The 72,089-nt window shown below is 48.1% G+C and overlaps 1 protein-coding gene across 1 annotated transcript; it reads right to left on the bottom strand.

Moving 5' to 3' along the window:
- Nucleotides 1-41,329: 41,329 nt before the first annotated feature.
- Nucleotides 41,330-45,508, bottom strand: LOC144164889 (uncharacterized). Its single transcript, XM_077695131.1, has 3 exons — nt 44,835-45,508; nt 43,987-44,705; nt 41,330-43,581 (listed from the first exon to the last, which is right to left on the bottom strand). The coding sequence occupies exons 1-3, from the start codon at nt 45,506-45,508 to the stop codon at nt 41,330-41,332; spliced, it is 3,645 nt and encodes a 1,214-aa protein (XP_077551257.1).
- Between the last annotated feature and the right edge of the window lie 26,581 nt (nt 45,509-72,089).

The raw sequence follows: 72,089 nt of genomic DNA, 5'->3' as shown, positions 1-72,089 counted from the left end.
GGAATCGAATGCTCCGGCGTCCGCACTACAGGCTTTTTATCTTTCGGCGCGCGTGGTTCTCGAAACGTCGATTCACATCGAGAACATAGTAGATCCAAGAAGATTATTCTGGGCTGTTCACGTTAGATCGGAATGCTCTCCCTATCACGACAGATAACACATGCGGCACAGAAAGAAAGAATGGAACACGCGCTTCCCTTGGCGCAGAGATAACACAGACCGGCGCAGCCGGGTGGTAAAAGCAAAACACAAATGAACAAACCCAATGTATGGTTCGCGGCATTACACAAATAAACAAACCCAATGTATGGTATGGAGGTGCGGGGTACTAAGTCTTTATGCACTCTACGACATCTCGAAGCCGCCAAGCCAGTCCAACCAGAGAAAGCCCCCGACTGCAAGGATTGCTACCCGAGTTCGATTTTCTGCCAGAAGGGCCGAAGAGAAGGAACGCTGCAACCAACACCATGGTGCAAGAAACAACGTCGCCAATCATCCTGCAGCAGCCCCGAGAACCGCCATCGTTCCGGGGAGCCCCCGCTGAAGACCCCGAAGAATGGGTGGAGAAGCTGGAGCGCGTCCGCATCTTCAACAGGTGGGACGACGAAGAAACTTTCCGGCATGTCTTCTTTTACTTAGATGATGCTGCTCGAACTTGGTTCAAGAACCATGAGAGCTCTTTGACCGGCTGGACTCAATTCAAAAGGGAGTTGCTTAAGAATTTCACTACCGTGGTGAGAAAAGAGCGAGCTGCGCTTTTGCTTGAAACTCGAACGCAGCACCCCAACGAAGGAGTCGTGATTTTCGTTGAGGACATGAAGCGACTTTTTCGTCGTACGGACCCTGAAATGACCGAGGAAAAGAAACTCAGGTTTCTAATGCGAGGAGTGAAGCAAGAGCTTTTTGCTTGTCTGGTCCGTAACCCTCCGAAGACAGTGGCGGAATTCCCGTCTGAGGCGGCCGCGATGGAGAAGACGCTAGAAATTCGAACCAGGCAGTACGACCGCCCTGTCAACGCGCTGCTCTCGGAGACCATCGGTGCCGCAAAAGGAAGCTCCGATACATTGCGAGAGACCATCCGAGCATTGGCAGGAAGGAGCTTCGGAGGCTTTTTCCAACGACGCCGCAACCACAAGTGGCTTCCCTGACCGACGTAGTCCGAGAAGAAGTCCAAAACGCACTGGGAACTTCTACGCCATCGGAAGCACCCCGCGAACCACAAGCCATGACCTACTCCTCGGCTGTTCGTCAACCCCGCCCTGCTCCAACCCGTCGTCAAGAGGCCGAGCCATACCGCCGTCCAATGCCGCTCGCCCGACGCCTTGTAGATCAATACCAGACGCCAAGGAAGACCGACGTGTGGCGAACGCCCGATAATCGCCCGCTGTGCTACCACTGCGGAGAGGCCGACCACATCTACCATCGCTGTCCCTACAAGATGCTCGGTTTGCGAGGGTTCTCCGTCGACGCCCCACGCCCCCGATACGGCCAGCGCCCTGCTGAGATCGAAGAATACCTCTCCAACACCAACCGAGGACCAGCCCGCTTCAACCGTTCACCGTCGCCCTACCCGTATCAGTCGCCGAACCGCCGCAGCACTGCTGACTTCTCACGTGGAAGGTCCCCCAGCCCACGCGGGGAAACTAAAAGCAGCAACTTCGGGAGGTAAAGCTGCACAACGGCAGAAAAATGAAAAGCCTCCAACGACGCAGCGACTCGCTGAAGACCTTCATTCACGACATGCCCTCAACCCGGCGACCCGACCTAGGCCTAACGAGACTCCTGAACACGACGACAGCTACGCGGCGCGACGCGTACCCGACCTGACCGAGGCGTTCGTTGAAAATACGACGACAACGACGATGCACAGTGCCCGGCCGTCAACACGTACAAGCAGAGATACGACGCCCCGACGAACCCGGAACTCGAGGAAGACTGCATCTGACGTCAAGGTGTCCATCGACGGCTTTGACGTAGTCGCCCTCGTAGACACGGGAGCTGACTATTCGGTAATGAGCGGACCATTTGCGTGTAAACTGAAGAAAGTTATGACCAGATGGGACGGTCCGCACATACGCACAGCAGGAGGCCACCTCGTGACGCCAAGTGGAACGTGCACATCGCGCGTCACCATAGACGGCACAACGTACCCTGCGGCGTTCGTCATTCTGCCTAACTGCTCCCGCGACGTAATTATTGGAATGGACTTTTTGATGGACAACGGTGCAATTATCGATCTGCAGACCAAGTCAATAACCTTTTCCCCCAATCACGCCATGACGCCGGAACCGAACCCCGAACGACGTGCTGCTGTAAGGATTGCCGATGATCATGTCACCCTGCCACCCCGCGCAAGCTTGATGGTCGCAGTCTACTGTGAAGATGCTGCTCCTGACGTCGACGCTATCGTAGACGGCGATCAAAGGGTGCTTCTCAACCGTGGTGTGTCGGTCGCAAGAGGCATTGCGCGCTTCAACGAACACCAATCCCACATTTTGGTTACGAATTTCACCGACGAGTACCAGCATTTAAACAAGGGCGCGGCAATTGCATTCCTCGAAGAAGCGCAAGAAGCATGTGACATGATCGCGGTCGCCGACTTTGAACGCACACCCGTAGAAACCTTCAAGCTCCCGCAGCCTTTCGACGTGAATCCGGCGCTACCACAAGAACAACGGAACAAGTTATTGGCTTTGCTGCGTCGCTATAGCGAATGTTTTTCGTCGAGCGCAAAACTACGTCAGACCCCTCTAGCGAAGCACCGAATAATAACCGAAGATAGGGCCCGACCCACCCGACAGTCACCGTACCGCGTCTCTTCACACGAACGGGAAGCCATCCGGACTCAAGTCGACGACATGCTCAGCGACGACATTATACAGCCCTCGAAAAGCCCCTGGGCTGCGCCCGTCGTACTCGTAAAGAAAAAAGACGGCACATTAAGGTTTTGTGTTGACTCCCGGCGACTGAACAAAATCACGAAAAAGGACGTGTACCCCCTCCCCCGATTCGACGACGCCCTCGACCACCTCTGCCACGCGAAGTACTTCTCATCGATGGACCTGAAGACCGGCTACTGGCAAATTGAAGTGGACGAGAGAGACCGAGAGAAGACTGCATTTATAACCCCAGACGGCCTATACGAGTTCAAGGTGATGCCGTTGGGCTGTGCACAGCAGCAGCGACGTTTCAAAGAGCCATGGACACTGTGCTAGCTGGCCTTAAGTGGCACACCTGCCTCGTATACCTGGACGACGTAGTGGTATTCGCCCGGACTTTCGACGAACACCTTGCAAGGTTGGAGTCTGTACTCGAGGCCATTCGTACGTCGGGGTTGACGCTGAAGCCTGAAAAGTGCCGTTTTGCATACGGGGAACTCAAGTTCTTGGGCCACATCGTCAACGCCGCGGGAGTCCTACCTGACCCGGCAAAAACTTCAGCCATTGCGAACTTCCCAAGGCCGAAAGACAAGAAGGGCGTATGAAGATTTCTCGGGCTGTGCGCATACTACCGGCGCTTCGTCGCAAACTTCGCACGCATTGCAGAGCCACTCACACGCTTGACGAAAGATAGCACCTCTTTCAGCTGGGAAAACGAGCAAGAAAAAGCATTCTGCGAGGTGCAAAAACGCCTGCAAAGACCGCCCGTGCTCGCTCATTTCGACGAAAATGCCGAAACGGAAATGCACACGGACGCCATTGATATAGGCTTGGGTGCCGTCCTTGTCCAAAAGCAAAGCGGCTGCGAAAGGGTAATCGCCTATGCCCGCCGTGGTCTGTCGAAGGAGGAGAAAAACTATTCTGCCTCTGAGAACGAGTGCCTGGCTATTATATGGGCGATTTCAAAATTTCGCCCATACGTGTATGGACGGCCATTCAAGGTTGTAACAGACCACCATGCGCTGTGTTGGCTCGCCAATTTGAAGGACCCCTCTGGCCGTCTTGGGCGGTGGAGCTTGCGCCTGCAGGAGTTCAACGTTACAGACGTTTATAAATCCAGCAGGAAACACTCCGACGCCGACTGCCTGTCCCGCGCCCCCGTCGACCCACCACCACAAGACGCTGACGAAGACAGTGCATTCTTCGGGATCGTGACGGAGAGCGACCTAGCCGCCCAGCAGCGTGCCGACCCCGACTTACGCGTTATATTCGAGTACCTCGAGGGATGCAACGTTGCCATTCCTAGGACCTTCAAACGCAGCTTACCAGCATTCAGCCTGAGAAACTCCGTCCTCGTGAAGAAGAATTTCAGCCCCGGAACAAGAGCGAATTACCTTCTCGTCATCCCCGCGGACCTTCGTGACGAAATTTTGGAAGCGTGCCACGACGACCCGTCTTCCGGGCATCTCGGTACAGCGCGCACTATTGGAAAACTCAAGGTGAGGTACTACTGGCCCGGCCTTACCTCTGACGTCACCCACTACGTCCGGAGCTGCCGTGACTGCCAGCGACGAAAAACGCCGCTGACAAGACCCGCCGGACTTCTGCAACCGATCGCCGTCCCATCGAGACCATTTCAACAGATTGGAATGGACCTTTTAGGCCCGTTCCCTATGTCACGATCACAGAACAAGTGGATTGTCGTAGCGACAGACTACATGACGCGCTACGCAGAGACCGCCGCTGTTCCGAGGGGGACTGCACAAGAAGTGGCAAAGTTCTTAGTAAGCCAAGTTGTGCTGCGACATGGAGCCCCGGAAGTCCTAATCACCGACCGCGGAACGGCATTTACTGCGGAGCTGATGCAAGGAGTATTACGCTACAGCAACACGGATCACCGAAGAACGACGGCGTACCACCCCCAAATGAACGTACTAACAGAACGTCTGAACAAGACAATCGCAGATATGCTGTCACTGTACGTTGACGTTGAACATAAGACTTGGGACGAAGTGCTCCCGTATGTCACGTTTGCATACAACACGGCTATCCAGGAGACGACGCAGCTGACGCCGTTCGAGCTTGTCTACGGTAGAAGGCCAACTACGATGCTCGACGCCATGCTTCCGCACGTAGAAGACGACGACCTCAACGCCGACGTCCACGGATATCTTCAACGTGCGGAGGAGGCCTGCCAGCTCGCTCGAGTTCGTATAACGGACCAGCAGCTGGTGGATGCGGGCCGCTACAACCTCCGACGCCGAGACGCCGAGTACCAACCAGAGGATGGTGTTTGGGTTTGGACTCCCACCCGACGACGCGGACTCAGTGAGAAGCTCCTGCGACGGTATTTCGCACCCTACCAGATTCTACGACGTGTCGGCCAACTTACCTACGAGGTGATCCCCGATGGTTATACCGGAACATCACGACGACGCACGCGGCCCGAAGTCGTTCACGTGGTTCGCTTAAAACCTTTCTACGGACGATAATGAATTTTATTTTTATTTTCGCACTGTCGCTTATGCTGTGCATCGGGTCAATGCACTCTTAGAGGGGGAGTAATGCCGCGAACCATACATTGGGTTTGTTTATTTGTGTTTTGCATTTACCGCCCGGCTGCGCCGGTCTGTGTTATCTCTGCGCGAAGGGAAGCGCGTGTTCCATTCTTTCTTTCTGTGCCGCATGTGTTATCTGTCGTGATAGGGAGAGCATTCCGACCTAACGTGAACAGTCCAGAATAATCTTCTTGGATCTACTATGTTCTCGATGTGAATCAACGTTTCCAGAACCACACGCGCCGAAAGATAAAAAGCCTGCAGTGCGGACGCCGGAGCATTCGATTCGACGAACTCGCCTGTGCAAGTCACTTTGTTGACCGCTGCTTCGCCGCCTCTGTATTCTTTTGAGTTGTTAGGGGAGCACAAGTTCGCTGCAATAAACGTGTTTCTCATTCAAGACAACTGCATCGTCCTTTTCTTCGTGACAATAACATAACTATTATTCTAATAGCACAAAGCAGACAAAGTTGTACAGTCAAGCTGATACAGAACATTGAGCGAGCATGGTCAATATGGCCTGCCCATTGCACTTTGGTTAGCTATGGCCATAGAGAGTAGTGGCTGCAATACTAGTCTATACCAGAGACGCCAGACAGTGCAACTGCATGTTAGTTTTCATGCTTGATTTGTTTTATTTTCCCACTTCAGCCAGTTTCAGGATACTCTTTGAGTTCGATGAGTACTCATCGCTTTTAATTCAACATCCTCAAATCTAAGCCCAATAAGGCAAAGTATCACATGGGGCTCCAGCATTGGGGCACCGCCGCCTGTATAAACATTGCCTAATGCGTTGCCCACTTTCCAATGGGAGAGGTAGGGACGCTTAGTTCAGGCACTCATCCGGTATGTGGCGCACGCCATCAGACGTCCCGCCTTATGTCACTGCTCACGAGTCGCGAACGCTGCAACCCCACTTCTACAGCGTGTGTCTGTCAGCTTGCCTCGAAGGCGTCAGGGCGCCACCTGGGGAACAGTAGAGAAACTGTGTACTGCTTTGCACAGTTTCCGAGACGCGGTGCTGGCTGGCAGACATGAACGCACGTACAAAGGCTACAGAGCGGAAAAGGGTGGAGAGAGCAACAGGAGAGTGGCTGTTTGGCCATTTTCGCTCACGCATTAGGCAACGATTATACAGGCTGCGTTGCTTAGGGCCATGGGGATGACCCCCAGCAAGTAGCCAACTGAGCCCACAGCAGCCAATTGACCCCACAGCAAGTAGCCAACTGAGCATCTAAAGAGACTGTTGCAAATACTTCGGACCATTTTTTTATTTTACTTTACAGTTGCACAATCAAAAGAGTTGTAACATGTATACAGCACATATAGATTTAAATTTTACTTATCTTAAAAACAGGACTTTTAATATATGCTGCTTCAAAAAGCACTGCACTTACTCTTGAGAGCCTCAACTTTATGAGGGGTGAGCTGCCATTGGGGTGTCACCCCTTTCATTTCTGCCTTGGTCCTGTTCGACAGTGTCCCGGTGACGGACCATAGCGCCAGCACTTCGGTTGACCAAATGGCCGACGCAGACCTCTTCACGAAGTGCCAGTCTTTCGGCACTGCCATCAGGTGGTCGTAGACATCTGCTTTTATTAGCACACCATTGGGCCAGGTGCACCTTCTTGCAGGAAAAATATCGCATTTTTAGAAGAACGGTCATAAAATTTTTATAATCACAGAAAGCTGACAAAGGGTGTTCATGTGCTGCATAAACGTTCTTCCGATTGTGGTGAGGCTTGTGGTTGCCCTTGATCCCACACATAACCCCTCATTCTTCTCATCCAGCCCATCATCACCTAGCAAACTCCTCGTTTCTTAAGCAATTGGAGCCAGTTTCGTGATAAACATTTCCACGGAATTTATGCAACTTTTCTAACTTATAAATTACGAGAAATCTTTCAGTGTGCAACAGCTGGAGGTCTAGAATAGATGTCATTGCCAACTGGTGCAGCAAAATCCCAATTTATGTTCTCAGACATTGTTATCCAAAATTTCCCGCGGCAAAAGCAGTTCTATCAAATCGTTGAGTTGGTACATGTTCACAAAATACACTTCATTGTATAATAAATTTTATTATGTTATGTTTTTACTATGTTTTGTTTTTATTATGCGGGCTTCTGGATTATTGACCTCAGCTGTAACAAGCCAAGCTGAGGTCAATAATCCGGACGCCCACTTGCGCAAACTGCTTCGTACCACTGAACGCCTCACGAAAAGGTATAGAGAACGCAGTAAACGTCACCATGACCCTATGGAACTAAAATGCCATTACAAAGCGATAAACGAATATCAAAATGTCCTCCAATCTGAAAACTGGCGTAATCTCTGCGAACGACTTGGGCAAGAACGCGGTCTCTCACATCTGTGGAGCTTCTTTCGGGGTTTGAGTGCATGGGCGAAAATAAAACTGCCCATTCTAGAAGAAATGTGCCTCCATACTAACTACTCTCAAGTGGAAGATACTCTTGTGAAGACTCTCTTTCAGCACGCCACAGCTGACATTTCGACCCTTTCACCTCTGCCTGAAATCAGTATACGTGCACCGCTCGCTGAGCTCGACTCTCCGTTCAGCGAAAGCGAGCTGCATATAGCCATCTCCCAAGGAAAGCCGAAATCTACACCGGGCCACGACAAATAAAATGGCAAGACCTTCGAAATCTTCCCACATCGAGTCAAGCGGCCCTCCTAACTCTGATCAATCGGTCCTAAGATACTGGGCAAGTTCCTGGCCACTTGAAAATGACAATCATCCACCCCATTCCAAAACCTGGCAAAGATTCCCGAAAACCCGAGAATCTCCGGACCACCCCATTAACTCCTGTTATTTGCAAGTTGACAGAACGTCTCATAAACAACAGGCTTCAACACCACCTGGAACACACCGGATGGTTCCACCTGGCCCTCACGGGATTTCGCATCAATTTAGGCACACATGATTACTTTTGGCTTCTTCGTCGAGTCATAAACCGGACATCCGGCAAGAGCCTACCCGACTAGGTCCTGGCCCCTAATATGCACAAGGTGTTTGATAACGTCAGTCAAGAAGGCACCCTGCAAGAACTAGCCGCTGCCTTTCCCAGTCAGAAGGCTCAGAGGTTAATTCGCGGCTTCCTAGCGCAGCGACCCATTCGCCCTAACCCAGAGCAAGCAACGGCGACTACCAACTACCTTGACAGAGGAGTTCCCCAATGTTCAATTCTCAGACCTTTACTCTTCAATCTGGTCATGAATCGTGTAGCCCGCACCCTTGAAATGGACACAGCGGCCCTCTTCGCCTTCTATGCTGATGATATAGCTGTGTGGACCGAGGCTGCTGATTATGACTCAAAAGAACCTATGCAGGCTGAACTTCAGGCTGCTGTTTGTAGCTTGGAGCGCACCCTCTCCCGATTCCAGCTGAAATTATCCCCGAACAAGACCGATTTTCTCAGCGTCGACGGCATGCGTTCTACCAACCCTGACCAAGTCCTCCACCTTAATATCGCCTATATCATTCTTGAATCAAGAAATCGTACCATCAAATTACTTGGCCTCCAGATTAGCAGCTGCAATAGCCACTACATGGATCCGTCATCTTCGAACAACATGGCGCTCTATCTTGCACCTCCTTCCGCGTCTATCCAATAAATACGGTGGCTCACTCCAAGACGCCTGTCTCAAGCTTGCGCAAGCCGTTGCGCACGGCCGACTGTCTTACGGATTTCCCATATACGAATTCCGCCCCCGGCATCTCAGTGAACCAACCATTATAAACAGACACCTCATTCGTACCATAACAGGCCTACCACGCCACACTAGGACGGACGTGCCGGAACAAGCAGTGCCACTTCCTCCGATCACCAATATAGTCGAAGAAGTCAAGCTGCGATTCCAGAAGCACCTCGAATACATGCCGCAGGGACGAGCTATTTTTGAATGGGACACCTTGAACAGAAATTTCGACCCTGCAGTCTTTCCTAAGTCCACCCCACCTTGGGCGAGACCTGCAATCGGCCCTATCCGACGACGACCAATTCCCCCACGTCAACGAGCAGCTAGGGAACAGTACGTCCGCACCCTGGCCAACGACAAAGCCCACGATGAAGTTGATGTATTCACCGATGCCACTATTCAAGACATAACAGCCGCTGTTGCTTGGACTTGCCCCGAGTTTCCACGACTAGGTGGTTCTCGCAATATTACGAACACCCACGGCCTCTCAGATGAAGTGGAACTGTTTGGAATTCTGGGCGCAGTTCAAAACATCCAGACCCATTGTTTATCCATCCACGCAAAGAAGTTCAGCATCATCAATAACTCGCACGTTGCCCTCCGGGAACTGAATAGGACCTTCACGCCTAACTCTACGGCCACGAACATCCTCTATTTAGTACGGGACCTGGCTCATGAAGGAATCGCGATACGCGTGGTCTGGACACCTGCGCACACGTCTGGAGCGGACGGCAACCAAATCGCGCACAACGCTGCCCGGGAGTGTCTACTAAATCCTCATACGGTTCTCGACACCACTTCAGCACATTCAGACGCAACGAACAGATCTGAAGAACACTGCCAACAAACACTTCGTCAAGCTAGAGTCCTCAGCCGGCACCGGCTAGCCGAGGCCTCACGACCTGGTTTCTCGCACCACTAAAGACCCTTCCTAGCACATTAGAGGTCTTCGGCCTATACCCCTTATGTGATTTGGAAGTGGGCGAACCCAAGTCGTCCCTCCTTACTCACGTGCCCCCACTGTGGCATCAGCAAAACACCCTTGTTCCACGTTATTTGGTCATGTGCAGCCTTCTCAGACGGTCGTGCGCAGTTGGTCACAAGCGGCACGGTTCCGACGTCGGCGTCAGAGCATGGCGAATGTGTTCGGGGCAACCCCGAATCTTAGAAAAAATCACAGACTTTGCCCTAAAAAATGGTCTCTATAAGAGGGTTTAATGGCTGACGGACTACCTGTCCAAGTTCACCAGTCACAACTGAACACCGGTGCGCATCCATCTTGCCCCACCAGCCGTAATGTGCCATCAAGAACTATGCCGGACACCCCCTCCCCTCAGGGGAAGGCCAGTGTGTGTGCTTGAACATTAATTAGATGTACTACAACAACTTATTGTTGCCTTTCCCAATCCTCTTTTCCATTCCCTACCCACAGGGCTTTACGGCCTCCTCTCTGCAGTAAAGTCATTCATTCTTTTATCATTCATTCATTATGTAGTCCTATAATAACTGTTTAAACCATGTGCTCTGTACTGGTGGCAGAAGCGTACGTCGAACGTTTTCCACCATCGGCCTTCTTTTTTCTCATGTTCAGGTATAAATAGCAACGCGTCAAACTGAACCCAAACTCATAAAGGGAATAGTTCCAAGCACAGATGCACTTACTTTTGCATTCTCTGTGCGCGTGCACACTGGATACGTTGCCAGCCCCTGAGCCGATGAGCTCGCAACCGCTTTGTCAGCAAGCTCAGCATTTGCAGCATGCTGGGCTGCTTGCACAAGGCATGCAGGTTGCACATGCTCTGCCGCCGGCGCAAGCACAGCAGCAGGAACTGGTGCAGCTGTCGGGTTGGGGCCACCACCGCCAAAAGGTGCAGTTGCAGGCTTGGGCACCACTGGAACAGGTGCAGCTGCAGGCTTGCGCACAGCTGCAGGAACAGCTGCATGCACCGGTGAAGCTGCAGGCACAGGTGCCGCTGCCGGCACAGGCTGAGCTGCGGTTCCACTTCCTGCAACAGAAGCAGCTGCTGGACCATTAAAAAAGCAGAGTGGAGGGGATGAAGTGAAGTATTATTTGTGTGAAAGGATGGGCTAACCCGCATGAATTAGAGTTGCTCTTTAATAGTCATTAGGAATATGACTGCAACCGAGTGACTCTCTCACTCAAAAGAAAAATCTACAACCAGTGCGTACGGCAGGGGGTGACATACGGAGCTGAAACTTGGCACCTTACTAAGCAACTAGAAAACAAACTTGCTCTGTGAAACATAAAATTTCCTCAACACAACAAACACGCATGAACCAAGTTTTGTAATATAGTTTTGCAGCAAAAGGTCAGAACTTTTAATGGGCATTTCACAGGGCAACAGACACCTTGAAATCCTGGAAGATTTGAGTCTTCCTCAGCATCTTCAGTCCAAAAGGAACAGCCCGGTTCCTCCAATCATGTCCCACTGGAGGAAGCCGTGGACCGACCCTGCGTGGCTATGAAAAGTTATTTGTGAAACCACCAATTTTTTTTATGATGTCTAAAAAGAATGTCTATGTATTACCTGTGGAATGAGATAATGACTGGTAATTCTGATTACCTGGTTTCGTCACGTAGAGCAGGAGTTGTTCCTCCAATTGTATATTCAGTGCACGCAGCCGCTGGTTTTCCGATTTTACCTGGAACATTTGTTTGTTGAGATTTTCCATCTCTTTTGACAAGAAAAGGTCACTGAAGACCTTTCCTGCAACAGCATCCTTCGCCATCAAGCGACACCGCTTCAATGTTTTGGGGGCCTGAAATTGAAATTCAGTGCCATGATTTGTTGGCCTGCAGATAGCGACAATTGAAGCTTTTAACTAAGACACCATACACAACATCAGATTAACTGAAATGCACTGTTTCTTTGACAATTGGAATCTGCCAAAACCGCTTCTGATGCTTCGAGTAGCACTTTTAAAGATACTTCATTATACAAATGAAGAAACGTGGAACCCTGATTTGTCTGCTTCTTTCCAAATATGGCTCTGATATTGATGTTCCGTGTTTATGCCCAGGAAGTATTTTGCCCAACGGAAAGTGAAAGTTAATATTACTGCTCAATGGAAAGTTATTATATTATGAACCAAAAATTTTGTTCGTTGCGTAATATTTTGCTTTACATCTTCTGAATTGATTGTCTTGTCCAGATACAGCCGAGCACCCATTTTTGAGGGCTAAGAAAATCGGAGTTTCTGATTCATTAGTTTTTCTCAGTGCCCAGTCAATGGCCCCATGTGGGAAAAGTGGCACCAAACCAGAATTTTTAGTGCCAGCTGCAATCAGCGGGTTGTTCGGGGTTTGAGTAGGTGGCCGAAAATGGCCAAGTGCAATAAAGCATTGCATAAGGAGGTTGCATAAGAATGATATACACATTTTTTTGTGTCATGTCCACAGATAGATTATTCAACAGCTGCAGTAACTTTCATTCCTTTTTTATTTTATGGATACTACATTTCAAAATTCAAAATTTTTGGTAAGTAGCCTGCATCAAATGCTCGCTCTGCTGCCAGAACGCAGTACTGACTGGCTATGCATCGAGCATCATCTGCCAAAGTGTATGAGTGAAAGCTCTAGCACCATTGAGTAAAATTTTCTGCTACATTTATTACCAGTGCATTGGAAATATTGAAACTTACTGTGGTAGGCTGCTTCCGTTTTGTTGCTGTGACCCGCTTCGAAGAAATGTACTCGTGCATTTTCTCCTTGGACCCTGTAAGAAAGGACAAAAAGCACTTGAATAGCCAGAATGTTCAAATGTGGATGTGCTTGAGAGAAAGTTCGGATTACTTGATCAATTGCTAAGCATCGTTAATTTATCACTATGACAACTCAGAAGATCACCCAACAGCTCCTTTACCCATTTGTGGCCAGTAACTATTTATACCACTATTATGGGGCAGTGATCTATCACTGTCATTAAAAAGTTGGTAATGCAGTGGGCCCTTCATAATTATTTGCTTGATTGAAATTTTCGCTTAAATCACAGTGATATCTTCCTGGCAACTTTACATGCAATAGAATGGCAGATATTGCTTGCTAATTTGAAGCTACAACCTGACTCATCAGTAATGTGGTAGTTATACTGGATAAAAAGCACATATAACCATAATTTTTCGATAAAAATAAAATTCTCCAGCCCAAGATTGGCAGCACGTTTTGTACTGATGCTGGCGACATCACAACTGGGGCAGTGCACAGATGATAAAGGTGCAGGCCAGTTGAGACTTGGCCCAGCGTATGCACCTCTCTCTTTTGTGGTTAAAAACACTTCCTGTTTTTGTTGTTGCTGCATATAGCACTGTATTAGCAGCTTGTGTGGTGGACGCTTCATACAATTTCAGCAATATGTCTTAACTGTGATGGAAACCCTTGTCAAATGTTCGGCGTGGCAATGAAAGTCAAGGTTTTGAACAGTCAAAATTTTGAGCATAATTATGATGGGAGACATGTACTATATATAATAAGAATGGCGCTCTTGAGCTTTTTGTTTAATTGGATGTTAAGTTTACTTGAAGTGTGTTGCAGTTCCCATGAACTTCGTATTAAGAAGAGTCAAATGTGCCTCTAAGATTAGAAGACTGCTCAAACAGTCCCAACTGCTCTGCGGCATTGCTACAGTACTCAGTTGAAATGCAGTAAAACCCAAGTCCTAAAATCAAGAAAAAAAACTACCATTATGCAATGGTTACTGTTAGCAGGAAATCGAATCCTATAGTGTACAGGTTGCAAGTTACAAATATTTATAAACGTTTTTTATAGTTTAAATATTTTTAACTTGCTGTAGGCGGCAGCCTATCGAACCTTCACCAATATGCTTAGTGACTAAAACACATGTAACAGCAGTGTTATGCACGTCGTTTCGACAGGGGCCTAATATCCAACACGACACTAGCCTGTTTAAATACTACGTATAGATATTCTAGGGCCATCCCAAAAAAGCAAAAAAAAAACTGAAAAAAGCGATGCAAAGCAACTGTATAGTACAACTTAAAAAATACTGCGCAGGAAATATCATAAATTGTGCGACAGGCTTTAAAGAAGTAGCCACTAAAAAATCACAGAACTTGGATTTGATAAAGCGCACAGAAAAGAACTACGGGAAGCAACGCGATGGCGGTACTGCGACATCATGAAGCCAACAAGTTTCGTTCTCACTTTTCTTCTTTATCCGATTTCATTCTCACAACGAATACACAATATGTGCGGCCGAGCTTGCACTTTTTTTTCTGGGCATAACGGTGCACAATGGCAAATAACCAAAGAACCTATCTCTCCTGCTCGTCACAACAAACAGTACACACTTTGATTCGAGGGTTCTGCAACACCAATTAAAAAAATCAACCACTGCTCAGTCCAAGGACGGCGATAGCGGTAAATGAACGCGAAGCTGTCTCGCAAAAAATTCCTTTGTTGTCGCTTGAGTCAGCGCTTTGATTCGAGGACACTTTGGACGTTAAAATTTGACTGGTTTTGCATTGACTTTAACTCGCAAGCAAGATTAGACTTCTGATCGCAGCTGCTTTCACCCTTCGCCACTTGATTTCGCACGAGGGATTCGCTGGTTTAACTTTGAACCATCGTCGTCGAGACGGAAGCGTGCATAATTTTTTCCTTCTTTGATAGCACGTAATGTTCGGGCTAATGTTAGTTTCCTCGGTAGTATTTATTTATTTGTTTATTTATTTAGTTATTTTTGAACTTCCACTCCTTTCTAGCTCTCCAAATCGCAGCCGTACCGAAGGTGTTGAACTCGCTCAATCGGATAGACATCAGGAAGCATCGGCTTCGTAACGCGAGCGGTCGAGGTTCGATCCCTCGCAGAGGAACCATTTTTTTCTATCACGTTTCCGCACTTCATGAATGAAAGCTTCGGCCTCGGCGTTCTTACCTGTCATGTGCAGCAGCTCGGCCTCGTAGTAGCCGCCCTTTGTTGTCGCATTCCCCTCCCAGTACACAGTGTGCATATCACCCGCCATGAAGTCCAACACACTGTCTGAGCGGAACGCTTTGACGTTTGTTGATGTGATCTTCCGAACATTGTCGAACAAAAATCGTACGTAAACAAAGTACGGCATATCAGAACAATCAAGAAGGACCGGCGGTGGATGATTCACAAAGGCAAATACCTATCGAGTCTAGCCACAGAACAGGGAGGCTAGCTCGAAACCCCGTAGCATAACGTGTAAATAGGTGGCGCTACTTGAGATACCATTAGAGCAAGTGTTTTTCTTGGAAATCATGTGTCTTAGCTTTTTAGACCCTTTGCGTTACTCTTAGTGGTCCCACCCAATTGAGCAAGGGACTAATGGCAGTGTTAATTAGTACACACTCATTTAACACGCGTGAGGATGATCCTCCAGCGTCCGAGGAGTCCCTATCAGTAACAAACGAAACTTGTCTGAAATGTTACCAATAAACATCTTTTGTGTTTTTTTAATGGGTATATGTTGTTAGTATTTACTAATTGGATACTTTATCTTGCTATTATTCTGCTGCCAAATCACAAAAGTGGAAGTCACTGACGAGACGGAGGGGCTTAGAGGCCGCGCCCGAGGCCCAAGGGCAAGGGCTATTGTTGCGCCGAAAATTCCTTTACGCCACTCGTTTTGCTCGAGCCCGTGCATGGCTGCTTCCCGCGTTTCTGTTTTTAGCTTTTCTTGTATTCTATTATTGGTTTTTGATCGCGTGTACCTCAGTGGACGTAATGGGGAATTATTTGGCTTTTTATTATTATTAAGATGATCCCGTTGCGGTCAGTCGGCGAGTGAGGACTTCTCCAAGGTCACGGCTGAGCTCACAGCATTCTTTGCTTCTCTGTGCGAAGTGGGGATGCCACCTAAACACGCTACCGCTCTGATTTAGAGCATGGATCGCCTTCAGCGAAAGTGCCGCGACAAACCATATGGAGTCCACGACAGAGGAAATCGGCTGCAACTGATGAATCTGTAAGTACTTTTCTATTCCAAAACGAACACCATTATATGTGGTGTTCACTTTTAATATGGAGCCGATTAATAGGGCTGAGACAGCTTTTATGTTACTCTGGCAGCTTTTACGTATACCGGCGCGACATAACTTAGTGAATTTGTGGTTGAGAGAAACGTAAGCGCGCCCACGGCGCGCCGATGCGCCATTGTCAGGAGCATAACGTCTGCTAGGCTCTTCCTTTGCGTCACCACAACCTCCCCACACACTTTATCCGCACAGTAAACCAGAGCAAAGGGTATCTTTACAGCGATTTAATTTTTATTTTAAATTAAATAAATTATTTGCAATGTTATGTTAATTTGCGCAGTGCTCTAATCCGCATAACAATGAGAAAGCCCGCGTTCTCCCGGAAAGGGGGAAAAAGATCTTTTAGCTGCCAGTGCTTGTGTTTTAAAAACATTGCGAAAAAAATAAATAAAACCTGCTGTTAAAAATAACACTGCTTAAATGGCAGCTTAATGGCGCGGACACTATGCGAGTATTTTTTTTGGTCAGGAGTGAATGTTAGGGTGGCGGGAAGGGGAAGCGGAGGGGGTACGCCGGTAAAAAGAAACAGCCTTGTAGCTCACGCGAGAATTGATTTGGTTGAGTCACACGAGCGCGCATGCACACATAATTTTTGTTTGAAGCTTGTTATCAAACCGACATCTAGCAATTCATTCTTTTTTGCGCTAGTGCAAAAATAGCAAATCATTCATTTGGTATGTGCGAGTAGAAAAATAGCAAAAAAAATCATTTTATGGTTTAAATTAAGCTTTTTTACTGTATTTCAAGTAATAATGGAACATACAATGGACTTAAAGAGCAGCCCCCTCCCCTTTTATGTATTTTATTGATTCTTACACGGAGAAACCGGTATCTGAATGCGGTACTATAAAAGTGTGTTCTGGCCAACTGTGGAATATATTTCTGGCTGTAAGGTTTTTTTTTGTTTTACATCAGAGCACTCAAATTATAGTACAGCAAAAATTATTTCATTTCACTTGATGCAGTGAAACATTTAAAAATATGACAATTTACTAAGTCTTCTAAAGAAAAAAATTGAAGAAAATAATCTGATGTCAGGGAAATTGGTTTAACTAAGAAGCGGATGTGAACACATGTGCTGGAAACACAAGGTAATCATTCCACCTTCTCACTTAACCGTGTCTGCTCAGATATACAAACAATTTGAACCACTTGCAGATATCGCTGCAATTGTATTTGTCAGATTGTTTCATTAAAAATACGGGTAATTGTGGGGTTGAAATTTTGTATAAGCATTGTCTGCGTGCAAGTTTTCCTCTGAGCACAAACCTGTGTTTAAGTGAGTACCTCTCTCTTTTTTTCTGTTCAGCCGAGTGCTGTGGGTGAGCCTGAAAACGACGTTCTTGGTGACAGTGGGGCTTCTGAAGCCGACGTAAGTCAGCATGCTAGCAGTACCACCGCTGGCAGCGGGATGCACATGGAGTGCAATGAAGTGGAAGCGACTGACCATTATTTGGAGTCCGAAAACCCTGATGCTTTGTCGGCTGTACGACTGCGGGCAGTGAGACATACGAAGAGTTCGATGAAGCTGACAGTGAAGCTGACAATCCCCACGATGACTTCTTGGAGACCTCAGGATTAATTCTAAGATCAAACTTCCGCACCAAACCACCCCCCGGCTACAGGCCATGCAGCTAATTCTTACATTTGTTGTAGCAGCTGGCCTTAACTGGACACAGGTCGATTCCTTGCTCAAGCTGCTTAATACGCTGATGGGGAAGCAAGTTTTTCCACCGTCAAAATATGGCTTGAGCAAATTATGGGACCTCCAACATTTGAAAACTGTGGAAGTTCACCCTTACTGCTCAACTTGCCAGTTCTTGACTACAAGCTGTGGTAAAAATCAACGTTGCGACATTTGTGGAAAAACAAAAACCCTTGCGTGGCTTTTCAAACAAGGAAGCTTTTTTTAACGATGGATGTGAAGCACAAGCTGCTTCTTCTGCTAAAAAGAACTAAGGAGCTAGTTGGCAAGAAATTAAAAGAGCTTGATGCGTCACCTTGGGGTGCCTTTTATGCTGATGTAACAGATGGCTTCTTCTATAGAAAAGCTCGCACTGAGTAGAAGATGAGGTGGAGTGATTTGACTATCACAATCAATAGCGATGGGTCACCAGTGTTCAAGTCAAGCAAACACTCACTTTGGCCTATTGAAGTTTCCCTGAATGAACTTCCCCCACCACATTGCTGGAGAAACCTCATTGTTGGAGAAATCAGGTTCTAAAAAAACATCCACCTCCTCATCTCTTCTTGAAAACCTTTGTTGACCGATTCCGGAAGATTGGTACACTTACGTGGTCTTTTTCTGAACAAACAGTGCGATCTGCAGTTAATGTTGTGTGCTGTTGTGTGGACTCACCGGCACGAGCTGCTCTACTGAATGCGAAGCAGCACAACGGATATTATGGGTGCTCCTGGTGCTATCAGAAAGGAAAGCCTGTTGAGGGTAAGGCTATTTGGAAACTTCAAAGTCTATAAAATTTTTGTTTTTATTACGTTTTCAAGGCTCATAATTTGCCATTCATCTCACCAAACCAGGCATGGGGTGTAGTGTTGCCCCAGAACGCACCAAAAATATTGTAGAAGTTGCAGCTACTGAAAAGGAGACAAAATATCTGCAAAGTGCATGAACCAACAGTTTACGTATGTAGCCTTGCCATGCTCACTTTGTTGGTAGTTTTGCTTCCAAGACACAGCTTTCTGTTTTCCTTAATCTTGATGTTTGTAGAATGCATTTATATTTTGATTAAAAATATTGAGCCATTGCGACCATTCAAGCCACTTGGAGTAACAAATATCGAAGTGATAGCATTTTATCACCAGATTACAGTGGCCCCATGTCATTAGGTGCTTCTAAATTTTACCTTTGGTCTGCAGTGTTTCACACGATGTGGAATGATGAAATTGCAAAATGGCCGACTACTTTCTTAAACTTTGTCAGCAATTTCTTTGGCCAGATCTAAAAATCGTTCTTTTTTGTAGACACGTATTTAGACACGTATAGACACCCGCTGACATACGCATTTCAGCGTATGTCAGCGGGTTAATAACCAAAAAAATTAAGCAGCAACAAAAAATCTGTGGAACAGTTGCAGTACTTGCACATATAGCAGGTTTAAATTGTTTATTTTCCTTACCAAATAATGTTGAAAGGTCTTTGAAAAAATTAGGCATTATTTCTAAATTGCTCTTTTTTTTCAGGAACAGTGAAGTACATTTTCCAAGGGGATGAGATGTTGGAAAGGTCCCATAAAATGGTCGTCAATGCAATGAAGCTTGCTGTTCAACGAGGCTGTTTCGTGGATGGTGTCAGAGGCCCATCAGCAATTCTTGGATTACCCGCACTTGACCTGGTATGGGGCTTGCCCCCTGACTATTTACATTGTGTTCTTGAGGGAGTTGTGCCACAACTTATGGACCTTTGGCTGTCTTTAGAGGAATTAAGCGATAAAAACGAGAGCAAAGTTGATGAAATTGACGACCGCCTGATAAATATTCGCCCCCCAATATTTTTTACAAGGTTGCCTAGATCAATTTCGGAGAAGACATTCTGGAAAGCCACTGAGTGGAAATTTTGGCTTCTATAATATGGTATGCCTTGCCTTGAAGGTATTTTACCATCAAAATACGTTGAGCATTTCTCCCTTTTTTCACAAAGTGTATTTACGTTGTTGAAGAGTAAAATTGAAGTCTGAAGTTTTTCTTGCGGATGAAATGCTCAAGAAGTTTGTTGAAGGTGTGCCTACTCTGTACAATGATGCTGCACTCACATTAATTGTGCACCAGTTGGTTCACCTTGCCAAGTCTGTGAGGATGACTGGACCGATGTGGGTGACGTCAACGTTTCCTTTTGAATGGGGTAATGGTGATCTCTTAAAGCTGGTGTCAGCAGCCAAGGGAGTGCCTCAGCAGATAGCTGAGCGCTGTGTTATGAGAGAGTCACTGCAATCACTAAAACGACTGGTGCCCCTTCCACCATTTTTAAGAGGCCGGTAAGGAGCGATTGCAGGGAAAAAAACTGGGCAAGAGAAGTCCGGTGTGCTTGGTGCACTCTTGCCACCGTTTCCTTTAGAAGACCGTGTTGAGCAGCTTATAACTGCAGTGGTTGGTCCTGTCACAGCAGTTTGCGAGTTCTTGAGGGTCCGCATAAATGGAGTCGTCATGCACAGTGCCAAATATGAAAGGCTGGAGCGCACTTGTTCAGGGTATTTTGAGTCAACTGATGGGAAGCTGTGTAGAGTTTTTGGCATTTTCAGAGTCAATGGTAAAGTGTTGCTTCTTTGCCAAGAGCTTATTTAAGAACGGAGCTTCACACCTTTTGTTTTTCAAGTAGAACACCCACCTTGGAATGTAGGTCTTTGTGTGCTGTTGCAAGAAACCTTTCTCTCACCGTGTGTGTACATAGATGTAAAGAGCAAAGCATTTCTGGCCAGAATACCAAATCTTTATGAGCGGGATTAGCCGCGGCTGCGTAACCGCTGTGTAAACCATAATCTAGGTAAATTTTTACCTCTAAAAATACGAAAAACAGTTTCTTTTTTTCTTATATAAAAGTCATGGTCAGAATATTTGTTTGATTGTAAGGTTTAACGTGCCAACGCAACGCAGGCGATGAGGCGTGCTGTAGTGGAGGGCTCCGGATTATTTTCGACCACCTGGGGATTTTTAACGTGCGCCGAAATCTCGTACACGGGCATTTTGGCTTTTCCTCTCCATCATAAAAGTGGCACCCGCGGCCAGGAATCAAACCCGCATCCTCAGACACAGTACCACAATGCCTTGGCCACTGAGCCACCCCGGCGGGTCATTGTCAGAATGTCAGTTTGCCACTCAACCATGAGAGGGCTAGCATGTTACTATTGCTCTTGTTACTGGCCACACCTGCATTCTGACTGCAATATGTTCACCCCCAATTTTCGTTCCTTGTTTAACAGCAATTCATGGAATACTTTGGTGTTTTGTACTGTGTCAATTCTCCGAAAGGAGTGCTGGAGTTCGGGAGTCCACCACAACATTAAAAACAGAAGCGATAAGAGTGTGCCAAAACAACAGCCAAGCTCCCATTTGGTGTGTCTAAAGAAATGTTTGATACTCATGGAGCTAGATGTTTTAAGTGGTCGTGCCACCATCGGAAGAAATAATTTTGCAGATAGCGCGATGTGACCTCAAGATGAACCATACAGTGCTGAACTTTGTTCATAAGGTTAGCATAAAGTCTGTACTGCTCACTGGCACATCCGCTGCGAAACAAGCTTGCGTGGCAAAGACAGTTAAAATAATTGAAAGGTTCTAGGTCTCTTGAAGGGCTGTTTTTGTGAAGCGTGGGCGTTTTGCCTTTTTACAAAATTTCTATTACGTCGGATGACTGACTTAAGCAGATGGGAGTGTTGTTGACAGACACGGTGCCGATATAAGATGACATTATGTGAGCTTTTCCACCAGACCGGCCTGGTGTGTACGCCAGGTCATCCTGGTGTACACATCAGAACCCGATAGAACGTCCTGACGTGCACTAAGAACCCAGCAGACCGGCCTGAAGTGTATGCCAGGCCATCCTGGCGTACACATCAGAACCAATTAGGCCGGTCTGGCGTGTGCGCCAGGACACACCAAAGAAACCTAATGTTTACACCAGGATACGCCAAAACACACCAGACATGGCCTGGTGTATTTTTCGATAGGGTATAATCCAGAATGGCCGCCTACTATTGTCCCTGAAAAAGACAGTGTATGACAGCTGCATCCTAGCGGTACTCACCTATGGGTCAGAACCTTCCAGGCTCACAAAAAGGGTCTAACTTACAATAAGGACGACTTAGCAGCCAATAGAACGCTAGATGATGGGTGTAACATTAAGGGACAGGGAGAGAGCGGAGTGGATATAATTTAATGTCAGCATTGGCACTACTAAGGCAACTTTAAAAGTTACTATGACTGCTAATGTGAGATACCACTATTTATAGGAACTATATTTCGTGAATTCCCCGTTCACGAAATATTTAGCCCAGCTACAGCCCAGCTACAGGTCCCGTCTGAACTTGCAAAATATTTTTCTGTGTCTATCGTAACCACTTGGTTGATTGAAGTGACAATATATACACGGATGAAGCCATGTCCACAAAATGTGGCAAAAGGAAAAATGCACAAACACGGACAGCGTCAATAACATGGACGTATACTTCCTGCAGTAGAATGGCGAGGTGGGCTAGTTGGTTTATATGCATAACTAAACCTTGAAAAAGCATATCAGTGAAAAACTTGTCCTGTTGTCCTGTTCGCTTGTCGTGTTAAGCCTACATTTTTCGTTGAAGTATACTTTGCACAGCAGGAAGCATCAAAGTAGTGCTAGACATATTTACTGCACAATCACATTTAAACATAGTTTAAGTTGCACCAGTCAGCAGCCTGAAACGTGTAGGTTATTAGCAAACGACATGCCAAACCCAGAATCATACTCTGCTAAACCTGCGAAATCCCAAATGCAGTGTTACTCTGATCACCAAGGTGTGTTACACACTAAATTCATTAGGCTGGAAATTCCATAAGTGACAGAAACGTAGCAGCCATTTTTGAATATTTTTAGTTGGTTCTCAATGGTTAATTTACGTTTGCGATGCTGCGGTAAGAGTACGAAGCGCAATTGATTGATTGTAGGGTTTAACGCGCCGACGCAACGCAGGCGATGAGGCGCGCCGTAGTGGAGGGCTCTGGATTAATTTAGACCACCTGGGGATCTTTAACGTGCGCCGAAATCTCGTACACACGGGCATTTTAAGTGGCAATGCACTTTATAAGCGACCCTGAATTCCGGCGACCGCCGTCCGTCCACATAGCAACAGCTGCGGGTGCGCGCGCTCCTTGTCTTCCTTGGCAACGGGGGGAGATGGGCGCGCGCTGCCTGGCCGCTGACATGGCACGTACCCACGTGGGGGATTGGCCAGGAATCTCCTCGTCTTCATTGGCAACGGGGGGAGATGGGCGCGCGCTGCCTGGCCGCTGACATGGCACATACCCACGTGGGGGATTGGCCAGGAATCGGGCGTGAGAAGGGCTAATGCACCCGCTTAAAGGAGTACTGACACGAAATTTCAAAGCTGAGATCCGCTCTAGCAATCAAGTGCAACGACAACACAAATAGGTGTCTGTGCATGGCACATACCCACGTGGGGAATTGGCCAGGAATCGGGCGTGAGAAGGGCTAATGCACCCGCTTAAAGGAGTAGTGACATGAAATTTCAAAGCTGAGATCCGCTCTAGCAATCAAGTACAACGACAACACAAATAGGTGTCTGTGAATAAATGCATCTTTCTTTCTGTGTAGTTTTGTGTGTGTGTGTGTGATCTCTCTTTCGCGAACATTACCGAACCGCGCAAATTCAACTCGTGCATTCGCACTTTCACATTCTTCCCCTCGGGGAAATGCGGGGAAATTTTTTGCTTTTCGCCTCCATCAGAAAAGCGGCCGCCGCGGCCGGGAATCGAGCCCGCGACCTCGTGCTCAGCAGCGCAACACCTTAGCCACTGAGCCACCGCGTCGGGTTAGGAAGCGCAATCAGCGCTGGTCATAATACTGTACCAGTTACGACATACGTGTAATTCTGACGTTACAAATAAGTTCGGGTTGCATACACGTTGTTCATTCTAACATTTCACGACCAAACTGAGCGTTCGAAAAGATTGAACACCTAATCGAAACGCGAAAAAATCATCCAGAGGGCATTTTAATCTAATGCTGTACGGTCGAAAATCACTCGATTTATTATTTTATTCTAATGATACACGCACGGCAATCATTCAATTTATTCGGCACGTTTTTTAACCTAAAACTATTATGACGGGAAAAAGCGGCATCTCCAGAAACGAAACAAAAAGCAAGAATGCATAATATCACACTAAAAGTACACGATGTGCGTGTAACGCATACACACATTTATATTCGCACACGCACTTATATTTGCACTCTCATGCTTTCCTTATTTCATTTCATATCAAAACATTCGGCTAGCAAAAGAGGACAGGACAGAAACACTTCACCAAACACAGGGCTAGAAATTGCGCGAGAAGTGCTGCGGTTTACACACGCAGCAGCCAGGTACAAAGTTCTACCGAGAAATCTGCGCAACGCACAAAGCGAGCCACTCAAAACGTTAGGGCTAACCGATATGCGGACCGAAGTTCCAGAGCAACTCTGCTACGTTATATACATGTGACAAGAAAACAAGGTTCACTGGTACTCACTTACCTTAACTACTTGGCAGTATTTCTTCGTCCGGTAGATAAATCCATGGTAGTCATATCACCGAAATAACGAAAGTTGAAGGCGTGCACTCCCGTGCCGTCACCGGCCAGTATAGGACGCCATTCGATACGGAGTGCAGTTAATACAACTATCTGACGGTCGGACTCGCCGCGCTGCGACTTTCTTGTCCATGTTCGTCCTAGGGAAAAACTAGTTCCTGAAAGACACCCACCTTAACAAAAACGCGTTGCGAAATGGATACCCAAGTTATTTGTAAATACAGATATTAGTTGGCAATTATATACAAGAAAAGCTTCAGCGCGTTTTTTTTATAGAAAACAGCAGTTCTACCGATAATCTGGATTGCGGTATTTAAGGCAATTTCAGGGTCAGATGCATGGTGTTCTATGGGATCCCGTGTTGACAGAAGCAAGTGAGCTCTATGCTCCCGATTGTTTTGCGACATGGTCTATAGCCTAACCCCGACGCGTCTAATCTCCCCCTGTGATCAATTTGGCATTAAAAAAAGCATTCCAGCGCTACATACATTTAGAGCATCAACATAAGTTTCATTAATAAATGCAAGGGCCAGCGCCGCAGCATCCTTGAATCGGCTGCGCGCAATTGCCGTGCAGTAGCACATAGATTCCATATATACCACTCTACGCCGAACTTCACGCAGGCATGAAAAATTTGCAGTATGGAACAGACTTGAATATTTACCTTGACTTCCAACTTTGTACATTGAATGTAGTATGCTCTTTTGTAATTACTGAAGATATAAATTCCACACTTGCCATTCCTCGAAGGTCGCATTTATCTGCTAGATTTACCAATCTGGGAAACGTTTTAGGGGTTTTCTACGCTTTGCAAACGGCACCGCTTTAGAATGCAGAGAGCCATGCACATATCTCAGCAAACCCAGATGCCACTCACTCACACTCACTCAAAAATATATATTTATCCTAAAGCACTCACTCGCACTCGCACTCACCACTCCGTCCCCACCACTCGCACTCACTCACGTTCAAGCTCACCACTCCACTTTCACAACTTACACGCACTCGCGCTTACGCTCACCCCTCCACCCCCACCACTCGCATTCACTCCCGCTCACGCTTTCCACTCGTTCAACACCCCTCGCACTCATTCACGCTCACGCTCATCCCGCCGCCCCACCACTCGCACTCACAGTCGCCACTCGGGCCTTACTACTCGCACTCACTCCCGTTCACGCTCACCGCTCCGCTTTCACAACTCACACGCACTCGCGCTCACGCTCACCCCTCTACCCCCACTGCTCGCACTCATCCCGCCCACGCTCATCCCGCCGTCTAACCACTCGCACTCACGTTCGCCACTCGGGCCTGACTACTCGCACTCACTCCAGTTCACGCTCACCACTCCTCGTCACCACTCGCACTCACGCTCGCCACCCCGCCCTCACTACTCGCACTCACTCGCGCTCACGCTCACCACTCACCGGCACAAATCACACTCACTGACGCTCACGCTCACCACTCATCCCCACCCCTCACACTCACCCGCACTCACGCTCACCACTCCTCGTCACCACTCGCACTCATCCGCGCTCACGCTCACCACTCGCATTGGCCGCTTACACTCCCTTCCACTTGCACTCACCACTTGCAATGGCCAATCACACTCACTTGTAATCACCACTCGCTTCCTCCACTCACACGCACTCTCCACTCCCATCACCCACTCACGCTCACTCACAACCACCGCTAACTCACAATCCAACTGACTGTTTTTTACAGCACGGGAGTTTTCACTTCGCCTTTGTTATAAACCACATGAATTGTTAGATTTCGCGGAGAACTCCAATGCGCCCCTTGACACTGATATCCCTTTGTTACGCGAAGAGAGAACAAAATTCGGTGTTTTAAGATATAAGCTTCCCATTGGCTATGAGGCATGCTCCAAAACACTCATTAACTCCTACCAACCTGATCCAACTTGCAAAAAAACTGTATTACGAGAAATAAAGCGCGAAGCTTTCTCCCGTGCAACCTGAATCAAAGTCACAGTTTAAAATACAAACTGATTCAACAGAGACTGGATGGCGCAATTGGATAGACGTCGGCTTCATATTGCGGGAAACCCAGGTTCAATTCTCACCACGGGATAGGTTTTTCTTGAGGCGCTTGATGAGTCTTCGCTTAACGCCATTATGGTTTTTTTAAACCCACTGTGTAAAGTTGGCTTTCTTACAGTGCTTTTGTTCAGGCTCCCACGCCATCAGAGAGGAATAAAAAGCTTCACATAAAAAAATGGCGAAGTTTGCACTAGGTTGCGGAAGTCTTGAACCACAACGAAGCTGGATGATTTTTCCTATCTAGGCACTCTCTTTCGATGTAAGCACCACGAAGCATTGCATCACGTTTGAAATTGTTTATTTACTTTTACATAATCACTTTTCACAGCGGTAGTAGTAGTCATTGTCATATCCATCTATACGATTGTCATCCTCATGCATGACTGGCGGGTCCGTGTCGTTTTCTCCGCAGGTGGCCACTGCCTTCGCGAGCTGGGCGTCTGTAGGGCGAGCTGCCTTGTGCTCCCCTCTTGGGGCGCAGACATACGTTAACTGTTGTTTTGATATTTTTTGCGAGCGCCACTCGCAAGTCAGGACGATGCCGGGCGCTCTGCGTGAGACGCTTGCTAGTGGTATCGGTAAACAGCCGGAGTAACTATAACGCAACTTTTTATGACGCTGCACACAGCACACATTGCTGCCAGCAACAACAGCCTCACAGTTAAAAGAACACGCTTAAAAAGAAGTAACGCGTAACCTCCCAATGCGGCAATGCAGCTGCTAAGCGCAACAGCTAAAAAATATTACTCTATGGCGACAGTCCCTCAGGTTTAGCGGCAGACTCCAGACAGTGGCGTCTGCTACTTTTCTAGGCCGATTATTGCGCCCCCTATCCGTAGAAATGAATTTCACCTCCGTTTTGTAGATTGCGCATTAGGTTACATGGTGAGTCCTTGCAGTAGGACACACGAAGTGGACAAAGTGAGCGCTACTGTAAATTGATGTATTACAAGTACAATATTTCCTTGGAGACCAAACACGTCGGAAGTGTTACAAGATAGAAATAGAAAGGGGGGGACGATTGTGCAAAAACACTTCCCGATAACTCACAGGTGACAGGAGGCAAAACATCATAAGCTGGCAAAAATCACTTTTTCTTTAATTTTTGAGTAGGAGTGTATTAGCTGCATGGCGCTTTGATTTATTGCATGGTTTAACTGGCAGAAGCTACACAGGTTATGCGCCGCGCCGTAATGGAGGGCTCAGGAATAATATCCACCACTTGGGAAACTTTAACGTGCGACTAAAGCACTAAAAAGCAGAAGTTTTCGCTTTTCTCCTCACCAGAACAGCGGCCGTCGTGCGGGAATCGAACACGCGCACTTGGCGCTTTTTCATTACCTTTGTCGACTCCCTTTAAGCTGCTTTTTATTAAATCTATTTCAAGTGCGGCTAGCATAACAGCATAACTGAGCACGAGCTCCCGCATCCGCTTTGCTGGCTTGACATATCAGAGACTTCCGAAGTTTCGCGTGGGGCTGATCTGTTATTTTTCGAAAACCAGAATTTTTAAACCCTGTGCTGCACTCTCAACAATCAAGTGCAGCGACAGATTGCCTGCGGGGGCTGTTTAGCAGACATGTGTAGCGGTGCTCTGGAAGCTTCTTATTGAGGCCTCTTGCTGTTCCTCATGATGTCCATGCAAATATTGTACTTGGAATAAATATGTTGATAGCTGCATTTGTGTTGTCCCTGTGGTGTGAGGTTAATGGAGACTCAAGGCGAGGTATTGGGACGCAGGTTTAAGACGGAAACACGGATAACATTTATAGGGATTCACGCAAGTGTAGACGTAGGCGACGAAAGGCACAATATAACACGCACAGGCATGGCGGTGGAACAGCTACAGTAGCAAGAAGGTTGACAACTACAGTCACAGTAAACGCTGTCCGAAAGTTAGTGTTGTCTTACAAAGCGAAGAAATGGCTGCTCGTGGCGATGCAGATGAGGGCAGGGGGTTGGAGATGCGCCTGAGGCAGTGCCTTGTGAAGTCTGTAGCAGAGGTGAAGGGCGAAGAGAGGGTGGCCGCACTTCTACACAATGTAGAGGCTCCCCGGGGTGATGGTCGGGAATGGGTGCCTGTGCGTCCTACAACGGCAACAGGACACCGGGGTTGGTTCTGACCGTCCTACGACAGGCTGCAGAAACCAACGACCTGCCAGCTGGCCATTCCTACGCCATTCCAAGCATCCGGTGCCTCTTCTTCCTCTGCTTGGATTCCTCTTTGAAAGATTTCTGCCATTCTTTCGGCGGATTATTCATCTTTCGGAAGAGGGACCTCATCACAGTCCCTTGCTCCGTGCGATCTCGCTAATTCTGTGTACCATGTAAACATATCTCACAATAATGCGAACCCTAAAACACAGTCCACAATAATGCGAACCCAACTAGACTTCTCGCTACTGCTGACACCGCTTTCGTAACTGTTATTCCCCTCGACGCCACCGATTCCTCTTTCACAAGCTTCGCAATCAGCTCATAACGGCGGTAGTGCCCTTATCAGGCGTTACGAGAGCAACTTCGCGGCTTTAAACGCCAACTTTAGACGTTAATCTTTCAGCATCAGAGGCTTTCCGCACGATATTTTCTCCCGTGTATTTTACGCCTAAGCACGGGGCCATCACCGGCTGGCGGGTTATGCCTGGACTGGTTGGGGTGAAAGAAGGGGAGCGTGCATGTAAAGCTAGTCTTCATACCGCTACCGATGACATGTGCAATGTACTGCCGGGAAATTTAAACGTGGAAGCCTCGCGCCTCAATTCGACCTGTCAGCTGTAAAGAATGCGGTTTGGTTTTGGTGTGTTACAGAGACAGTGGGATGATTACGACGTGGGACGGGAACGAACAGCAACCTGTATGTCCACTAGACAGAAGAAACTCGAGTCCTTGCAGGATTCAACTTTATATGGACAGACGCGCGTCGTTCAGTCGGAGGAAGAATAGCGGGAATCGAAGGAACGTCTGCCGGGGAAAAAGCGCGAATGAGCGCGAAAACAGCTCGCCGAATCGCTGGGAATCTCTCCCTGATGAACAGCACAGTCGACGTCGTGGCGTGGGTCTGACTCGGATGATCCTCCGCTCGCGGCTGCCGTGTGGACAGCGCGTGCGGTTGGAGGCATGAAAGACCAAGGAGAACGGGCGGTAATGCTCTGGCGTGGTTTATTCTCTAAACCACCCTCGCGCTCCCGTCTTCGGCGTCGTCGAGGGGTCCCGCGTTGCTTGAGCGGCCGAGTCGGTTGACTCCGGCGCTAGCTGGTGATAAAGCCAACTTACCGGTGACGATGTTGGTCGATGCTACCTGAGACGAGCCCGTTTCTCCGGCTCCTGTTCTGGTGGTCGTCGCCGTTTTGAGTCCCCGCGCACTCTCTGAGCGTCTCTTTTCACCTCCTGAATGACGTCATGTTAACCGCCATACCGTACCATTGGACGGCCTGTTTTCCGCGTGCCCCATGACGTGCCCTGGCTGCTGAGCGAGGGGAACAGCACCTCCTCTCCGGCCCCTCGCGGGCTTCCGCGATTGCCCCCCTCTCCATACTCCTCCTCCCTTCAAACTGACACCAATTTGGTCGAAAGATGGTGCCAGGGGAGCGATTTTACCACCCCGTACTCGTACAGGTGACCGCGGTGAGCAGCCAGCTTGAGCAGCGACCGTTGCTCCTCCCTTCCGGCTGTTCCCTTCCGGCAGTTTCGCCCGCTCCAGCAAGTGTTGTAGCGGTGACCAGGGGGGCGGGGGGATGCGTGGATGCTTGCTAGTACTTGGGTATGCGTTTCCTGTGTGTCGCGTGCCGTCTCATCGCTTTTAAAGCACGGCTTGAGCTCGCTAACGTGAATGGGCCCTGAAACCCGTCCTATGTTGGGATCTCTCAGCATGTAGTTCAGCTGCGACATTTTCTCCGCCACTACGAGTGGCCCGACCCATTAAAGCGCGAGAACTGCGGCAAATCCGAGAACTGCAGCAAAGCGCGAGAACTGCGGTTTCATCGCTGTGCGCGTGATTACGCCTCAGAACGGTGTCATCCCTTTTGTACTCCACATTTCGGTGAGCCCGGTCATATGTGGCTTTTTGCGCCGCCCTGGCCTTCTCCCGGTTCCGATTTGCGGCTTCGATGGCGTTTGCCAGTCGGTCGCGCAGGCGTCGCGCGTAGTCGGCCGTTGCCAGCCGCGCTGCCTCGTCGTCGTGCCGTTTGGCCAGAACTGTGTCCGTGGGTGTTGGAAGTTCCCTTTAAAGGTTAGAAAGGCCAGCGTGAAGCCGGTCGAGCGATTCTCACTGTTGCGCAGAACGAAGGCGATAGCATTCAGGTGTTCATCCCGATCCCGCTGGGTGCGCGCGTAGGCCCCGAGGAGTGGTTTCATATGCCGGTTTCGGTGCTCTCTCACGTTGGGCTGGGGGTGATAGCATGATGTGGTTTGCTGCCTGACGCCCATGATGGCGCACGCATCCGGAAACACCTTCGAGGTGAAATACATTGCGTTTTCTGTGATCTGCTGCTTGGGAAAGCCGTAGTGACAAAACAACTCGGACAGCCTTTGCAGGGTTTCCTGTGCCGTCGCCTTGCGCAGCGGGAAGATTTCTGCGAGCCCGCTGAAGTGGTATGTCACCACCAGTACGTACTTGTACCCTCGTTTGCTGCGGGCCCATCAGATCGCATGTCAGGATTTCCCACGGCTTCGTGCTTACTATATGCTGCAGGAGGACCGGCGGCTCGCCTCCCCTCGGCTTGTGCTGCTGGCAGTCGTGGGACCTACGTACATACTTGCACACCTGGGTTTTCATGCCCGGCCAGGTAGCGTAACGAAAAACTTTTGCCATGTCTTTTGTGCGCTATCGTCACCGTCTGCGTCGTGATAGTACTGCAGCGCGGCCCGTCGGAGTCTGCGAGGAATTACAGCCTTAAAAAACTCGTCCGAGTCGTCTTTTCCTCGAATATATTTCAACAGCACTCCATCACTCTCCAGCAGGAAACTGTCCAGCTCGCCTAAAACCATACCGGGTGCGCTCGGGCTCGCCCCACCTGCGCTTCGCGGTTCTGTGCCTTTTCTGAGGCTGGCGACTGCTTTCCGGCAAAAGTCGTCCTCCCTCTGGGCCCGCAGCAGCTCCGTCCGGCTGAATACTACCTCTAGGGGGACCCTTGTCCCCACCAAGTGCCCGTACTGCACGCTTTCGGGTCGCGTATGCTCCCGCACTTCGCTGGGCTTTTCTCTCGTCGAGATGGGTGGCTGACCTTCGGCCCCTCTGCGGCTCCCCCGCCGGCTGCTCGTCGTCTACTGGTGCCCGTGACAACGCGTCGGCTACCATGTTTGTGGCCCCTTTGCGGTATTGCACCTCGTATTCGAGGCGTTGTAGGGTAAGAGCCCACCGCGCGAGCCTTCCACTCGGCTCCCGGAGGCGAGACAGCCACGTCAGTGCCATGTAGTCGGTTTCAGCCGTAAATTTGGTCCTATCTACGTACATCGCAAACTTTCGCAGCCCGTAGATGATGTCCAGGCACTCTTCCTCCACTACTGAGAGAGTTCCTCTCGGCCGGCGTTAGTGCTCGGCTGGCGAATGCCACCGTTCGTAGCTTTTCCCGCTCCGCTTGGAGGAGCACTGCTCCTATGCCGAGATGGCTCACGTCCGTTTGGATCACAAATGACTTGTTTACGTCCGGCACCTTTGGTGAGGCCGTTTCCAATGCCCTGGGATAGCAGGCGGAAGCTGCCCTCTTGCGCTTCTCCCAACTCCCAAGGAGCGTCCTTCCTGAGTAGTTTTGTGAGGGGCTCTTGAAGGCGCACGCAGGCAGGAATAAACTGACGATAGTACCCTACCATTCCGAGGAATTGGTGTACCCCGCTCACGTCCTTCGGTGAGGGGAATTGCAGGATTGCCTGCAACTTCCGTGGGTCCGGGCACACCACACTTTCCCTCGCTGGACCTTGTACCCAAACATATTCACTTGAGAACTGAGCATTTGGGCCTTGGGTGCGTTTAGTGTGATTCCTGCCGCCTTCAGGTTCTCGAAAACGTCCCTCAACTGGCTGAGGTGCTCCTCGAAGGCGCGGGAGTACGCGACGATGTCGTCCAGGTAGGCGAGTGCGTGTTGCCAGTTGGCATCCCCAAGCACCCGATCGATCAGCCGTTGGAATATACTCGGACTTTCACAGAAACTGAAAGATATGCAGACAAACGTATACAGCCCCCGGTGGCACGTGAATGCCGTATTGCATTCGTCGCCCGGTCGCATCTCAGCCTGCAGGTAACCCTTGCTGGAGTCCAAGATGGAGAAGTAGCTATCACCACCAAGGGTTGAGACGATTTCTTCCACGTTCGGGAAGGGGTACGCATCGTTCTGGGTGACTGCATACGGCCTCCTGTAGTCCACGCACAAACGCCAGCTACCGTCTTTTTTCAGCACCAAAATCACCGGGAATCCCCACGGGCTCGTTGAGCGGCGAATGATGGCCTGTTTTAGCAACTCACCCAACGCGGCGTCACTCGCCTGCCGTTTGGCGGGACTTACGGCGTGGGGATTGCATTTCCAAAGCTGGGCCTCACCCTTGTCGATTCCGTGCTGTACCAGGTTGGTACAGCCCGGCTGCTCGGTGAACATCTCCTTGAACTCGCCCAACAGTGACAGGACGTGATCTTGCTCGGTAGTGGACAGCTCAGAAGCGTTTGCCAGGAGCGCCCATAATTCCGCGATCCGTTCTTCCCGAGCTGGCGGGGTCTGCCGCTAGGAGTTGCCTGGGCGGCCGCCCTGCGGCTGGTTCTCCGGCGCGGTGCTTGTCGGTCCCGCCACCGCCGTTGGCTCGGCGAACGGAACGAGTGATATTAGGGGGAGTTCCCGATAACCAACCATGGCGTTGACCAGAATGCTGGTTTTTACATGACGTTTTTGCCAAAGATGACCAGGACCGTGAGCCCACGCAAGTGCACGGAGCCTATTCGTCGATTCTGCCGATTCCAACGAACGGTGACGCGCACGTCGCCACCCGACCGCGCTTCCATGCACGCGAGCTGGAGGGGCTTGCCGCGGTCGCTTAACCAAAGGGCATTTCGCGTGAGGTGGTGCACGACTTCGTCCGCTATGAGAGATTTGGGCCGCCCGTGTACAAACCGCCTTAAAGTCCTGCTCCGCGATCACGAGATCGATGAATGGCGCAGGCGAATCAGTCGGGATTCTGCATCGGAAGGCTGTAGGCGCTGTAATGACGTCTGATTAGCTGGTGCGGCCGCCGTTGGCTTCACCGGTGGCAAGCTCCGTTTCCTTGATCCGACGGGCAAAAGCGAACTATGTGACCAGGTTGGCCACAGCCTTAACACGGTATTTCCCACCGCGGTGATCGATGCTGCTGCGGCCGTTAGGCCCCGCGCCCTCGTTGTTTCGTGCAATGGTCGGCGGCGCCGGTAGTTGCCTGAGCGGTCGGTTTCAACCACTCAGCGCTCTCGAGAAGGCCGGGCTTCCAGACTCCGCGCTTCGCAGCCCTGATGGGTACTGATGCAGCGTTCGGTCTCAAAGTGAGAGCCGCGTTTGGCGCTCCCGGATGTCCCGATCCCCCTGCCCGAGGAGCGCGCCTACGTGCCAGACGCGGCTGGGTTCGAGCGACTCTGCCGGTGGCGGTTGTGGGCGATACGCACGAGAAGCCGCGATTCCGGGTTTTCAGTTTGCGCGCATGCGTGTCCAGCTCGTTGAGATTGCGGCAGCTGCAGCAGCGCAGGTATAAAGCAAAGGTGGGGTGGTTCTGCCGGACGACGCGCTCGACTCTTTCCGCATTCGAAGCTTCTGGATCGGCGTACAGAGTTCCTGCATCGCTCGGGCATACTCGAGCAGCGGCTCATCGGGAGCTTGCGTACGCAGCTCCAGCTTTCGGCGCATCCGCGGTTGGCAATCATACGGCCGGAACTCTTCGTGGAACGCTGCGTGAAACTTCTCCCACGTAACCGCTGCGCAGCCGACAAGTCTGTGTCACCGCGCAGCGTCCCCCACCGAGGCCTCGGGCAGACTTCTGCTCAGCACATCGCTGTCGCTGCTGCCGGTGGCCTGTCGGTACCGATTCAGCGCTGCAGCCGCTGTATGTAGGAACCGGCATGTTGATGCGAGGGTTGGGCATCCGTACAGCCTGCACGGCTTGCTGTATTGCGCTGGCCAGTGCCGTTGCGACCCCGGCCGTGTTTCCTGGCCCTTCCGTGCGCTCAGTCACTGTTTGAGGGGGCGACTGGATCAGCATGTCCGGCGCGGCGTCGTTCGTCCAGGCGGTATATGTCCGCGGCGCCGTGGAGTCTGTCGCACGCACCACCCGTGCACCTTATTAGGGCCCCGCGCCGATTGGTGCGGAGTGCTCGCTGCGTTTGGGAAATGGCGCGCGGGGGAAGGCGTTTGCCTTGTAAGCGAAGGACGAGCGCCCGGTGCCTGTCGGCGCTAGTTGCTCGCCGTTACCGCGAAAATGCGCGGTGGCTGACTGTGCGCGCTCCGCGCTCGTGACTCGGCCGTAGGGGGGTGCTCCCGACTCACGTATGCCTTCGCTGCTGGTGTGAGGAACGTCGGCCGATGAGGGGTTCCCGCGGCCTGGCCGGCGAGCATCATCAGGTCGCACCACTCGCTGGCGTTGCTTGCCATCTTGCCTGATTGTTCGCCTCAACTGCGTTTGCAGATGAGGCCCCACGTTACGGGCGCCAATTTGTGGCGTGGCTCTGACTCGTGGGTCTGACGCACGCGGCTGCCGTGTGGACAGCGCCCGTGTGGGGAGGCAGGAAAGATGCAAGCACAACGGGCGATAATCGTCGGGGGTGGTTTATTCTCCAAACCACCTTTGCGCTCCCGTCTTCAGCGTCGTCGACGGGTCCCACGTTGCTTGACCGGCCGAGTTGGTTTACTGCGGAGGTAACATCGTCACCATACTTGGTCGATAATAGCTGACACGAGCCAGTTCCTCCGGCTCCTGTTCCGGTGGTTGTCGCCTCGTCGAGTCCCCGCGCGATCTCTGCGCGTCTCTTTTTACCTCCCCAATGACGTCATGTTCACCGCTCTGCCGTCCCATTGGACGGCCGGGTTTCCGCGTGACCCATGAGGTTCCTGGCAGCTGAGCGAGGGCAACGGCGTCTCCTCTCCGGCCGCTCGAGGGCTTCCGCGATTCCCCCCCTCTCCACAACGTGAGCCAATATTTCTTGTTCATACTGAAGGGCTTTCAGAGCGAAAAGTTTGGCGGAGCCTTTCACTTCTAAGCACACGCGCAAAACTTTTTGCCTGTTTTCATGCACGAGCTGGGGGTAGAGGGAAGGGGGGGGTGCACGCACAGATATCGGTCTTATGCCCTCACTAATGACATGTCTGTTATGCTGGCGGGAGGTTTAAAGTGTACGTCCACGACCCCATTGCAACGCGAACTTTCCGGTGCCCTCCGTGGTCCATCGGGTTGGGCTGGTGTTACGCAGACACTAAGAGGTATACGATGCGGGAGGGAAATAGACAGCTCCATGTTATTTCATTAGAATAAATTTCGAGTCCTGCAAAGTTTTGATGTGGTAAATGCGAATTGCTCGATCGCGAATTACCAACCAGTGTGGCTTGTCTCGTGCATTTCGTGTACTGCGTCCAGCTCCGCACCTGATTCTTCTTCACAGAGTGTAAGGGCACAAATTTTTATGTATCGTGGTGAAGTCATAAAATGCAGGGAACGTCACCAAATGAAAACTGTTTTGTAATTCTTAAAGCAGGAACCGTAGAATGCGGCGTTCGGTCGAGTATTATTATTATTATTATTATTATTCAAAAATACCCCTAAAGGCCCTTGCTAGGAGGGTATTACATAGGGGGCAGGATACATTAAGAACGAAAAAAAGAATACTAGCAGCACGTTAATAGGCAAACAAATAAATACAAGTGGGTGTGATGGAAAAAAAAGAAAAAAAGAAAGCAAGAAAGAAGGAAAACAAACAAAAAATCTTGAAGGAACTCTAGAACCTATAAAAGCACTTTTTAGTAAAGTTAACATACGAAGTAAGTGTGTAAAAGTTCTTGGAATTTGGTCGGATCTGTAAAATTTACAACGTGAGATGGTAGGGCATTCCAATCCACAATTGTGCGAGGTATGAAGGATTGTGAATATTTGGAAGTGTGGCATTTCACACGTGTCACTTTTAAGGCATGGTCCCGTCGGGGAAAGATGGTCGGTGTCGATGAAAAGAAATCAGGATGAAGAGAAGAGTGATGGTACAGTTTATGAAACAATGATAAACGTGACAATTTACGTCGATCTGATAGGATAGGTAAAGATGAGCCATGTTTTAGAGCCGTGACGCTGGTATGACGTGAATAATCTGAAAAGATGAAACGAACGGCACGATTTTGAAGGGATTCAATTTTGACAACTAAGTATGCTTTGTCAGGGTCCCAAATGGCAGATGCGTACTCAATTTTAGGTCTGATGAGAGTTGTGTATGCAAGTTTGCGGAGGTTAGATGGAGCATGTTTTAGTCTGTGCTTTAAAAAACCCAATGAGCGGTTGGCGGATGCAAGAATGATGTCTATATGATGATTCCATGTCAGGTCACAGTGCAGGTTAAGTCCCAGGTACTTGTAGGTGTCTTCTAGCTCAACAGTTGTGTTATTTAAGGAATAGGAAGTTTGAATGCGCGATGCGTGGTTTGTAAATGACATAAGTTTAATTTTAGAATTATACGACATTAACCAAGTGGAACACCAAGTAGATATAGAGTCAAGGTCAGTTTGGAGGGCCAGTTGGTCAGTAGAGCAGGTTATTGTACGGTAAATAACACAGTCATCAGCAAACAGCCTGATCCTTGAAGAAACGCAATTGGGTAAGTCATTGATAAAAATTAGAAAAAGTAAAGGGCCCAGGACACTGCCTTGAGGAACACCAGAGTGTACTTGACCGAAAAAAGAATTAACGTTATTAGCAGATGTGAATTGAACCCTAGATGACAGAAAATCTTTAACCCATGCAATTACAAGAGGGTGGATATTAAGTTGTGTAAGTTTGATTAGCAATCTGTGGTGAGGTACCCGGTCGAAAGCTTTAGAAAAATCTACAAATATTGAGTCGATGTGAATCCCAGCGTCAATGGAAGAGTGAATATCGTTATTAAAACCAGCGAGCTGAGTGTCACACGAATACTCTTTCCTAAACCCGTGTTGGTATTTAAAGATGATATTATGTTCTTCTAAGTAGCTAATCACCTGTGAGTGGATGATGTGTTCGAGAAGTTTACAAATAGTGCTTGGTATTGATATCGGTCTGTAGTTGAGTGGTGATAAGGAATTGCCGAATTTAAAAATGGGTGTTACTTTTGCTATTCTCCAAACTTCGGGAATTGCACCAGATGAAATAGACTGTGAAAAAAGAGCGGACAAGATGCGATAGATACCATCAGAAGTATTCTTTAGTATTTTATTATCAAAACCGAGGTGGTACGGAGCAGAAGAGTTTTTTAGTTTGTTAAGTAAAGATTGAATTCCGACTTCGCTAATCGTAATCACTGGCATGTTCGCGTCAGCAATTGCTTACGTTAGGACAACTGATAATGTTTTCACCGGTAAATACGGAACAAAAGCTATCGTTAAACACCTGCGCGCAACCATCCTCTGGATTTAAGGCACCATTGACTGATGAAAGCGTAATAACGAGATGCGATCGGGGGTTAATTATGCGCCAGAACCTTTGTGGACTGTTAGTTAACATCCAGGGTAAATCGTGAGTGAAAAAATGACGGCGTGTGGTTTTAAGAAGCGCTTGATATTGTTGGTCATACATTTTGTACAGGTGCCATGAAGTCGATCCTTTATTCTTGCCTGCTTTCCTGTAAAGTCGTTTCTTTTTGTTATTAAGGCGACGAAGTTGATCGTTAAACCAAGGAGCAGTGTTAGTGCATGATATGGTAATTACTGGTATATATTTGGCGATGAGTTGAGAAAACGTATTTTTGAAAAGAATCCAGTTTGTTTCGATAGAACGGGACAGATATTCACGCAGAAATCCTTCAGAAAAAATGGATAATTCATGGTTGATACGATCGAAGTTAGCTCTGTTGTAACACCTTATCGGTTTACTTGTTATTTTTTTCTTATGAGGTGAATAACTTAGATTTCCCGTGATGATGCAATGATCTGAAAGCCCGTCGAGTTTGATGATGTCCGAGCAAAGATCGGGATTATTTGTCAGGATTAGATCAAGGGTGTTGGCTGAGGTGGCGGATTGTCTTGTGGGCTCGGTGATAGGCTGAACAAGGGAGAAATCAAGGCAACACTCAAGGAACGCAAGAGCTTCAGTATCGCTGGCGATTACAGATAACGTAGACCAATTAATGACCGGAAAATTAAAGTCACCAAACACAATGAGCTCTGAATTAGGAAAACGCGTACAAATGTCACTCAAAACTTCACGAAATAACGCATGCATGTCGGGGGGGCGATAAACAACACCAATAATGACATTAGTTATTCCACACCTCAATGACACCCATACACGCTCAAGAAATGAATTGTTTGGAATTAATACAGCGATTAAATCTTTTTTTACCGCAAGAAGCACACCGCCGCCTCTACGATGTGCGCGGTCACAGCAAAAAATGTTGAACTCAGAGTTACACACCAGAATCAAATCATCAGGAATAACATCACTGAGCCAAGTTTCAGTTAGGGCGATTACAGATGACGAACATGAATCAATCAGTGATGAAAGCGCCACGTTTTTTGACATTACACTCCTAATATTAGTAAACAAAAAACTTGGGATGGTTGTGGAACTATTCTGCGCACTGGAAGGCGAGGGCAGGTTAGTAGCTGGGTGTAAACGAAAATGTCACTGTCCTGGGCTTGCCGAAGGGCTTGTACCTTGATGAGTGCTAGGGGTCTACTGCGCAACATGCACTGCGCAAACGCCATTTGAGTCCCAAGTGTACGTATCAGTGTTAATAAGTAGTTTATCGAAGGATAGACGGACACGATCACCGTCTTTCTTAATAGACTTGGAAAAATGCAGCAGTTTTCGGCGTTTATCGCGATCAGCCTGAGAGTAGTCGCGAGAAATACTCAGTGTAGTGTTTTTTAATTTGAAACCACGGCTCATCACTGTATCGACTTCTTTTTCGTTGTAAAGTTTAGCTATAATAGGCCGCGGTTTGTCAGGGGAAAAGCGGCCTATCCGGTGAGCCCTCACTACAGTCGATACTGTTAGTTCTAGCTTAGTAGTGCAAAATTCTTTAATAAAGGCCTTTGTAATTCCTTGTTAGCTCTTTGTTATTTACGCTCTTGCTTCATCTATTCTCAGTTCGCACTTAACAGAAACAACGTTCTGTACCCTTTTAAGGTGGATGGCCGAGTTGTACGAAGACGAAATGGCGGAAGGCCTGACGGAAAATCGGTGGGTAGGGACAGGAGTCTTTGCAGGCAAAGAAAAAATAAATCAGCAAATTGTTAACAATATTTGACAATACTTGACAGTAATCTGCCTAAGTGTGAAGATGGGGAACAATGCTAACTGGAAGCAATCAATCCTCTGTTCTTGTCTCCCGTCTAACCCTTTGAGGTCAATACTGGAGTGTCGGCCTTCAGATAGGAGGCGATGGGGGGGGGCGGGGGCGGGTAAGGACGCGGAGGGCTTGACGGCGTGGTGGGGACCGCATAATACTTCCCCATGGGCCAAAGATTTCCAACGAGCAGGTTGCTGAGAAGATAACGAACACAGTCAGTGACTATCGTAAGCAAACATTATGGCCCCACACGTGGTATGCGGCTATTTTATGTTATGTGAATATTTGGCATTCTCGCACGCCCGCAGAGTTTCTGTTATGCCTGGATGACTAGAACAAGTGGCAACAAGAAGCTTCCTTATCATTTGCAGCTGCGAGTTACACCTCGTTGAATTTTCAGCTCCAAAATGGCGACCGGCCATCTAACATTGCATCTTTGTCGGTGGTCGACGGGGCTCTTGCGAATCGATTGGGCCGTATTTTTGTACAACCGTAATCGCACGATTCTAACACGCCCCCGATTTTAACACGCAGGTACGTTTAGGTAAGAATTTACGAAAAAGAAATATACCGCAGATTCTATCGCACAGATGTAAAAGACATGACTGTTATGAATGGGCCAAGGACCTCGCAGGTGGGGACGAACGCTGTTTAACACGTTGACGCTATATTTCACGAGATGAAGAACAAGCAAACGACGGGAGCATAAGATGCGATGGGGAAATTATAACACAGTCTGTCGGTACACAATACACTCTGGCAGTTCGGGAGGTCTGAGGACAATGCCCGGTGCGATTAAGCTCACATTCCGTCGTGATGCGTTTCTGGCGGCTCAACAGCAGGAACGGCAGCGCCCGACAGCCGGAACGGAGTGTCAGCAATCGGTGCACCAATACTACGATGACGGTGCGTGAGCAGACGCGCTGTCGAGCCTTGACAACGGGTGACAACGGTCTTGTTCCAGGTGGCCCGTGGACCAGGCGTCCCACGGGGTTGTTTCCCACGAACCGCGCCCTGTTCCGCCGCTCGCCTTAGAGCCGTCGTCGTTCGAGCCCTCGCGATCTCGACACCGCGCGGCTGCTCCTCCTCGTCGTCGTTGCTGCATATCATGCTGGTTCAATGGCGCGGTCAACCGCTCGCGTGGCCATTCATCACACCACCCCCACCTCAAGAAAGTTGGTAGGGGACCAGACAACTATTCTTCCTAACGGGAGTGTAAAGTAACTGGATGTAGTTCTAGGTCGTCACACATATAATGCAGTTTGAAGTAAAAGAATCAATTGACGCAGTCGGAGAGGATGGAAGAGCGATCAAATTCTACTCATGTAGTCTGCGCCCACGTTGTCGGCTCCCTTGATGTAGTGGACGGTGAAGCTGTATTCTTGCAACGCCAGGCTCCAGCGCAGAACTCGGTTGTTGACGTGTTTTGCCGTCTGGAGGTATTGCAATGGCTGGTGGTCCGATTCAATTATAAACGGCTTGCCATACAAGTAGATGTGGAATTTCTGGACGGCCCAATACAGGGCGAGACACTCACGCTCAATGGTCGAATACCGCGTCTCTCGTGGCAACAGGTTTCGACTGGCGTACGCCACCGGGTGCAGGACGTCACCAACGCTTTGCAAAAGCACTGCCCCAAGACTCGTGTTTGAGGCATCAGTGCGTAGTACAAACGGTTTGGTGAGATCCGGTGCACGCAGTATTGGAGCGGAGGCAAGACAGCTCTTTAGGGCGTTAAACGCGTCTTCTTGTGCTGTCCCCCAGGCGATTCTGTTGCGCTGTCCCTTCTTTGTCAGGTCGGTAAGAGGTTTGGAAATCGCGGCGTAATTCGGTATGAACTTCCGGTAGTAATTAGCCAACCCCAGGAAGGACTGCAGAGCTCTCTTGGTTTCTGGTCTCTTTGAACCAAGGATCTTCTCCAAGGTCTGAAGCATTGGTTTAACTTGGAAGCCACCAATCCGATGACCCAAAAACGTTATGCTGTGCTCGCCTATTTCACACTTGCTGGGTTTAATGGTCAAGTTGGCTTCCCGGATTCTCTCAAAAACTTGTCCGAGGGCATCGAGGTGTTCTGCCCACGTATCGGTGGCAATTACCACGCCGTCGAAGTAGTGGTATACATTCGGTAAGTCACCCAGAACAACTCGCATGAGACGGGCAAAAACAGCTGGGGCCGTCTTAATTCCGAAGGGCATATATCGGAAGTGGTAGAGACCCGACGTACAGGAAAACGCAGTCTTCTCACGGCTGTCACGGTCCATTGGCACTTGCCAATATCCTTTTGTAAGGTCAAACTTTGAAAAGAACTTCTTCGAACCTACACGCGCAAGGACAACGTCAATGCGAGGAATAGGTTCCGAATCGGGGAGAAGAATCTTGTTCAACTCCCTAAAGTCAATGCACAGTCGGATGGTGCCGTCAGGTTTCCGGACAACCACAATGGGTGCGTGGTATGGGGACTGTGACTTCTCTATGATACCCATTCGCAGCATTTCCTGGACTTCACTTTCGATTGCCTCAAGTAAGGCGAGAGGTACGGGAAATTGTGGAATGTGCACCGGTTTTTCCGATGTTAAACTCAATGCACAGGTGACAAGGTTAGTTTTACCTGGCAAATCCGAAAAGATTGTCTCGTACTGCTGGAGCAGACTTCGAGCTTCAGTGAGCTGGGTATCATCGAGGGCAGCAGCGAGCTTGACGTCTGTGGCCGTCTGTGTACGGCGGGTTGGTACGGATAAGGGGCAATCTTCTGTTCCGCAGCCTTCGGTTCCATCAGGACCCGAGCAAACATCGTTGGTTGTGATAGCGACTGATGCCTGGACTGACGGCGAAGGTTTTCGGTCTTCGTAGCGCTTCAACATATTCACGTGGAACACCTTGCTCTTCCCACCCAGGTCGATCAAGTAGTCCACGTCATTCTTTGCCTCGAGGACTTTGAATGGCCCTTTCCATTGCATCAGCAGTTTGTTGAGTGCAGTCGGAAGCAGAATGAGAACTTTCTCGCCAGGATGGAGTTTCCTACGACGACACTTGCGGTCATAATATTTTTTCTGCTTGATGTGGGCCTTCTGAAGTTCCTCGTGGGCTAGTCGGCACGTCTGTTCTAGTCGATCCCGAAGGTCGACGAGGTAGGAATAAGTAGTGCGAACTTCGCGGTCGATGTTTTCATTAGTCCAGATTTCTTTCAGGACAGTCAATGGGCCACGAACGTGACGTCCATAAATTAGGTCAAAAGGAGAGAAACCGAGACTTGCTTGTGGCACCTCACGGTACGCAAAAAGGAGTGGGGCCAGGTATCGGTCCCATGTGCGTGGCTTCTCTTGGCACATTTTCTTAATCATGGATTTAAGTGTGCCATTAAATTTTTCCACAAGACCGTTAGCCATAGCATGGTAAGGACTTGTGTGGAGAAGCTTGACAGACAGTAGCCGACCCACTTCTTTCATGAGCTCCGATGTGAAGTTGGCCCCTTGGTCCGTAATCATCTCCTGGGGTATTCCAACTCTTGAAAAAATTTCCACGAGAGCTTCGGAAACATGTACGGCGTCCATCGCAGGAAGGGCTACGGCGTCGGGATACCGGGTTGCAAAGTCAATTAGAGTCAATATGTAGCGGTTGCCTCGGTCTGACTTAGGAGAGAGCGGCCCTATCAGATCAACAGCGACGCGCTGAAATGGTGTCCGGATCAATGGCGCGTTGACTAAGGGAGCTACGCCAACCTTCCCTTTGGGGGTGGTTATCTGGCAGATGTCGCACGACCCCACAAAGCGTTTGATGTCCCCTTGTACATCCGGCCAATAAAATTCTTCTAAAATTCAATCGCTCGTTTTCCGTATGCCCTGATGTCCCGCCATGATACTCTCCTGTGCGACTGGAAGGATGGTATCTCTGAACGCCTTCGGTACTACTAATTGTTTGAATGTTCGTCCAGTCGCGAGGTGGTATTTCCGATACAGAAGGCCCTTACTTTCGAGGAAGGTGTAGTAATTTCCTTTTCCCGAACGAAACTCCTTTCCAATTTTCCGGTAGCAGGGAGTCAAGGTTGGGTCGTTGTTCTGTTCTTGAGCTAACTTGCCACGGTTTACATCAACGTGGGGAATGGCAGCCACCTTTAAAGGTGATGTCCTTGATTCCTGAGTACTCGCAACAGCAGAAACTAAGCTACTAGGGTCCGACGGGAGATCTCGGCTTAGGCTGCTCGACGGTGTTTGCCTGTCGCCAGCAACTGCATACTCCCAGTCAAGATCTGGTTGGTGAGGCTCCCTGACGCCGGGAATGTTGCCCAGAACCAAGTCGTAAAGGGGGCAGGCCATGCAGGCGGCACTAATTTCGCCTACAAGATACGGCGTGTGCACTTGGATTCTTGCCTCCGGTAGTTCCTTGATGGACCCGTCTAGAAGGACAACACGGCCTGTTTTCCCAGTGAAACAGTCGCCGTCGACCAGATCACGGCGGACGATGGCAGTGTTGCTCCCAGTGTCTCGAAGAACCCTAGCAACCTTTCCAAGCACTCGTCCAAGAACAACTGGCATCCCCTTGACCAGGAACGGTGAATTTTCCTCGGTGTCTTCACAGTCATGACCAGTTGCGTCAGACGGCTGGGGGTTCTGGGTATTCACTACTGGGGTCCTCCTTGGAAGTGCGTTAAGAGCACAAGCAGCCATGTCGTCTTTGCTTCCCGAACCGCTACGACAATTGTCGGAAGTGTGCCCTGGTCTGTCACACTTAGAACAGTGTTCCCGCTCTCTCATCGCAGTTCGACAGTCTACCGTGAGGTGTCCGGGACGATTACATAAGAAACACCTCTGCGCCGACCTTTTTTGTGTATCGGTTGTGCCCTTGACATCTTTTTGCATGTCAGTGGGAGCCTTTCCTATGTTCGCAAGGTTTTGCGCCTCCAGGAAACAGTCCGTGGTATCTGCCAAGGCATCCAGGGTGGCGCACTCACGTTCCTTCAAGAAGACGACAAGTTTCGGGTGGCAACAACCGTAGAATTGCTCCGAGATTACCAAATCGCGAAGACCCTCGTAGGTTCTGGAAATGTTGGCCATTTCCACCCAATGGTCGAAGTAGCTCGAGAGCCTCGCCGCAAACTGCCTTCCCGTCTCGCCGTCTTCAGCTCGGGCTTTCCGAAACTTCTCCTGGTACCCTGTTGCCGTGAATCTGAACCGCTGCAGCAGCGCTTTCTTGACCTTGCTGTACTCAAGCGACTCATCTGCAGTCATGCGGCCAATCACGGTCAGCGCTTCCCCTGACAAGCACATACTGAGGCCGACAGCCCATTTTTCCTGTGGCCACCCCTGTCCAGTCGCCACGCGCTCGAAGCGCTGCAAGTACGCGTGCAGGTCGTCGCGTCGTTCATCAAACAGGGGCAGGAGCTTCTGCGGATTCACGACGGGCGCATTTGGGTTGATTTCGTTCCCGGCAGTAACTGCGTTGGTGCTTTGCGACCCTTCTTGAAGACGAATCCTCAACTCCAGGATTCGCATTTCCCTCTCGGAAGCTTCCTTTGCTATCTCGGCAGCTTCTCGCCGTCCCTCTTTTTCCCGTTCAGCAGCCTCCTTTGCTATCTCGGCAGCTTCTCGCCGTCCCTCTCTTTCTCGTTCTGCAGCTTCACGGAGTGCCTCTCTTTCAGCTGCCCTCTCCGCACGCTGCTCTGCCCGCTGGGTGTCGATCCACTGGCGAAGTTCCAGTCCTGACAGACCCAGCTGCGTCCCGATCGCCATTAGCTTCTCCACATCCATGGTGGAGTCTTCAATCACGTGCTTTCACAGCAGTCAACTTCTCCCTGCAGATGTTATGGGTGGGATCCTGGCAGGCTCGCCACTTTTGTTATGAATGGGCCAAGGACCACGCAGGTGGGGACGAACGCTGTTTAACACGTTGACGCTATATTTCACGAGATGAAGAACAAGCACACGACGGGAGCATAAGATGCGATGGGGAAATTACAACACAGTCTGTCGGTACACAATACACTCTGGCAGTTCGGGAGGTCTGAGGACAATGCCCGGTGCGATTAAGCTCACATTCCGTCGTGATGCGTTTCTGGCGGCTCAACAGCAGGAACGGCAGCGCCCGACAGCCGGAACGGAGTGTCAGCAATCGGTGCACCAATACTACGATGACGGTGCGTGAGCAGACGCGCTCTCGAGCCTTGACAACGGGTGACAACGGTCTTGTTCCAGGTGGCCCGTGGACCAGGCGTCCAACGGGGTTGTTTCCCACGAACCGCGCCCTGTTCCGCCGCTCGCCTTAGAGCCGTCGTCGTTCGAGCCCTCGCGATCTCGACACCGCGCGGCTGCTCCTCCTCGTCGTCGTTGCTGCATATAATGCTGGTTCAATGGCGCGGACAACCGCTCGCGTGGCCATTCGTCACAATGACACCAAGTACCTGGCAGAAGACAATTTGACGCACGCAGCTGTACCATCAATATTCCTTGTCCTTCATAACCGTGCTTATTCAGCTGCTGCTGGAATTAAAACTCGAGCTGTGAGTATTCATAGTACTTTCAATTTTATACCCTTGATTATCCAGCTCCGGCTGACATCAAAACTGGAGCCGTAAACATTCACAGAACGTTCAATTTTAAGTGCCTTGACCATAATCATAGACGTTACGGGCCGTTGTTCAGATGTTGCTTATTTATGAATTCTACCTGGTAGTCTTCAAGCTCTACAAAACGTCCGAGTTCAGGGCCGGTGAAGCCTTTACAAGAAAGTTTGGCCCTAAGTAGGAACGACACAGAATGCGCCGACACAACATCAGGTCCCCTTTGCATAATTCATGTGTGTGATTGTATGTGTGAGATAAACATTTGGGGGCCATCAATTTTTTGTTTGTTTGTTTTTGATCACCATTTTTGCTTAATTCCCGTGTTTTCCTAATAAACCTTCAGCTACAGACAGCGCTTGTGCCTTTCCTACTCTTCATGTCCTGTTTCCCTTGCCGCCGGCCATCATTAGTGTGCAGCTTGTTTGCTTTCTTCGCAAGTAATTTCAAACAAATGTTTCCAGTGTGCCATTTTGACCAACTTACTGCGTACACGAGCCGCTGGGCGCACTGGCGAGCGTGTGGGGGTGAGCCATGAAAGCGCTTTTTATTTCCGATAGGCGGCTGGAAAAGAGGGAGGAGGCCCTTATAGAGAAAACTGAGGGGGAAGCATGGTCTAGCATTTACAGTATGAGCCAGCCCCTACATGAACCGTTGTGGTTCCCTACAGCTGCCAACAGGCGCCAGCGGGGCGGCGTCGCCATCCCTAGGGAGCCTACATGCCGCCGTCTTTCAGGGTGTTGACAGGCGCGTAGCCAGGATTTTTTTTCGGTGGGGGGAGGAGGGGGTGGCTGAGGTTGTTCTCAAGGCCTGCCCCCTCCCCCCACCGCCCAATGAAAACAAGCGCGATAGTTTATGTGTTTGGTTCATTAAAAAGACTTCATTGTCTTGATAAGAATGATACCATTTTTATCGCCAACTTCAAAGGAATAATCGAGATATTAAACAGAGCATATGCAGCCGTGGAGAATCCCCGCCCACTTTCTCGCGATTTCTCTGTGACATCACAGGATCTTGTTCGTACGATTGCGCCAACGACCTAAGCCACCGCCAAGGCACATGATTGCGCTATTGTAGAGGGGCCAATCCCTTCATCCTGTCATTTGAATATTAACGCGAAGTTAACACACTCATAACTACTTTTTAGTGCTGGTCTATATACATCACTCCTGCCCATATTACGTCACTGCAGCGCTAAGTATGACTTTTTGTTATTTGTTGCATTGCTTCGGTTGAAAAACGTCTGTGACTCGAAGGGAGAGTGTGAGTTACCAAAGCTAGTCCTACCAAATTGAACGGCGTTGTATTTTGTCTTCAAATGGGACCTTTAAGGTCTCTCTGCTGATTATGATGGTATTTGCGCAGGTGAAGTTGTAAACTGTGCGAAAATCCGCAGACCGCGTGGTGCAATTCTGTGCCCGTGATACGGCACGTAATCTGCACGCTCGGGCACCTTGTGCAGGCATTGCAATAAATAGCCATGGTTTCATGTGATCAATTACATTATTTCAACGTGTGGAGTATGAGTGTGAGATCCGCAATAAAATGACGTGGGCCGTAAAAATTATTTTTTTTATTTAGTTCTTCTTGTCCAAAATGCAGAAACATTTTTGCACAAAGCATTCTACGCCCGTACAGCAGCTTTCAGTGCAAGGCCAATGAAGCTCATTCTGTGCACTGTACATATAATTCATGTCCTCAGGTGATGTGTAGCGCAGGTCTTATCTCAAATAAAAAACGACAGGCTATGGATTATGCCTACAATAAGCGTTATATGACTAGCAAAAGTTTCAGCAAGTACTAACCCTATATAAACACACAGACATCTCGAACAAGAATAGCGCTGTTAACGGCGAAAATTACACGAACAAGGCAGGATTAGCCCTCACGCAAAGAGGAATCATTCAGCCATCGGTATTTCTTAAGCCATGTCAGTTAAAATTTGCGCTTGTGTTTTTGGTCTCAACGCAATCCATCTGATACCTTCTATCAGGGCTCCGGGCAGAAAAGAGAAGCTGGAGCTTTGTAACATAGTGGACCTGGTTGATATTCCGGCACAGCCCAAATGTCAAGTCTGCTGTAATGAGCTCCCCTACTGTGTTCTGAAATTAATACATTATTCTCTGTCAAGTATTCAATGCTTCGTGCGTAAATGCCCTAGAGTCTGTCTGAAGACGTGCACTATCCAGTAACTTTTCTGGGGAGGTCATTCCCTTCAGGTGTAGCTACCTCTCCTGGAGAAGTCACTCCTGGATAAGTCACTGCAACGTTTACCATTCAATGCTGTATCGAGCTTTAAATTCAGCAAGAAAAAATACTAACGCAAAGACGGCGGTGTCGGCCATACTCTGTGGTTAGGCATGCTGTGTGCAAGTTGAGGAAAATATTGCTGGTTCTGAATTTTGTTGTGAGTGATGAGGAAGGGGTTATAATGGGGTCCTACCATTTCGATTAGAAACTTTAAAGGACATACTTTTTAGCTGACTCGTGGGCTGTCATTGTTCAGCCGAGTACACACGACGGGTTTTAAAGCTAAACGATAAAACAGCCTCTTCAGTATATGAGCATGGGCGGCTCTATAATGTATAGGACTTACAGGAATTTTGTAGTTTTCGTTAGAGACTCGGGAAATGGAAATTATGTTGAGAAGCTCCTTGGTCCACCAGAGAACGGAGCATTGGGCAGTTGTAGAGCCAGCATCACCTTCGCGCGTGGTGCGACGCTTTTGTTTCCCGGAGTCAACCAAAAAAACATGCGTAATTGCAAGGCCCCCAAACATAAATGCTACAGACTGCTGTTTTTCAGCGTGAAACAGGCAATAATGGCACAGTTACAGTATTGCCTTGGTTCACAGCGACCGTGATGTCCACCTTTCAGGCTACGACATGATATTGCTGTCAAGCATGATATTGCTAAAAATTGCAGTTTTTTACAGTGATAATTCTTCGGTCATATTGGTTATTAAGCAATTGTGACGATTGCTCAAATTCACCTTCATTGGACATTTTAGAATATATACGTAACAGTTGCGGATCCAGGCAGGAAGAATCATATTAGCGCGCACCCATGTGTGGGGAGGGTGGCGGGGGGGGGGGGGTGCGGCGGAAGTGTGCTGGTGCTCTTAATAGGGCCTGTAGTCTGTAGCCTGTTTGTTTAATTACGAAATTCTGTTGTCATGGAAGACCAATTGAGCATTGAAACAACGGTACATATACGCACACAGAACTTCGAAGGCGGGGAAGCGCTAACGAAGAATTCTACCACAACGGCACGTTCCTTTCTGCGCCACGATTACGAATGTCCTTCACTTACGCACGCTGCATAATGATTTTAAAGTTGTGTGCAGCAGTGGATGCACGCGTTGGTATGAAACGCGGTGACAAAAGTCCCGATAACGGGAATACCTCACATAAGTTGTGTCCCTGTAAAAGCAAACTACTAAAGCTGCAGCGAGAACTAATCCCTCTCCAAGACTGTGCATAATAAAACATTTAGGCATTTATACGAGTTGAATTAACGTTTTCCTTCATTCAGTCACCTATCCGCTTCACCGTGGGCACTTCTTTCAGCGTCCAATTCAAACGCAAATATTGCATTCGAAATTAAACGAGATACACAATTTTTATGTCAAGACACAAAGGTACTGTAACATCGTGTGAATTTAGGAAGTGATGAATTGATCTACACCGCACAGCTTAAGGAACAGCAACCTACATCGTCAAAAGACATCAGTGATCCTGCAAGGAAAAATCAATGGAAGATAAGGACTTACAATTTGAGGCCTCTTTTGTGTGTTGACAATTCGAACATGAGCTTCTAAAAGGCATGGGCGCTTCTGTCCTTGCAGCAGATTGCTGTTGTTGTGGCTAAATTAAGACCCTGATTATACACTGCTCCGGGCAGCCGCCGCCCACATAAAAAGCGGCCGTGCACGCAATTGAGGGGCTTTAGTTGTGACCGGGGTTGAAGATGGCCATCGGTTCTTTGTTACTGTCGCGGCTGCCGTCTCCCTGCGGCTGGGCTAGTGACCGCCGTGCTCTCACGTTTAGGATAAAGTCTGGAAATGGCTCGGCGAGCCGCTGCGCTCCCTTTTTTCTGACCCGCTGTTCTCTAATTTCCTGGGTTTGGGAACAATACCGCCGAACAAACCTGCGTAATTGCGGAGGGGAAAATGACTGTCGCAGCACCGCTTTCAGAAGGGGATACGCAGTGCGCATAATCTGTGACCACACCAACAACACCATCGCGGGCTCGAAACAAACGTGGAAAAGGAAGTATGAAAGGGTGACGCGCGGAAGATGGGCACACTTTGCTGTGCGCCCTCACTCGCAAAGGCCCTCTGCCCACGCACGCCATTATTTCAGGTAAACCCCACATTTGCCCAATACGCCACGCCTGCATCCCATTCATCAATTATCTTGCAGGAGTCTTGAATGTCTGCCCACGGCCGCTCGATATCCCCCTTTTTAGGAGGTGGAGAGGCCGTGGTCTGCCACCACAGCTTGCATTGCATGTCGTTCTTCTTAACACACAATGCTCGTCTGTTCCCTTTAGGCCCTTCATCGTACCAGTCTTCACCCGTCGGCGGTCCCTCTTTTTTTCCGTCGCGAGTTAGTGCGGGGACCACTCCTTGCATCCTCGTCTATACCGTGACGAGTCAATCTCCTCTGCTCAGAACGACTCAGCCGGCCACTTATTCTCCGTGTGGCGACATGTCACGCACAAAGGGACACAACGCACACCTTTGGCGTCCCGCGTGCTGAGCTTACCCGAAGGCGCGATCGGTTTTCGGGGCTGCACCCCTCCGCAACTGTCCTGCCTCAGGTGCTTCGCTTTGTGTAAGCACGAATGCGTAGGACAGGCATTTATTCGTGCATGTTTCTTGCGAAAGATATGCTCTTTGTTTACAGGCGACGCACCAAGCAAAACGGCAGCACGGTTGGAATCCCCCAAACCCCCCCTCTGGCTACGCCACTGGGTGTTGACATGTTTGACCATGGTTGCCTACCAGCTCTGGCGGCCACTGAACTTGACGGGCCACCATATTGTCCCCAGCATTCGCGCGTTTACACTGAGGTAGCGCGGGTTCAGAGGGCTTCAACACGAATTGGATGGTTTATTTATATAGAAAGATTGGGAAGCTGGAGGATTGTAACCTGAGGTTTACCGCCGTTTTCTGAAACCGAAAGAACGTGTTCGCTGACTCGAGTTCTTGCGAAATACTGTGAAAACAGCTCGTTTCTCGCAGTGCACCCGCCGCGTTGGACGGGTGATTATGGCTTTTAGGGAGCGTATATTTGTGATGGGGAGAACCGCGACATCCCTGTGAACCTTATTTTATGCCTGCGCGACATTCCTGAGCCAAAGTCATCCCATCAATGCAAAAACGTTAAAGGCGTACTCGGGCAGGGCACATGGCAGTACTATTTCAGATGACGGCGCCTGTATTCGCGGGGAAGCCGCATCAAATAACCGCGTAGCTCGCAATGTTTTTTTGCATGTCGCGTAAATGCGGTTTCTACTTCCTTTGTGTCTCATACCCTGGACAGTGCTTCGGCGCGTAATAAAATTCCACCCAGGAAGTGTACTTCCTGCGAGCAAATCTGGACAATAGACTGCTATAATACATCACAGGTGGTGGGCTTTCACAAAAAATGGTACGGTCACTCAATCAGATATCGCAAATCCGTGCCTGCTTCAAACCTGTAAATTAGGCCGAAAAGAAAAAGATGGGAGAACAAGGAACAAAGCAGTTTTTCCAGACAAGATTTTATTGACCCGCATTTTCCCGCCATGTAACAATTTTTTTGCGGTTTATCCTTTTGATTCTAATTTTTTGTATGTTTGGTTACTTCTAATGTTACGCCCTTTTTTTCTTTTTCGTAGTCGTTTTGTACCCCTTGTACCTATATCTTTGGTGTTAAGCTTGATATCCATCTTTTTTTATTGTCAAGAACATATTCCTACCACTGTGAGCTTCATGACTGCAATGTTGCTTAAATAAAATACCTGGGAAAGCGCACCGAGTATCAAATCAAATCACTTTACTCAAACACGCTAGGATGCTTAGGGGCACGGAAAAAAGCCCAAAACAGGCTTAGTTTCTTCACACCGTCCTGCCTGCTTTGCTCGAAGCTTGTGTCCTCGAAATGTGCCTAGAATAGAGCAACAACACGAAAAGTCCGACACAGCACCACAGCCACACACTAGTCCATATACATTTGCTCGACCAGCACTACAAGGATACTGTATATAAAATGAGATCACTATATGAGATCACTATATGAAATAATGTTTTTGGGCTGCTATAAAATAAAAGGAAAAGGAAAAAAAATCTGACGCAGCGCAAACTCTTGCACGGGCATATTTCAGTTATAAGCCAACAACTGTCTTCACTGGAAAGCCAGCGAGAGAGAGAGATTTTATATGCTCAGGAGAACCTACAGCAGCAAAGGCAGAGAATCCACACGGTACCAAGGTACTTCGTTCCATTTTTTTTTTCCTCTTTTGGTGGGAGGCGGCGGAGGTCGAGATGAACTCAATGCAGCAGCCTGTTCCAGCGTTCTATGAAATCCCATAAGCTGAAGACAAAAGGCTATATTAAAGTTACGGCATAAGGTTATAACTTCACTAGGTTTCATGCTCACTGCAGTCGTGTTGTTTTAGGCTTCTCGAATGTATGATTTCAGCCGTAAGATCAGACAATCGATGCCGTTTGCCGAATTGTCCATTATCCTAAACGAGTAAATCAATGAACAGAACCGTCCATATAAATAATTAAGCTAGCCAGACAAAAACATTCAACGGTGTTATTTGTTCACAGTCATTCTATTGGTTTTACGTCTATTTGTTTTAGGCACCGAAGCAACACCTGTGCTTATATTTGTTACACACAGCTCTCAAATATTAAAACCGTAGTCTAACCAATATATAAATATGAGCAAGAAAAAATGCCTGCACCACTCGGTGATGATGTTCGTGCACCAAAATATCCGGATCCCGAAAAAAGCGATTCCCTATGAAAGCTCTGTTGTAAACACGGCACAATTATACCGTGCACAGACCATGCAAACTTAGGAGCATATATAGTTCCAATGGCTAGAATCGCCACACACAGGCATTCCGTAATGTCAACCGCACGACCAAACCGTGGTAACGCAAAGGTGCTGAATACTGCGGAGCTACCTAGCGACCCGTCGCACGTCGGCGCACAACAAAATCAACGTTAAACTGGCAGAGGGCAAGAAACAGGCACACTAAACGCACGCTAAAGAGCTGCGTGCAATCATTTCAGTACTCACCTCGCGAACACGGGCAGCAGTGGTGGGCTCCCAGCAATCTCGCTTCACTTGAGCAATCCAACGTTTGTGCCTGTTAGGGTTGGTGGGGAAGCGGAACATTTGTACGCCCTGACTGCAATGGTTTGTGCACTGCGGCACGCAACAGCTTGGCATTTCTGCTTCCAAAGTGGGCAGTTAGCGAGAGGATGGTGTCGTGGCACAGGCTGGCTTGAGAGCGCTGTGGTTAATCGCAGCGCATATCACTGCTTCCACATCCGCGCCAACGTGCACGACGCAGCAGGAACGACTCGCCGGGACCCAACACGGCGCTCTCGTCGCCCGTCGCCATGGATACCTGGACTGGCAACACTCTGTGTTGGCGGGCAGCGGCGAGCGGTGCGACAAAGGCTGACACCACCCTAAAAGACCACAAAACAGGGAAGAAAAGACGGCGGCATGTAGGCTCCCTAGCCATCCCGACATTTCCACCACCACTGGCGCCAGGCGTCCCGCTTCGGAGCTCGGAGAGGCGGCGATGCGTCCAACCACAGTTACTTACGTGGGCTCTCATGTTTCGGCTGCTTCCCGAACTACCGTAAAAACCCGCGTATAATACGGACCTGCGTATAATACGAGGTGTAAATCGGGGACACCAAAATCAGAAAAAAAAGTTTTCCTCCGCATATAATGCGAGGTAAAGAGCACAGAAAACATTTATTTGCACTGCAGTTACCGTTCAGTCATTTTCAGTTTTCGCTGGCACTGTCTCCCGACGTCCGTTCAGTCATCGTCAGGTTCGCTGCCGCTGTCTCCTGAAGTCGCCTTGTCGGAAATGTTTCTGTGGTCCTCAGCGCTATCAAGGGCGTTCGAGATGCCGCATTTCTTAAAAGAGCGACTGGTGAGCTCCTCTGGGATGCTGGCCCACGCATCCGCGATCCAACCGCAAAGCACCGCTGGAGAATCCCGCGTCAGCCACCCGGTAGCTGTCACTTACGAGTCTCCTCATCCACTCTTGGTAGCAGGACCTGATGCAGTCTTTGAAAGGCTTGTTGATGCAAACGTCTAGCGGTTGCAGCTGTGCGGGGTTCGCGCAACAACTTCTTCACGGAATCGGCCAGGTGGCAGCGAAAGGCCGCCGACACCACACAGACTTTATCCAGTCAAGCACCAGTTGCTTTCTCCACCCGCGAATGCTGCCTTCAGTGATGCCGAACTGCCGTCCTGCGGCGCAATTCCTCATGGTCTCGGCACATAAAATAACTTTTCTTTTAATCGCAGCCGAATACTGCCTTCGTGCACCCGACATCGTGATAGACTTGCGGTGAACGTGCCTATCCTTCGCGTGGTCAAAACAATCAAAATGGCGCCGGCTGAGAGAAGCAGCAGCCAGCTAACGCCATCGCAAGATGGCGCACTCCGCTGAAACCACAACCAAAAGTTCAAGTTTTCGGCTGAAAACTTTGGTATCCACATATAATACGAGGCACAAATTTTACATAGTAAAATTTGGAAAAAAACCTCGTATTATACGCGGGTTTTTACGTAATACCTCCAGTGCCACCTGAAGTTTATTCTCTGTGTGTGGGTATGGGGGAAGGGGGCGCACAGTTTATCGTGTACGACTGCGTGCTGCAGTGAACTGCAGACCTCAGTGGACCGTGGACGGAGTCTCAGGCAAAGGCCTCCCTGTGTCTAGACTGACGGACAGTATTGCAAAGAAGTGTGTGTGTGAGGGGGTGAGGAGACGATAGGGGAGGGGAAGGCAGGGTCATACGGCGCGGCAGCGCTGTTTTAAATGTGCGTCCGTGTCGCCGACGGCGAGAAAAGGAAAAGACAAAAAAAGTAAAGGGAGGAGAGAATTCAGGCTCCGGCGTGTTGGCGCCGCCGAGGTAAAACAAATCAAAGTGTAAGAGGAGGCTGGATTAAGCTCAACGGACACCAATAGCATAGAACCGCGGTTACGCGAAGAATGGAGCGAAACTTCGGACGTAATTGCAGTTGCTTATAACTATACCACTATTGTAATCAGTTCAGCCATGTTAAAAATACTGCTTTAGTGTTAAAGTCCTGGTTGTGACTTACCAATGTTTGAAATTGTGCTTGTTCGTACTATTGCATATTTGCATATTTTGTCAGTGCATATTTTGTTAGTCAGTGGCTAGGAACACTAGTAACTTGCTGCACGCCTGTGGCAGTGAGTTACTAGCCCGTCCTGCGAACAAGCCTGTAACCAAGGGGCCATATACTGAATGAAACATTTTTCAGTGTGAATACTATGCATAAAGGTGGTCAAGGAACCACAAGTTTATAATGGCAGTGTACTAATGCAATATGCTTAGGCCTATAAAAGTTTGCAGACTTGGATTTTGAACGCTAAATCTGGATTTGGGGTGCACCTTATTAGAGCTTTAGGAATAATTTTTTGTGGAGCGAAAACTGCCTGCAGGAAAGTCAAATTTCTATGATGATGATGAATGATCGTGGGTGAACTGAAAGAACAAAACGTTTCCCGTAGCCGGAATCGAAACTGAGTCCTTCGCGTTATGAAGCCGGAGTGTATCCGATTGCTCGATTGCTACGTAGTCGAAGTGATTTGGAAAACTCGGACGACAAGCAACGAATTTGTCGCGACATAGCTTCACGTTCAACTATTGTCGTCGTTAGACGAAGGGGTGTAACGATTTCTTTCTTCGCGTGTACCAAAATATCCATTTCGTGCCTTCATCTGTAAAGCGGCCCACGTGGCTGCGAATCAATCGCGAGTGCTTTGTCCCGGCAGCCTAGGCCCTAGGAACTGAAACACACCGGCGGGTTCCGCAAGTATTTGGCTACCAACACGTAATACCTGCCAGAAATACTAAGTAAAGACTTCTTGGGAACATCACCAAAGCAGAATATTTTTTTCAGTGTTGCCGTGCACGCTTTGCTCATCAGCTCGGTACGCGTGTCTATAGAAGTCATTCCGCAAATGGTTTACTAGCGCGTTGTCACCTTTTCCAATTATGAAAACTAGACGAAGACTATATTATTTAGAAAGAACAGTAGGGCTAGAAGATACAAGAAGCAGTCTTTTATGGAAAGCTCAAAGAGGCACGGTGATCCATATTGTGTGCAGGGGGGGCTGGTTAGAGTTTGGCTACACGGAAACGTCAAGAAATAATAGCACGCAGTCTCTCAAGGAACAGTTACTCACAAGCCTATTCACGCGGGCCTGGCTGTAAGTCGAATGTCCTGTATCGGGTCATCTTCGTGCTAACGCGCCCATTCCTTTAACCAGCATCACAGCGACGGCACAGGCTCCCTAACTTAGCGTTTAGGCTGTCAGTTTCGTCATGTTAGCAACACTGTGCGTTTAGGCTGTCAGTTTCGTCATATTAGCAACACTGTGGAAAAACTGTTTATTTTTTCTTTATTAGCACCAGTGATGCCTTTGCGAGAAGAACCGATAGCCGAAATTGATGCTGTAAGTAACGCAATTTCTCATGCGACTTCGATAGCCAAGCAGAGCACTACCAATAGTGCTCATAATATCACGGCGCGTTGTGGGGCGAATAACCGGTGCACACGGCGGAGAGGAAGGAATGCCACACCCGCACCTGACAGCGTGCCCACTCGGGAACAGGTCTTCACCCTGGAGATTTTACAGGCTAGGTCCTGAGCATAAGTGCGTGCATCAACGAAAGACGTGCATACAGTTTGACGGCAACGCCAACTGTTTGGTAAATGCTTTGTATGTAGTTCTCAATCCAGTGTGCGCTTCGCGAAAACAAAACGTACTGAAAATGGCTGCTAGGACGAATTTAACACCACTCCAAGTTTGTTTCACATTTGATATTTTAGAAATTAATTCAAACTGAAGTTGTAAGTATATGGGAATTCTCGTCTGATGTCAATACACGGGACTCTACGGTTACATGGAAAGAAAACGGACAGCCCCCATGTCTGTTCGCTAGAATACCACTCTTATCCTTACCATCCCGCGACAAATGAATTTGATGTCAATTTATACAGTCATAAATAACTAGGAAGATGCTCTATCGCAAATTACAATCAAACATGCCTGTGCGTGCGGGCGTGTGCGTGTGCGTGCGCGTGTGCCGGAGCTTGTATGCGTGTGCGTGTGTGTGTGTGTGCGCGGGCGCGCGTGAGTGCGTGAGTATGCGTGTATGTATACTTCGACTGCGCTCCGCTCAAAGGAGCAGCATACAGCGCCACTGGCCATCCACCTTCTCATACGGGAAGGGGAGTGATTTTTCTTACTTTTCTGCATGTTTTTTTTGCGCTTGCGCACGGTGGCTATGTATTATTCTTTCAGCCATGTTAATTTGATTGATTATTTTAGGGTATAACCCGCCGACGCAACGCAGGCGATGAGCCGCACCGTAGTGGAGGGCTCAGGAATATTTTGACCACCTGGGGGTCTTTCAAAGCGCCGAGATCTCGTAAACACGTGCGTTTTAGATGCGAAGGATCTCTTGCTCGGGGGGATGTCCCGCGTCCATGCCCCGTCCGCAGCGCCTCTGATGATGATTGTGGCAGGATGCCCGTAGGGCTGGTCCAACCAAAAAAATCCATCATGAGATAGCTTTGCGTTCAACCACCATTGTCATCTTCCCCTAGGGGAACTGCGGAAGACGAAGAAGGAGAAGACGAGAAAGCTGCGGAGAGGAGGGCGTGTACGTTGTTTTGGCCCCGTCCACAGCGCCTCTGATGATGATTGTCGCAGGATGCCCCTAGGGATTGGCCAACCAAAATATTCATCACAAGATAAATTCGCGTTAAACCAGCGTTGTCACTTTCCCCTAGTGAAACATTGAGGACGAAGAAGGAGAAGAAGACAAAGCTGCGAAGAGGAGGGCGTGTACTTTGCTCTCGCCCCGTCCGCAGCGCTTCTGATGATGATTGTGGCAGTATGTCCCTAGGGATTGGCCAACCAAAGAATCCATCACGAGATAGCTTCGCGTTCAACCACCTCCGTCATCTTCCAATAGGGAAACCGCTGAAGCAGAAGGAGAAGACAAAGCTGTAAGATGAGGGCGTGTACGTTGCTCTCAGCCGGTGCACCAACGGCACAACCTTTACCTCACCAGCGCTGACGGAGACTACAGATTCTACTACATAGACCACAACATTTACATGAACATGATGGACGAGTTTCGGCGCCTCGAGAACCACCGCCGAATCACCGTAAGGCAACATTACTTCCGTGCCTTTGCCATCGATGTGGACCCAGACGCGGAATTCTCTTTGGCGCTACTAAACACCAGATCTCTCAACATAACGACAGCACAATGGAACCACACTGGAACCCCCATGATGCTTCGCATTCTCATCAGGGTTCCCCACTGGAAGATGGCGTATTTTCGCTTTTCGCCTCCACCAGAGAAGCGGCCGCCACGGCCGGGATACCGCGACCTCGTGCTCAGCAGCACATCGCCTTAGCCACAGCCATATTGACTTCCACTGCGCAATTGAAATCAAAGTGTTCTCAGTCGGCAGCATTTGTATCATACCCTCCACAAAAAAAAGAAGTCTACATTATATGCTGATTTGCATATTAAAGGCCTTTTGTATGAGCAGTCTTTTACTCGGTGTACTGTTCTCAAACACAATGAAACTGGGAGTTTGAACATCCACCGCTACCACTCGACACGAAAATTTAAGGTATCTTAAGCGCAATTCCTAACAGCTGTTGTAGTTTTCAAAGCATCGCAATTACAATAAAGCCGTCTTAAGTGCGTAAAACGGTGGTATTGTGGGTTGGGAAGATTAGGCGCTTCGCGTTTATTGTATTTCAGATAATAGATCTCTGAACGTAAAAAAGGGTAAAGTTGTATCGACAACAAGAAATCATTTCATTTCCCTGTTTTTAAATTGGAAGTACGGGTGTTGCTCATTCATGCAGCGATGGCTTCCACAAGAACAGGCTGACGCTCTTACGACTTGTGCAACACCACTCCCTAAACCTGAAAAGTTACACTGAAATATTCCTCCACGAAGACAAAGTGTCGCTGTCCCTCATTTTTATGGACGACGTTGGTTCGAAGATTTTGGTGCATGTATGTCGTTTTAAATAAATTATTGTACAGCGTAACGTTGTCATTACAAAAGTGTGTAGGAAACTGGCCGATTAATTTAAGCCTGCAGCTGTGCCATAACTCTACAACAAGAAAATGTTAGTTGAATTTCGGCCCTGCTTGTGATATATTAAACCTTTAAACTTCCACTGTTTGTACTGTGAAACAATGTGAACAAAATATATGACAACCATACGGCCGCTGAAACTGTTCTACTTTGTCAATGTTTCTTTTTTTGACGCTGTCCGTTTGTTTACGGATTTCAACAACTACTTATTTTTAACCTCTTTAGTAAACATTTGTTTTAACCTCTGGTGTTTTTTTTTTGGAAAACTTGTAGTGAAAAGTTGTACTTTCATCTGTGCCGCTATTTACTCGCTCGTGCAGTATTTTTTTCTTTTTCGTGCATGCACTACATGTTTGAATTTGGGAACGGTTTATTTCATATTTTGCTCTACACTAAAATTTTATTACCGACTATTATTACATTTTGAATATAATTTTCCAAGTTGTGTTGTACATTTATTTACAGTTCTAAACATCAAACCCTTTTGTTTTAAAGCGAAGGTTTCTATGCCTCACTGATGGCGACCGTACGCACTGCAGGAAACCTAACTTTATTTGACTATGATGATGATAATCGTGACTGAAGTGAAAAGTGGCTGAATCAATGCGATCAAAGTCCACGCTTTAAAAGCTTCGAGTTTCGACTGTTTTTCTCGTTATACGAATGGGCATTTGAATTTTTTAACAGCGAATGCTGTTTAGGCTGGCGGTTGAGCCGGCGAACGTGCGCAGAAAAACATCGCCGAGCAATAATGTTATCGTTCCCGCCGACACCGCTCGACGTTGAAGAACACTCTTTCAGCGGCAAGTGTGGAAATCCATGTGAGGTGCAAAAAGCCTGGCCCCCAACGAAGGGAGAGATGGGGCGATAGAATAGGAGTGTCATTTCCGAAGGAGAGGAAGCGCGGCCCGAAAGCCGCTTGCGCCGCTACTTGGAAATGGAGCCGACGACTTTGGTCCGATCCCGAATGCCGCGCCGGTAAAGCGGCGGCGAAACGTCAGCGAGTTGCTGAAGATCCGGAGTTACGAGATCACGTGCATTGTAGGTACAATAAAGGGGCCATGAAGAGAAAACAAATGATTGTTTTATTCGAAAGATTAGGTGTTTCATAGTACCCTAAGCGCTTTCCCGGAAGCAATGATGCTTTATTCACTGAGAAATAAGGCAATTTAAGCCAAAGTGTGAAATATCCCGCTAAATTGCACATTTCGTGACGTGAACAATGGCGTAATACGAGCCGGTCTATGAAACAGATACTTAGTATGTTGACTCCATATAGCACCCACACGCGGGAATCAAACAGGAACCTGAACTCGTGCCGAAACCGAGACGGCGGCCATTTTAAAAGTACTAGTAAAACCTAGTACACCCGCAGCCCAAGTCATGGAATCGCCTGATCCGGAAAACAAAACTCTCACCGGGAAGCTCGGGCTTGCATTTAACAACCTCAGACCACTTCAACGCTCAATCATAGAGAAATATGCTCAATGCTTCTAAGTAGTTGTGGGATACGCGGATGGACCGGAAAGCGACAATTTCGCGATAGCCACAGCAGACGAACGCCCAGCCGTCGGCACCGCTGCCTCCTCAGCCCCATCGCGACAGACGAATACAGACTGGTACGTATGTGCCGTATTTTTTTTACGGTTAATAATATTTCAATTTCAGTAGCAGTATCGCTTATGCCAGTTGGCTGGGGTCGTGTATGGAAAGCCGTTCGCGCGAGTTCTCTGCTTCGTCCAGAAAGATACGAGCGTCAATGCGCGGTGTGTAAGGCACTTTTTCCCCCAAGGTCAGAGCGCTTTGACGGCGATTTGACGAAGTCGGCGACGAGCGCCAGCATGTCCCAGGAGTGAGCTAACGTAAGGGTCCGTGCCGTAATCACTTCCTCGGAAATGAAGCGAGCACACTCGTACTTCCTTTAGCTCTTTCTCCTCCGTTTGCAAAGTTCACAAAACGTAGCCACTTGCTTCGCCGTGGTTCGTGGTTGGGCAGCACATGAAAGGAGATCTCCTCACCGGCGGGGATGCCGCACTCCCTCGACGATTTGCCCGTACTACATGGGCATTTCAAAACATAGCAACGAAATTTCATTGTAAAGTACTCGAACAAACTGAGGTTTTCAGTGGTTCTAAACTGGAAACGAGCTCCTAACAATAGCAGCAAGCCAACACCATTCCGAAACTGTGACGACTGTCACAATCTCGTCGCTGCTTGCTGTTCCTTACTCCCCTCGTTTCTATTTTCACCTTTGCTGGTTGGCGATATGACGGCCAACCTCTTGTGAAGAGATTACGATACCAAGCAAGGTCGTGGCTGTGTGTGCTGGGACGGTTCGTTGGCCCCGAAGTGCCTCGAACCCGAAAATTCGCCTGCGCGACGGTGGCGACGGCGGCGACGGCCAGATGTTGGGTTCGGCTGGCGGTAGTTTCGTACGCATTGGCGTACACGCTTGCGTGTTTATTCGGAACTTCAACCGTTTACTCCACCGTTCTTAGTGTCATAAAAGAGATGTGCAGTATGTTTAACTTATATAGCTTACTATGCAAACTGGTAAGCCCTGCCGAACTTGCGTTTGCGTTTGCCGGCCTCCGTCAATCGCAGAGCATTCTGGTGTGACATCATAGGTTCTGTTACGGGAAATGAGCTGGTGGGTCGCGTGGTCATTCCCTTTTTTCCTAATTATGTAGCTTATTTCAGCAAAGATTGTGTTAAAAGTGTTGTCAGTATGGTTCTAACGAGGCAATCTTTCGAATGAACCAAACTTGTGTTTTCTCTTCATGGCTCCTTTAACGACCAAGGGTTCATTGCTCTTGACCTTAGCCGGACAGAGAATAAGCTAGATGGGGCCGCAAGCTTCGCTCTTTACCCAGCCTTCGCGCCACTAGTGCGTAGCTGTCCCAATTGTTTTGTTATCATTCTACATTAGACTGTTGAGCGTTGTTTCGCACGTGACCCCATTATGTAAAATACGCTTTCAAGAAGAAATTTAGGGACACTGTAAATACGTAAATAAGTAAATAGACCTGGCGAGATTTAAGGGCAATAACTTCGCGTTCCGGATTACTTTTTGTGTGTATATGTATATGTAAGTGCTCATGTTTTGTATACGTTTTACCTCTTTTCTCTGAAATGCCATCCATTCAATGAAACTGTGTAACCATCAGAAACGAAGATATTAAATACATTCAAAGAAAATAAGACAGCCTTCACTTATCTAGCCTGTTTAGCAGCTCAGATGGTTCTGTAGATATTTGGTCAACAAGGGATGCCACATCCCATCTCGCCTGTTCATCAATAGGGAGTGATTTTATTTTTCTGTACTTTGATTGTGTAGACGTTGAAGTGGGTTGTGATTTTCACAAGTGCTGATGTGTGAATTTTGTTATGAGTGGCATTCGTTGTTTTCGCTGCCGGCAGTACGAATATTTTCGGGCATAAAATACCAACTGATATCAGTTAAAATTTACATTCCTCAGGAGCGGGGTCTTACTTTTTCCTAAGTGTGTATTCGGTTATTATAAGCGCATATCTTGATATGTCACTTTCAAAGCTGTAATCGTCACGACTCTTTTGTGAAATGAATAAAGTCTGGCAAATTTGCCTGAAGCCATTTATTATAACTTTTTATTATTGTCTATGCTTTTTCGCTCAGATTCTACAAAACAAAAGAAACACTGCAAATTTTGACAGCGGAGGCAAACATGAAATAAATAGTCCAGTTCTGAATAAAGCTTAGAAAAGCTGTTGCTATCTATCAAAATACTGGCTAGCGTGCCCAAATATTCCTATCTAGAAGCGCGCTATCCGTGGCACTAAAATATCGCAGTCAATTTGTTCTCGACAACCCTCTAAATGGTCAAGAGTAATTCCAGGTGAAAAGGGCGCAGAGCAACAGTTTCCAGCCAAACACCGCCACGAAAAGATTGAAAACGGCAAGCAAGGTGGAGGAATGCTGTTGGAGCGCTTGCCCTTGAGCGCTTGGCAGAGACAAGGCGAGGGAGAGAGGCAGCGCCGTGTGGTCGAGACAAATTGGCGCCGCCTGACTTTAGCGCAGGCGTCCTCATGGAGACAAGTTGCCTAGCGGCCAACTCCCGCCCTATACCCCTCCCTAAACGGCGCCAGCCTACCACAGCGCAAAACCGCAGCTTGATCGTATACAACAGCGTCATCCTCCCACAACGGCCACCGAGATACGTTCACGTCGAAAGTTTATACGAAATAACTGGGAGAATAAGCCATCAGACACACACACACACACGTACGCACACCCACGCACGCTCGCACGCACACAAGCGGACGCATGCACACACAAACACGCACGCACGCACACAACCACGCACACGCACGCAACACACACGGACGCACGCACGAAAAAAACGCACATGCACACACACATACACACACCAACGCACTTGAACACGCACGCGCACGCACACACATACGAACTCGTACGCACGCACGCAGACGCATTCACGTGAGACGCAAACGCACACACGCACACAATCATTCACTCAATCATCCACTCACAAATTACGCTATCAGACTGTCGCGAACCCGTACTGTTTGTCGCACTACACAGGGGTCAGAGTAGCCCTCCGCTAGTCTGTACGACATCGGCACGCGGACGACGATCTACATACGGGGCACAAAATATGAGGAACACTACACTTTGAAGCCATTTTCAGTGAATCAGGGCACTAAGGAGGACGGGGACTACATTGTCTTGACTGACCACAACGCTAAACATTACAATAAAGCTGCAGAAGAAATTTCGCAATCATAATTAGCTGGTTGGCTACCGTGAACGAACAGAACCAGGAAAGCAAAATGCCGGAGCCCAGGTCCCAATTTCAACTTGGGCAGGCAAATTCACAAACGTAATGGTAAATGACCGCTGATGACAACAGAGCAGGGCGAACAGCGCTTATCTTACCTTTCGACATCTGAAGATATGAAACATGTATTTCACAAAATGCATGCAACAGTAACATTTAGAACTCCGCGATTCGGTAAGGCGAATGAGGAGTTAGACATAACGTACGATTCTTGTTAATCTGCACGAACGGATACAGAAACTTCAGAGGGAGACAGAGAACTACAGGAAGGGGTGCAGTCGGCGAGTGATCATGACAAATAGTATGCCAGGTGATGCTAAGGCGAGCTTACTTCGTTTGCTGCACGTTGTGAAGGGTACGCACATCGGCGTACGTGAGTCAATGCAACATTCACGCAACATAATGAAACGTAAACATGTTGGTGAAGTTTGCAATAAAACAGCAGCGGTGAAGTTTTCAGGTGTGTTAAACTTCCGGACAGCAGCAAATCACATGCCTCAAGGCACGCACCGTAACTGCCATACAATGATTTGTGACGCCAAGTACGCGTGAAAGCGAGTATAATAACAGAGTGCCGCCGTAACAAGTAATGACAAATACTGAAATGACGTTAAATGACTTTATTTCCATAATAAAGTACAAATTTTGTAGGATATTTACTGAAAAAAGTTGCGGGTAGGCAACCTGACTAGCCCTAAAATCCAAGTTGGCAGGCCGCAGCAGGGCAAAAGTACGAATACCGAAAAAGGAGAAAGTGGAGAGAGAAAAAAAAGAGAGAAGAAAACGAATTACAAGTTACAAATAACAAACAACTAAATCTTACAATCGCAATATGTCAAAAGTATAAATACAGTAGATTACAAGGCATAGTATCAACAAAAAGCACAGAAACACTGCACAATGTCATTGTTCACAAGCAGGAAAAGTGACCATACAATTTTGTGGAGGAACACAGGCTGATATCAATGTTTTCAGAAGCAAGACAGTTAAGTAGCCGCGGCAAGCAGTACCGTAACAACTACAGGCCATAGTTGGATCTAGGCTGCGATACATTCCAGTACTCAGGTGAACGAGTGCAGTGGTGCACAATGTTTAGCTTCAAGTTCACCAGCGAACTAAAAAAACGACACCCACATCTTTGTTCTTTTCAATAACTAGTTGCCAGCCGGTAATTTAGCACGTTATGGAATTTCAAGAGCTGACTCATTAGGAAAAATGGTTCAGTATGAGCAGTGAACGGTAGCCTAAAAAGAGCGCGAATGAACTTTTTCTGCACGATGTAGATTCGGTTGATATTGGTGGCCATAGTAGTACAGCACACAAGAGTACATTAGTTTAGGTGCCTAGCGAACACAGCATTGTAAATTACCAGTTTAGTACGATACGGTATATGAGACAGAGCATAACTAATACCAATGATTCTCGAAAGTTTAATTACAAGTATGTCAACATGATTAGACCACGACATGTGTTTATCAAAGAATATGCCTAGTGTTTTTATTGAATTCAAAAGTTCACTGGTTTGGGAACCAATTTTATTATCACTTTGCGAAAACATTACTTGTTTACGGGATGAAACAGTTTAGTCTGTTTTTTGGTGTTAATGGTAAGACTGTTTGCCTCGGACCACTTCTGCAATTTTGCAAGTGAACTATTAGCACGCAACACTAATTTTTCAGCGCTATCAGAAGAAAATAGTAGAGTGGTATCATCAGCGTAATAAATGAACATACTATTTAAGTCAGTATCAACAAGGTCGTTCGCATATATGCAAAAAGAGAACCTAACACGCTACCCTGAGGAACACCAGCTAATATTTTACGCGGTTCAGAAAATGCTCTATTTACTTCGACGTAGTGGATTCTCTTTTGCAGACATGATTTCAAGAGGTGATGGGCAATGCCACGGATACAAAAATGGTCAAGTTTTTCGGAAAACAGCGAATGATTGATGGAGTCGAAAGCCTTACCAAAATACGTTTATAAGCCAAGGCCTCGAAAATGTGCTACTGTTTCCACAACACGCAACTTGCCCATTGAAACCATTTCGCCATCCTGATACGCAAATCCGTGAAAATCTGCGGCACCTTTTAAACGATTACGGGCACTCACAATTTTTCGCTTCAGAACAGCTGGCCAATTGACAGCTGCCGCAAGCCGGCCAATTATCTACACCAAGTAATACTGCACTAGACCACGATGCTTCTTTATGCCTCCATCGCAGCACTCAGTGGTGGTAAAGCGCAATCGCTTTGTTGCGACGACATTACCGACACCAATTCCAACACAAAACGCTGCGAGCCAGAAAGATCAGCCGGTGATATAGCGCGCAACAGCCCCTCAATGAGTCATGACAATGAGAGTATCAGTGCATTATGGCGTCACACGTCCATCTAAATCGTATTCCTAAATCAACAGGTCACTGGACAGTTGATTCTACGGTGCCCTATTTTTAAAGAAGAGTAGCCACATATTCCTGAAGCTAAAGGCAGTCGTTCCATCAACAAGTGACCGTGCGTACGAGTGGATATCGCCAGCAGCAATTACCACAGAAAGCAGCTCCTGCGACGAATGCCAGCCGCCAGTGAGGTTCGAGCCTCACCGCGCACATCGTGCAAGAAGCGCGAGCTCAATCGCCACTCATGAGTGGTGAGCGGGGCTCGCGGCGAGTAAAAGTCTCACTCAAGCTTCATGAGTGGGACTTCCCGCGAGTGGCGAGCGGGGCTCGCCGCGAGTGCAACTCGCACTCGCGAGTTCCACTCGCGAGTGCGAGTGGGCAGGAAGGACACACATAAGCAAATACTGCAACTGCCGTTTTACTGAAAACATGAAATAAACACACCAAAACAAGCATTTTAATGAAGAAATATGATGGCGATTAGCGCGCGCTCCTGCCCGTGTAGAGTGATAGACGATTTGCTGACCCAGTTGTTACTATGCGCGTTGATAAAGAATGCCTCAACCAGTTCCTTAACAATCTGGTCATTATGCTTTAACAACACGACAGTCTCATCAAACAGAGGGTCACACCCACACTTTTTATAATGCGCAGAAAGATTTGCGCCCGGTGAATTTGTTATCGCAAAGAATTGCTCTCTGAGATGGGTGCTTAGACATCGTCCTGTCTGACCAACATACACTTGCTTGCATGACAACGGAATTCTGCAAACCATGCCGGTCGTACAATGAACTAAAGACTGCGCATGGTTAACACCGCTCTCGTTCCTCCCTTTTCTCGGATAATCCTTGTTATTAACAGTGCGGTCGAGGTTGCGCACTTTTGCTTTTGCAGAACACTACACACAGGACGATGCTCTGTGTATGTGTATGACGATGCTCTGGAATGACAGGACGATGCTCTTGAATGTGTATGGGCTTCTCTGAAGTGTGGGGGCCGCGTCATATTTATAGGTGTTTTTGCCGCCCCCACAGATGCAAATATTGACTTTTCTAGTGGATTTACCTGTGTTCTGATGCTACTGTGTTCTCGTTTTCCCAATTCTCTCCTAATAGGTTTTGGCGTTTTCTTTTCAGAAGATTTGCTGATCAACTCAATTCGTAAGGTATGGTCAAAGTGAAGCTCATAATTTCGTCCAATATTCTCTCGACTTTTCTCTGGTACAGCTAATTACTCATCCCTATTCTAGACCTAGTATTTACCAACAACCGTGATATATTTTCTCAAACTAGTCATCTTAACAGGCTATCTGACCACAACGCCCGTACAGAAGGCGTCCGGGGTTTCCCTAACAAGCGCAGAACTACAAATTAGCAAATAAGGTGCTATAATAGATCTGAATACGATAGCAATAATAATGAACTCTTGTCAATATCATCAGAATTTTTGGAAGGGTATTTACCCCGGTCCATTGAAGATAAATGGCTAATGTTTACAAATGCACTTACCAATTTAATCAGCAGGTTCATTCCCCTCATCACCATCAAAACTGTAAACACCACTCCTTTGTATAACCAACGCCTTCGTCGCCTCAATAACAAAAACGAAAGCCTGGACCGCCACGCCAATAAAACCGAACCCCTCTCAGTTTGCTGGTTACGCTATAAAACATGTGATAAGAAATATCAGTTACTGCTCACATCAAGTCGACGTCATTTCTTCAAACATGACTTATCATCTATGCTATCAAATAACTATCGGAAATTTTGGTGGGTCATAATTCCTGTTGATCATAATGATATCGTCCTCACCGTCAGTAATAACAACGTCATTCCCATGTCTCAGTGCGCACAGGTTTTAAACAATGCATTCATACCAGTATTGACGTGCGAAGACATAACGTCTTGCCCGAAAGTTAACCTCATTCCTTATTTAAGCATGCAAGAAATATTATTGAGTGAAGCGGGTATATTCTCCTTACAAAATAAACTCAGCATTTCTGCTGCTTCTGATTATGTCCGCGTTAATAATAAGATAAGAATATATGAGTTAGTATTTGTCCCATACTATCCGCCATTATTTCACAATCGTTATTGTTAGGTCGCATCCCACATGACTTGCGAATCGCAAAAGTAATTCCCAACTTCAAGTCTGGTGAACGCTCATCGCCATTAAAATATCGTTCTATCTCATTAACTAGTACCATTTGTAAACTTCTTGAACATATATTACACACACAAGCAATTCACTACCTGGAAGACAATAACATCATATATAAATATCAGCATGGTTTTCGCTGACGATACTCATGGGACACGCAGCTCGCCGGCTTCATTCATGGCATACATTCAGCGCTTGACGGTAGATCCCAGGTTGATGTTATTTTCCTCGATTTTTTAAATATTTCGACCGTGTCCCTCATCACTGGCTTCTAACTAAACTGTCCAGGCTTAACATTCACCCTAACATTTTGGCATGCGTAAAAGATTTCCCTTCTTGTAGAACACACTTCCCGGCCGCTATCAATTGTAACTCTTCGTTCAAACCAGTAACTTCCGGAGTCCCACAGGTCAGCGTACCAGGTCCACTAGTGTTTTTAATGTACGTTAATGACTTGCCATCCGGTGTCTCATCCCGAGTCACAATTTTTGCTTACGACTGTGTGATTTACCGAACAATTTCCTCTGACAGTGAACAGAAAGCTTTGCAAACTGATCTAAACGCTATTATTGCATGGTGCTCAACCTGACTGACCCTAAAATACTCTAAAACAAAGTCTATGTCTTTTAGAAAACACGTACCCCAGATTCCAACCTCCTACGCGGGAAATATTAGCACTGTTGACCTCATGTTCACTTTGAAATATTTTGGAAATCATTTGCAGCCTGATCTGTGAGGGGGCTACCATATAAAAAATTTCCCCGCATTTCCCCGAGGGGAAGAATGTGAAAGTGCGAATGCACGAGTTGAGTTTGGGCGGTTCGGTAATGTTCGCGAAAAAGAGATCACACACACACACACACAACTACAAAGAAAGAAAGATGCATTTATTCACAGACACCTATTTGTGTTGTCGTTGTACTTGATTGCTAGAGCGTATCTCAGCTTTGAAATTTCGTGTCAGTACTCCTTTAGGCGGGTGCATTAGCCCTTCTCACACCAGATTCCTGGCCAATCCCCCACGTGGGTATGTGCCATGCACAGACACCTATTTGTGTTGTCGTTGTACTTCATTGCTAGAGCGGATCTCAGCTTTGCAATTTCGTGTCAGTACTCCTTTAAGCGGGTGCATTAGCCTTTCTCACCCCCGATTCCTGGCCAATCCCCCACGTGGGCATGTGCCATGTTATAACTTGTTGTCGTTGTACTTGATTGCTAGAGCGGATCTCAGCTTTGAAATTTCGTGTCAGTACTCCTTTAAGCGGGTGCATTAGCCCTTCTCACGCCCGATTCCTGGCCAATCCCCCACGTGGGTATGTGCCATGTCAGCGGCCAGGCAGCGCGCGCCCATCTCCCCCCGTTGCCAAGGAAGACGAGGAGATTCCTGGCCAATCCCCCCCCGTGGGTATGTGCCATCTCCCCCCGTTGCCAAGGAAGACGAGGAGCGCGCGCACCCGCAGTTGTTGCTATGTGGACGGACGGCGGTCAACGGAATTCAGGGTCGCTTATAAAGTGCATTCGCACTTAAAACTTACTCTGGCGGCTGCTAACCGCAGTTTCGGATTTCTCAAGCGTAACCTTAAACAGGCTCCTTCTAACACACGCACATTTACCTTTACTACACTAATACATCCGAAATTAGAATATGCATCAGCCATTTGGAATCCCGAGCATGCTTACATCATAAACAACTTTAAATCACTGCAAAATCGTGCCGCTCGCTCATATATTCACAATCACGTTATTCCAGCGTCACAGCAGTAAAACGCCGAGCAGAAATACCCAACTATTCCATCGTCGCAAACTTTCACGCCTATCACTTCTTTATAAACTTTATCCCCACTTGTCACTTCACGGCGATTTATTTGAGTCACCTGCCATTATTTTTCCACGCCGGGATCCCCTCTACAAGGTAAAGCGCGTAAACTGTAGGTCATCTGCTTTTGCCCGGTCAATCATTCCACGTACCATAATCAATTGGAATAATCTACCATCGCACATTGCCTCAGGAAAACACGCCACGAAATTTCAAGGAATAATTGAAAATACTGACACCATCTAACTTTTGCTCTTTTAAGTGGTTATTTCTCTCCTTTTCGGGACGTGCAGAGCAAATGTGTATTTTTTTACCTTGATTCAGCATGTTTGCGGTGTGATGCGTGAGTGTATATTTTTTTGAGTGTATACTTCATTTGTTTTATTTTTTTATTAAGTGTATTGATTATTGTTCCTTGCAATTTCGTAGGTTCACTGTGTACGTGTCTGTATTCGAACGATTTGTTACCTATTCTTTGGTCTAATTTTGCTGTCATTAGCAATTACTTGTTATAACATAAGTTTCAACTTTAGTCTGTATTTGATTTGAAATGTTACCTCTTTTGTTTGTTTGCGTTTTTGTTTTTGACATTCATTGTACGTTTGCTCATGTACACCCCCCCCCCTATGCAATACCATCTCACGAGGGCCTTTAGGTGTATTATGGATAAATAAATAAATAAAAGGGTGTTGTTGCGTAAGCATAACAGCTTGAACCAGCGTGCGAAGGGCCTTGAAACGTCGTCATTCCACCCTTGTAGAAGGACTAAAAAAGGCGGCAACTCCTCGTCCTGCATCCGTTGCTAAGACAAGACGGCAGCGTCCAGCACTCTCAGGAAAGCCGCGTCGTTTTCATATTCCTTGTCTGCGTGCTCCACGGGCG

Source organism: Haemaphysalis longicornis, unplaced genomic scaffold, assembly GCF_048455015.1.
Source record: "Haemaphysalis longicornis isolate Haplotype H1 unplaced genomic scaffold, Haemaphysalis longicornis Haplotype H1 scaffold_14, whole genome shotgun sequence".
NCBI classification, from domain to species: domain Eukaryota; kingdom Metazoa; phylum Arthropoda; class Arachnida; order Ixodida; family Ixodidae; genus Haemaphysalis; species Haemaphysalis longicornis.
Note: the sequence above shows the minus strand (reverse complement) of the source record. Positions and strands in the feature narration are given on the sequence as shown.

Coding starts and splice junctions, on each gene's coding strand:
- LOC144164889 (XM_077695131.1), bottom strand. CDS start 45,508: ATGCGAATCCTGGAGTTGAGGATTCGTCTTCAAGAAGGGTCGCAAAGC. Junction 44,706..44,834: donor ACAACCGATACACAAAAAAG/GTCGGCGCAGAG, acceptor CAATTGTCGTAG/CGGTTCGGGAAGCAAAGACG. Junction 43,582..43,986: donor TTACTACACCTTCCTCGAAA/GTAAGGGCCTTC, acceptor CCGACGCCGTAG/CCCTTCCTGCGATGGACGCC.